This window comes from Apodemus sylvaticus, chromosome 17 (genome assembly GCF_947179515.1).
Source record: "Apodemus sylvaticus chromosome 17, mApoSyl1.1, whole genome shotgun sequence".
Classification (NCBI taxonomy): Eukaryota; Metazoa; Chordata; class Mammalia; order Rodentia; family Muridae; genus Apodemus; species Apodemus sylvaticus.
Window position 1 is genome coordinate 41,636,330 of NC_067488.1, and position 72,089 is coordinate 41,708,418.

Sequence of the window (72,089 nt, forward strand, 5' to 3'; positions counted from 1 at the left end):
GAATGAGTCATGTGACCACCCCTACCCGGGGAACCAGGAAGTGCTGCTACCTGCCCCTCCCTGGAAGATTTAGGGTTTGGTCAATGCAAAGTGGTCAAATATGTCAGAAGCTTTGAGCTGAGAAAGCTCAGTTTCTTCTGGACGGTGGACCCTGAGAAATCCTACAGAATAGTGAAAGGGAATTCTGGGGCATGGTGGTATGTAGGTGTGGCCTTTTGGTTCCATATGCATCTTTCACTGCAGTTGGGGCTGAGATAGACAGCTTAGAGAGACAGTCTGTGGAAAGCACTGTCAGAGATTCACATCTTCACTTGCAGAGCACCTACCCCACAACCTGGCATGAGGTCTGTGTCCAGGTGCTCACTCCCCTTGTCTCTCTCCCAGGACATGGCTGATAAGACAATGTGCTGTAACTCTGAGGCTCTCAGGAAGTTAAGTTCTCCCCCTCCCCTAATGGAAAGAAATTAAAGGATGTCTCCTTTCTCTGTAATGTTATATACAATGGCTATCACTTCTAGTTGTCCAGAAACTGAAGGGAACAGATGGGTCTAGCTCTTCCTTCAAGGCCCCATCACGGCTGCCTATGGCCATGAAGCTAACCACTTTGACATCTCCTCTGCAGCTTCCCCTCAGCTTCCTGTCTACCTTTCTGTCTACAAAGCATTGTATCATTTATTTGTCTCCTCAATATTTGCGCTTTTATTTGATGTAATTATCTTGGTGATTGTATTTAACTCACCATCTTGCTGTAACTGCCCCCCCTTTCTTATATTACTGATTATAGAATTCCCATTTGTACAGAGGGAGAACAGGAGCTAGGATGTCACTTGACTCTCTTGCAGTGGCATGTTGCTGTGAATCCCAGAGCCACCCTATCACCTTAGTCTCTGATATCCCACAGTATAGAAAACTGCTCTTCCCTCTTCAGAACCAGCCCCTCCCCTCCCCCCTACCCCCTACCCCCACTCCCAATGTGAGTGGTGGATATATCTGGGAATATCATCTGCTGGGTGTGCTTCTCTGACTTTCCTCAAACTATCACAACCCTGGTGAAAATGTAAACCTCAATAGCTTTGAGAAGATGCATCGCCTGCTACCCTAGAAACAATATGGTCGGGGATGGGATGTGAGGATTTCTGTTGCTTCCGTCACCATGGGAGGGGTCAGATTTGGAATGGGAAAGGCGAGTTAAGAGTCCTCAAGTTCATCCACAGGAGCCACTGGAGAGGGAATTGCCTTTGATGAATGGGGGCAAGAGGAGAATTCATTTGTGTGCAAACCGGGCTTAAAATGCTGATTGGAAACCTGGTGGAAACTTGGCAAAAACAGTTAGTTGATGGTGTCGAGTCCTTAGGAAGGTATGGGTGAAAGGAATGAAGGCAGAGGTGAGCTGCCTGGGTTCACAGCGCTCATAGCTCCAGTGTACAGGCAAAGCCCAGGAAATTGGGTGCTTAGCCACTCAGGTGGCTGCTATTACGTGTAGGAAGAGAAGACCGCTTGGTCTCCAAAAGATGAACACAGGAGTCTTTGCAGGCTCTGTGCAGCCAGAGAAATGAGAGCACACATGACTTGCCACTGAAAGGATAAAAAATCATACAGCCTAATTCCAGCCTTCTAAGGAGCCCCAAACACTTCATATTCCAGAGCCCACCCTTTAAGAGCTAGACAAAACGGCCTTGAATAGGTGATCCTGACCCCACAAGATAACTGGAAATGAGCTAAGCTTATCTTGCTTCTGCAAACTGCTTACGCCATTATCCCTATCCAGGAGTTCACGTAACTATAAACTCCAAAAGGAAACTAATTGGTCCACTGAGTGCGGGCTCTGATAATTTAAACTAGTTGGTCTAAAAATTATAGAGTGGTACAAATTAATTGGCCTGCACTACGTGGGCTCTCAGTGCTAAGGAACAATTGGTTGATGATTTGTGGGCTGTGTTGTGAACTTATAAAAGCTGTCCCAATTCTGCACTCGGGGTCCACAGTCCTCTAGCCCTGCATGGTCTATGGCTGTGGAACCCAGAATTCTGGAATAAAAGGAAATCCTCATGCTATTGCATCGAGACCATTTCTCATGAGTGATTTGGATGTCGCTTCCCGAGGAGTGGGGTGCTGGGGTGCCCTGGGTGTTTTTTGGGGTCTTACACCACCAATGTGCCTAGCCCTGGTCAGCTGCTTAAGGAAGAGAGGCCAGAACACAATGGGAACATGCCAGAGACTTTAATTAAAAAAAAAAATAGAAAAGTGCAATAGTTTACAACACTACAACAGCCAGTGATTTTCCTTTAAAGACATGTAAAATATATACAGCTTGTTTATAGCATTTGTTACAAAAAGAAAATTAAAAAAAAAAAAAAGATGTAGTCCCTGCATAAGGTACATACACGAGCTAGGTGGCTAAGAGGTGTAAACATTGGTGACACAGGAATGTTGGTTCATTTTTTCAGGTAAGCTACACAATAAATGCATCTGATATTCCCTTGATGGTTGTTGTGTTCTAAGGCCATTTGTGAAGGTGCTCTCTCCCGAAGACAGAGCAGGCAGCGAGGATGAATACAGGACACACACAGGAGTGCAGATGACTCTGTAGTTGGGCAGGGATCGCTGGTGTTGCCTCTTCTGGTGCAGGGTTCCTCCAAAGACCTGCTATCTGTCTTGGACCTGTCATGCAAATGCACCCACCAATCCTAGGACAAAAAGGGTAGATTCCTACCAGGGCTCAGGAGGCACTAGGGCCCCCTCCTGGACCATGACACTGGCCAGAGAGTGCTTCAATCCCATTTCCTGTGGAACTCTCCAGGTCTTCACCACCCTTTTCATGTGGGCATTCCAGCCAGCCTTTGGCAGCTTCATTTTTAGAACCAATCCCAGCTTCTACACTGTACCATACCACACAAAAACACCCAATAATGTGATTCCCCAAAACAACAAAAGAAACAATGCACATAGATGCAAAGATACCAAGCAACTATGTATATATATGTTCTCTCTCTCAATCTGTGTGTGTGTGTGTGTGTGTCTTTCTCTCTGTATATCTTTCTCTTTTTTTCTGCCTCTCCCTTTCTCTCTGTGTCCCTTTCTCCCTTACACACACACACACACACACACACACACACACACACAAATTACATGAAGTCCCACCTCCCCATGTCCCCACCTCTCCACCCCAACCCCTCAATGAGCCCTGTGAATACATGCCGGTTATTTTAACAGAGATGTATTTGACACTAACTCAAACTTCACGTCTATGCCAGGGGTCACATAAGACAGGTATTTTGATTTTTGCTTTTTTGCTGCTTTTGTTGTCATGAGGCACACAGATACACACTGGACTGAGGTTACAGCTCTGAGGGGGGAATGCTCTACCATTTCTTGACCTACTGGGATAGGCTAAAAAGCCACCTTCACCACTATCAACCGTGTGGTAAAAATATGGTTCTTCATCTTTGGCATCCCTTATTCCTTCTCTTCTGTGTGTAAACCTTTCTATCACTGCAGGAGAAAATAACAAAACACCCCAGATTTCACCCTATGGGCCTGATCTGACTTCTTATGCAAAAAGTCTGCCCAGCAGGATTCACAGTGTCTCCCCCTTCACACAGTGTTCTTTTGGTGGTTTCTGATAAGGCAGAAGATGGGCTAAGATGACCTCAGAAGGGCCTTCCCAACCCAAAACCAGCTGTCAAAATGCTATTTGTGGCCTGAAGAAACAAATGTATAATTAGCCCTTTGCTGGGATATGTTCTTCTCTGAGGAGCCATCAAATTATAGAGAAATCTTAATTGTGGGTTCTGCTGAACTGGCTTCCCGCTCACTGCATTTTTTCCTGTTTTGTTTGATTTTTATTTTTCCACCCAACTTCTAAAGTTCCAGCTTGAGGAAATGAAAACAATTGTCCAGGCATGCTCTAGTTCCCATCTCTGTTCCTTAAACCTACAGCAACTGCTCACACATCTTAGACTGAATTCGGTCCACTGAACTCACAGACTCATGGGACCAGAGAAGGCACTTCCTGTAGAGTACCTCTCAAGGTAGCTAGATACACTTGCTGCTACATCTGATGTGTGCGGGAAGGTGGAACCAGTAGGTGGACATCAGCCAACACTGCACAGAAATGTCTCCCGAGCTGCAGCTCACATCTGGAACTCTATCATGCTCTCTAAGTGAAGTAAGGTAAGGATCCTTCAGGAGAAGAGGGACTTTGGTTGACTGTGGTGACTGCCCCACCCATAACCATGCCATTGTTTGTGGGGGGAGGAGAGCCCACTGGATGGATGATAAATAGGTACAGTCAAGTTTTTCAATAAGAAATTCACAATACAGCTCAACCTAGGAATGGATAAGTCCCTAGGAAAGATTAATTGGCCTATTCTTAGGAACCTAGCTCATCTTGAAATGATGTGACCTTGTCTCTCCTCTGACCTCTACCACCAAAATGTCAGCAAAGAGTTTAGAGTCGGGTGACCTGGGGTTTCATCCCTTCTGTGCCAGTGTGTATCTAAGAGATACCTGCTTCTGGTCTAGCCATTCCATCTTCTATAGAGGAGATGAGAAATGAGTTGCCATGGCCCTGTGACCCAACTGTATATAAGGAAGAAAGGGAAAGAAGGGCTTGCTCTTCGGAAGATGCCCAGAGCTCCCTCTCCCCACTGCCTAGCAGGCTGCAAAAGGCAAACCAACACTGTTTTCACAGCCAAAGCTATCCCTGAAGTTTACAAGACCTTCCCTTATCCCACCCCACCCCACAAATCAAGCATGCTCTCATGATACCAACTCTCCCAGAACTAGATTGGAGTCTTCAAAGAGGTCAGGACTCAAGAGCAATGAGAAGCTATAAAGCCAACTGAACCAAGTTAGCTCAAGGTCCTTTCTCTTCTACCACATCCCTCCTGACTTTAAGCTACTCCCATCTGGCAGAACTCTTCAACATATTAGTTGTCTCCATGTTGAAGGTAGGGGGAGGGGAAGATCAAGCCCGCCCCTCCCACTATCCACCTTTGTGTCCCCACACAATTCCAGATAAAACCAAGGTATCCTTTGAAGTCAGATTCTCAGCCCCATGTTCTAGGAGGTCAGTTAGAGCAGCATCTGCAGCATAGAGCTCTACCCCAATCCCTCCAGAACCATCTGCTGGGATGACAGAATTGAGCATTTCTGTGCTCTAAGTCATTCTCAGGTCTACCTCTCAGGAAGGGTCACCTGTCAGGGTCACACAGTGCTATTGGAAGGGTCCAGCAGAAGCCCTTTGTCCTGTGCAGGTGGAAGCCACTTTTCTGCCATTTGCATGAGCCTGCTGGCCATGCCAGAGAACTCACTACTGTTGGTCCTGGGTGTGTCCTCTGAGATCCACAGGTACAAAGATGACACCTGAAGATAAATGTCTACAAATGTTAATAATGACAATTACAGGCTTAAATAGCACATGGTTTCCATCTTAGCATTGGTATTAATGTAGGGAAAGGAGCTGGCACAGCCACCAGGTACATTCCTGGAAGTTTCTCCCCTTCATCGGGAATCCATGCAAAGCCTCCTCCCCAATGTGAGCCCTGCCCACATGATTTCCTTCCCTCCGCCCAACCCCTCCCTCCTCGCCCTTGTATCAATTTCTGTGTTTCAGGCTCCCATCCCACCCCACCCACACGCTTCAGTACCGGCCCTCTGGGATCCGCAGACACCTGGTTTGGAGATCCAGTCTTGCAGCTTTTCTGAACCTTGTCAGCCACCTGCTGAACGGAAGTGCTCTGGCTGCCCTCCTGTCCCCCGCCCCCACCCCTGCCAGCAGCAGAGCTCACACGTACAACACAGCTTGCTTGAAGTTTCATCTGTACAGCGCTGCACCGGAATGGCTCAGGAGTTGCAGTTACAATGTAGTCCCCCACAAAGCAACATCCAGTTGAAGTGAAGGGAGCTCCCCTTCCCCCTCCACACCCCCCCCCCGCCCCCCCGCACTGGGCCAAGTTAGACATACTTTTCCCGGAGTAAAGCAAGTTCTCAGTAAACATTCGCATGTAGTTCTCACAAGCACCGTGTGCAGTGTGAAAACAGACGTGGAAATGGAGGGGTAAATCCACCACCCACCCGTCAAGGACAGAGCTTGGTCCCAGGTGTGTAAAATACTGGCCCCAAGCAGCTTTCTGCACACCCAGCTGCTCTGGGGATGGGAGACAGAGCAAGAAGGCAGTGTTCTTGTCTCTCCCAGGGCTCCAGAGGTGCAGGGTCTTGTGTCATTGCGCATGATTCCCCCCAGCCACCCTACCACCCTCAAGAAAATGACACTGCCCCACCCAATTCCCTTGTGATGTTCCCATCACGAGACCCCACCTACTACAGGGAGAAATATCCCAGCATGCTTCTATAGTCTGAAGATGTCCCCCGCCCTCCAATGCTGAAGTGCTTTGCTGTGTGGAGAGCTCCTGGATCTGTGGCTCACTCAACTCCCAAGACACGTGCAATTGAGTAGCAAGCAACGCAATGCAAACCAGGATTTGGGTTGTTTCCAGGGATTTGCATTGGAATACCCCATGTCTACTTCAGCCAGATAACTCATGCTTGGACCTGCTTTATCCTGGGGCCTCCCTCCCCTCTGTGGGTACTTCCTAACTCTCTGCACATAAGGCTGACCCATCGGGCCTTTGCTTCTCAGTATGGTCACCCATGAGAAGCAAACACAGAGAAAGATCCCACAGGGGATCAAAGAGGGGAGGAAAAACTTTGAAGGAAGGACTAAGGCGTTTCAACTCTACCTCCATGTTGCTGAGCAACAGGAATACTCTCTAGGAGGGCAAGCAAAGGTCGCATAGCCATAGCGGGTATGGGTCATGGGTTGGAAGGGAAAGGTGTGTGCTCTAGAATATGCCAGAGCAAGCATCTCAAAGGCAGAGATAACACATGATAGCCTCTTGGTGGGCAGGGCAGGCCAGTGACATGACAGTGAGGCGTGTCTTCTACTGTAGTAAATGAGGAGATTGTGTGGTGGTCATCGCCACTCATGAGGTTGCTGCTAGGTGCCAAGATGGCCCAACAGATCTGCAGGCAAGGGACCCTACAAGGAGCATGTCTCTGTGCCTTCTGTCTAGGTATAGCTGGACCATTCCCACAGGTGTTTAGGGGAAAGGATGCTGACACTCGCCCCTCGTGGAAGAGGTCCCCGGGAGAGGTCAGAAATCCGAAGCCTGCTTGGGCTTCACAGTGAGACCCAGCATCCATGGACGCCTCTCTTGAAGATGCAGTTAGGTCCCCTAACAGAGGAAAACAACATTTAATATGACTTATTTATTCACAACAAAGCAGTAACCACAGAGGTCCCCAGAGAGACAAACATCAAGTGCATAAATCGGGGCTAAACAACATCAACTACATCATTTTCTTGTCAACAGTTCCTCAAGCCGAGGGAACAAGCAGACAACAGCAGATCATAGGCATTCTACAAGACTACGGGCCTGGGGTCCTCAGAAATATCAATTATCAAGAGACACAAACACAGTGAGGGAGATGCCCTCAATTGGGGGGTTGGGGAACAACAAGACAAGCAGGTGTGGGGTGTGATCTTGGATGGCATCTTAGATACACAAACAAGTTCAGTAGGACATTTTAGGAACACTTGGGGAATTCTTTATACAGATTATATTATTATAGTAGATATTCTTATACTAAGTTTCTTAGGTGTGACAATACCATTACTATGTAAGAGAATGCACTTTTCATGGGAAATATACAATGTTATCTTTGGCTGAACCACCTAAAAGCTGTAGACACCATAATACCTTATCTTCCAACCATCTCAGTGTTGAGGGGGTACTGAGGCTGGGACTCTGGGTGAGAGGTCTAGGGAATCCCATGGTGCTAGTCTATCAACTTTTCTGTCACCCTCAGACTTTCTTTTTCAAAGTTGGTGTCAGGGGAATCATAATCATATACTTTCATTTTCCTGAAGCAGCAACCTCTACCAACATGTGGTCAAGATGGGACCACAGAAAGTCAACCTAAGCCTAGCACTTTAGGGAACTCATGATGCATTGCACCTTGGTCCAATGCTCTATTCCAGCAATTGTGTCTCTTCACCAGCTCTCTATCTCCTGCCACAATTTAACTAAGTTTTTTTTTCGGTGGATCAATCTTCAAATGTGGTCAGATCATCCAAGCCAAAGATCCTTGTGGGTCAAGCTCATCTTGTGCAAAGGGTCCCTAAATCCCCACCCTTACTGTACCATCAGATTAAAGAGAAATCTACAGAGGGTCAAGGAGTGAAATGACTTCCAAGAGCCCAGTGAAGCAAGGCAGAAGAACCAGTCCCTGCCCTGCCACTCTTTCTCATCTGGGATGCCTTCTGGTCCTGACAAGATCTTGACTCTGGAGGAAAGGTATCTACCATTTTCAGAACTAAGTCACAATTCACAGATGCTGACAAGCTAGGAGCTGGTAGAATGGATACATTCCAGCATGCATCTCAGATCTCACAGCTCCGTAGACACTCTCAATGAGTCTCTAACCTGGGCTCATTATTTTAGAAAGAATATATGGAGGTAAAGCTGGGAGTCTCCATAATGGGTAATGATTTTCTGAACTTTCTTTCTCTCAAAGCACACAGACAAGTAAGATCTCTGAGGAGCCCTTATCCCTCTAGATTCCAGCTGAGATAGATTGGCACTGGGATTCAAGATCTGTACAGCTTTCATATCTGGATGAAACTGATAAAAATTACCTGTCCTGGCTTATCTACTCTCCAGATGTCTCCTTAATCAGATACATAGAGAACATACAGGTGTGCCCATATCACTATGGCCTTACTGAAGCCAGTACCTCTGTCAGTCAATCACCCATCCGGGGCTAAGGACTTAGAAGCTACTGCCTTGGCCTCAAGACTAAGTAGGGTAACCAGGAAGAACAGAGCTGGTTCCAGTTCAGGGGCTAACAGAGAATCTCAAAACCCAGAGAGAGAAGTTCTCTTGATGTTCAAAGTCTAACAGGCAGATGGGTGAGACAGCACCTTCTTCCTGGGAAGGGTACCTTTAAGGATCTAAATGAGATGAACACTAGAAATCAGCAAGCCCAGAGCTCTGGGTTACTCCATATCATTGCCTACTTCTTACAGTCCTGGATGAAGTAAAGATGGAGATCACTTAGTGAAGAGTTCAAGTGAGTCAGATATCTTATTAAGTGTATATATATATACAAGGCAAATTAACTTCCAGGAACTGGACAGCAAGCCAGCCTCCAGTTCCTGAGACTGAATCCCTTCTGCAAACAACCTGGCATGAGGTCTGTTGAAGGGGTTTGGTTAACTGAAGGAGAGGGTACAACAATCACTTGGCTGACAGAAGCTGCCAAGTACACAAGAGAGGTCTTGACCAGAGACACAATAAAGTCCACTAATAGGGAATCTTTGGAATGCTGTGCAAAACATCGACAAAGCAGCTAGGACAACAGCAAAAGGAATCGTGAAGACCTTTACACATGACCTCAGATATGTTGACTCCCAGAAATCTCAGTTTCCTCCTCTGAAAATGAGGGAGCCAGTGGAGCTCCCCCTGCTTGGAGCCCCTTCGAGTCTACTGGTGGACTCTTCATAGAAATGCCCCCCCCCCCATCTTGTAAAATGGAGAATCCTTCAGAATTTGACTTCTCCCTGCTCTCACCCCAAGAGAACACATCACTAGATGTGCCAAGAGAACAATCTCACCAGGTCTTATGCTAAGGAACAAATCAGCCATTGGAGAAGATCCACTTACAGGGAGATAAGCCAAGACTTCTTCCCTCTCTCGGTGCTCTTATATTGAGCTTGGAAGAGACAATTTGGTGCACTTCCTTCCAAAGCTGAACTGGCAGTAAGTAGCTGAAGGCATGGGAGGATTACAAGGATGATAACCAAGAACAAGTTGCTTCATTACTTCCATCAGTAGCTATCACATGAAGAGGAAAGAGAATTCACTCTACAGCCCTTTACCTTGCAGACGGAAAGGGGGGGTCACCTCTGTGAGAATATAGAAGGTATTGTCTATATTTCTCTGGGAAGAAGGGATGTATCTGTCATTCAATCCTTCCCACACAATGGTCACTGTGTGACCACTTCACATAGATACATGAATGGGAAGCCTGCTCTAAAGATAGGCTGAGCCTATGTCCCTCTGACTTGACTCCTGGGCCTAATGCTTGGCCCTGTGAAGACACCGAGCAGGATCCCTCCTCCACCGTAGGACTGAGTCAGAACACCTTGGGGTCGGGAAGTCCACCTTCTGGACCCTTCTGGGTAGGGACTGAGAGTGGATCCTTGGTTCTCTCTCAGTGCCTCAACGCCATGTACAGATCAGAGGTGATCACACATACCTACCCACCATTTGAGGGCAAATCGTACAACAGTTTCAGGGGAACTCCTACACGTGTTCCAGGAAACCTCCTCCGAGGTATAAAGTACTCTGCATATAGGCATCAGGATTGTCACGTTTGTGACCCGAAAGAGCCAACAATCTCTGTGCAGAGCAAAAACATTCAAGAACAGTGATTGCTTCTATTCTCTGGACAGACTTGAGAGCCCTGTGCAGGGCATTCCACACAACAAAATCTCAAACAAGTGCACTGATAAAGACCTTGAAGTTGGAATATGTCAACTTTGGCCAAGAGAGTCTAAGGTTCAGACTCCTTTTGAAGGTCCCGTGTCCTAGACGAAGGGGATATTTCAACAGGGGGTGTAGCATTAAGTGCATGCATTGACTTTCCAGAGGAGTCCTGGATGCTCCTGGTTTCAGCCCAATGGCACACATGCTTGGGACTGGTGGCATTTGGATGCTGTGTCCTTTAAGAAATCTTGAAGACCAGTAAGTGCGCTTCTTGTGCGTGCGTAGTGTAGCCAAAGCCCATTTCCATCCAAAAGCCAGGAACTTCCAGTGTACGAAGAAGGAGTGGGAGTATGAGTGAATGGGGTGACTTTTAGAGATGGCAGGGATGGCGATGAGAGAAATTAGAGTCCCTCAGTCAATATGGAGGCCGAGCTGCCCTCGGACTCCTTCGATTGAAAAGGTCTACGTACGATGTGCCATATTCTCTAGCCTAAACTGTCCCATACAGGGTCATCCTTTATTGAGAGTGGGGAGGAATTTCTCAACTACCTAGACAAAGCATCCCCTGAGCTTGACAAGTTCCCAGTAGGCCAAGATACAGCCTCTAAAATTCTTCCTGAGACCAACTGTGAACATCTCCCTATTTATAGATCAAATGCATTTAGAGACTCTCTTTCCTGAAATATATACCTCTCTTATATATATATTTAAACAAGGAATGCCCTGTCGCTTTCTTATTAGGAAAAGAAACCACATCATCACTCTGATACCCACTCTCATCCAAGCATTCCAAAACTGGGACTCTACTCCATGCAGGTAGAGACTTCACAGAGCTCATCCCATCATAGTCATCCTTAGGAGGAGGGAAATAATAAAATAGATACTCTTGGGTCCCAACTCTTTTTCTGTTTATCCTGACAATGGCAGCTGCAGGGAATACTGCTGGAACTAGAAATGCTGAAATTTGAAATGTCTTCAGTAAGTTGACACTAGTGGCTTCGGACTACTCCTTTGTGATCTCTGCTTTCTTGTGCCAATGATGCATACCAGTTCCACAAAGTGAATGATTCTTAAATATTTAATTTTAAACTGGCAAGGTAACCTGATCCCTGTGGTCTTACCCACCTACACCCTGAAGAGAAGTGAATGAGATTTAGAAGCTATGGCCATCTGATACATCTTGGGTTAAAAGTGCTTTGTGGGATGTGCTCGGTTTAGCAAGGTGATAAATCAAACCTTGCTGGGTTTCGTTTGTTTGGAAGCAGCCTCAAGGAGACTGTTAATGAAATTGTATGCATGAGAAGGAAAGTGAATGCCTGATCCTTTCCACCTTGTCGCACAACACACCTGCACACAGAAGCACACACACTCACATTGCACACGCACACACACAGCCACCCAGTCTTTGGGGGAAGAAGAGAGGAGTTAGGTCGGAGACATCACTACGGGTAGGCAGTCAAAGGCTTCAGTTGGGCATCCTCTCAGCTCTGTCTTGGTGCTCCTGTTCTCACACCTGTCCTAAGAAAGCCACCCCCAGAGACAGGAGGCAGGGTGGGGAGAAATGTAAGGCATAACTCTGGTGGGGAGAAAGGAAAGAATCCATGCTTCATGCTCAGGTGCGAGCTTCAGAGAGGATGGGCCTCTATTTTCCCTTTGGACAGCTCTGCCTGGTTGGAAAAGCCGGAAAGAAATGAAACCAGGAAAGAAGGGAAGAGAGAAAGGGATGATGATGACCGTAAGCATAAAAAAAGAGAATAATAATAAATAAGGAGGGAAAGAGGAGTTGGGACAATGAAACTTACATCTGCATGACAAATGATTCTTCCGTGTAGTTCCCTCCCACACTTAGATGGACTTGCGACGGATGTGCAGCCTATGGTCCCCGCAGGTGTGCATTCCATGAGGGATGACGCAGAATGGGGACCGGAAGCAGGCGTTCCTCAGCATGTGTGGAGGGATCTCTTCAACCCTGCAGGAAACCGTGTGGACGGTCGCCCGGACTACCCTTTGGTTGGGACGAGCCGCCACAGCAGCCGGAGGAGGAGCAAGAACCCGAGCAGGAGCAGGAGCAGGAGCAGGAGCGGAAATAGGAGCAGTAACAACAACGCTTTCGACGACATCATCTTCATCCTCATCATCATCTTTACCCCAGTTGGCACCAGGGAAGCAGATATAGCACAGGGTTCTGCCGTATTTCCGGAGGAAGTACATGGGGTGGAGCCTTCTGCGTCTCCGAGGTGCACGGCCAGTCACACGTCTTGACTTTCCAGCAAGGATTTCCGCAACTTCTCCCTCCAGAAGCTCTTCATCGGTATTCATGGTTAGGAATCGCAGGACCACGAGATTGAGGAAGGCACCGATGACGGTCAGGCCCACCAGGATATACATGAAGCTGAAGGCCACATAGAATGGCTTCCTCTGCAGAGCACCCTTGGCCTGCAGGGCCACAAAATCGCCGAACCCTATCGTGGTCAATGTGATGAAGCAGTAGTAGTAGGCATGGAAGAAGCTCCAATCTTCGCACTGGGAAAAGGCAGCCGCCCCAAGACACAGGGTGCCCATGCAGGAAAAGAAGCCGACGGTCACCATGTTCTCCATAGAAACTTCAGTGTTGCGCATGCCACAGCACTTCTTGATCCGTTTCAGCAGGTAGCGCACGAAGGTGTTCATGCGTTCGCCCAGGCTCTGGAACATAACGAGCGTCAGGGGGATACCGAGCACAGCGTAGAACATACAGAAGGCCTTGCCAGCATCAGTTCCAGGTGCAGCATGTCCATATCCTATGGGAAGAAGAAGAAGAAGAAGAATAGGGACAGTAGTTAGGAAAGGTTCCGTGGGGTTCAGGAGTAGACGTAAAAACATCAGGCATTTCTAACAGGCAGGAGGTTAGACCATAGAAAGATAAAGAAGAACCATTAACCTAGAAAACTAGAATACCCAAAACATAATCGTCACATCAAATGAGGTCCAAGAAGAACGGAGGAGTGGCCCCGTGTTCTGGAAAGACTGTGTAGCAGTATAGGGCAAAACCAGAAGAGGGAAGTGGGAAGGGGTGGGTGGGAGAAGAGGGGGAGGGAAGAGGGCTTATGGGACTTTCGGGGAGTGGGGAGCCAGAAAAGGGGAAATCATTTGAAATGTAAATAAAAAATATATCGAATAAAAAAAAAATAAAATCAGGAAAAAAAAGAAAAAAAAAGTCACATGAGCACCGGAGTAGGAGGGATTCTGGGAAATGTCGCTACAAAGGGATTCGGTGTACAGAATATCTACCTCTAATCTCAAAATGTAAAATCAAAAGTGCTACAAAACCCAAAACTTTTTGCTTTTTGTTTTGTGTCAGGGTCTCATGTAGTTCAAGTTAACCTCAAACTCATGTCGAGGAGACTGGCTCAGGACTCCTGATCCCCTGACCTGGAATTGTAGACATATGCTCTCAAGACATTATTAGTATCAACATGATGCAGCAAAAAGAAATTTCCATACAGTGAAACTTTGTTTGATCTAAAAATCTCCTTAAGCTATTTATTAGATATGTGTGAAATGCAAATGGAGTTTGTCTTTACCCAGGAGTCGCTTCCCTAAAAGATCTCATTATACAGATATAAAAATCCCCAGATCTGAAAAGAGCCCAAACCTCAAGCACAGAAAATAGGCTGAAGCACTTTGGACAAGGGATGCTCATCAGCCTTAACTGCCACCTAAGAGGCAAAGAGGACTCATTTGAGAAGAATCCCTCATAATAGTTTGATATCTGTAGGCTGAGGCATGTCAATGTTCTTAGTGTAACACAACATATTTACTACTAAGTACAAAAACCCATGAGAGAAAATGGAATGACCCTACCACAGACCCACATAAAGAGGGAATACTAAAAGAACAGATACTGTGGGCTGGCAGGAGGCTGACTCCTCATGTGCCATCTCTGTCTAAAACTATATAATGACCCTAAGCAAATACAGCAACGACTCCAAGCCCACAATCAAGAAAGCCAGTAAGTGACTTAGCAGGTAAACTAATCTGACATCTTCAGAGCTGGAGCTGGGGCCTAGTATTTCTGTCTGCCAAGAAAGAGTCTAAAAGCAAGAGCTGAAATTGAGAGAAGTCGTGGCAGAGCCAGAGGAACTTTTTTGGTTGTTCACTTTGTTCAGGGATGTATCCCCCACACCTAGACAGTGTCTCTCAGGTAGAAACTTAGTCTGGTAATAGAATTTAGCCTTGTATCAAGAGTAACCCTGATAGAGAACACAACCCTCAAAGACCTCGGTACCAGTTCATTCTAGTCCAAGTTCTGAAATGAATATTGCCCAGAAAAAAAAAAGAAAAGAAAACTACATCACGGGGAGTGTTTGTACTAGAAATTTGGAGGTAGAACTCATCTTCAAACCCTGGCCCATCAAGGAAGGTGACATGGATGCTTCCCCAGGTAACATGCTCATGGTCACATACCATCTTTATTATATAACATCCCAGAGAGTCTGGGTCAACTGACATGTGGGATGGTGATGTCTCTAGGTGGATTGTTCAGCAGACCTAATAGAACCTAGCCAACTCAAGTCTCCCTCCCACTCCTATCTCTAGTTTACCCACATTCCTCTGCTGTAGTTTGTGGTCTCTCCAGAAGATGTGACCTCATTTTCTCTAGCCTCCAATCCCTCTACCCCATCCATCACTGAACTCTGTTGCCTCAGATACCCATCATCCATTACAAAGGAAGATACAAGGCATGATGCAACGTTGGAACCAGGCCAGAGTAGGGAGGCAGAAAAGCAGAGAAGGACCTCAATGAAGATGTTGATACAAATCACCCAGTATGAAGAATGAAGAGAGGAAAGGATAGAAAATAAGCAATGCACAAAGCTCCAGGGACACAAAGATATTAAGAGATATTCTAGAAGGGAAGATAAAATGAAAATCGGAGAAATAGTAGCTTCAAAGCAACCACACTTGGTAAAAGACAAATTGACAGATTCAGTAATCTCCGCAAACTTATGTAAGATAAATTTAAAGAAAACCACAAGCCAGTGAAGTTAAAAGAAAGCTAGAGAGAGACGTGCAGAAAGGCAGACAAGAAAAAAAAAATGGCACAACTGATTTTGCAGAGCCAAACCTCTTAGACTACTGACATCTAATCATAAGTAATGAAAGCCAAGAAGCAATTGGAGCCCTGTCAGTAAAGAGTCAGGGGAACAACCATGAACCCTGGATCCCATACCCAAAGGAAACAGCCTTCATATTCAGCTTTTCAAAGCTGGAGAGTACAACACCGTCAGATTGGCACAGCATACCTACTGGAGGAGGAGGCTCTTCCCTCAAAGAAGGCACCAGATGAAAATTTAGGACGTCAGGGGAAAAAATGAATCATGTGTTGAGAAATATAAAACACACAGCTCTTATTTCCTCTCCCTCTGCACGAAGCTCACCTGCAGAGCAGCCACCAGAGCCAGATGGGGTGGACTTAGTAAGCACTTACTTAACAGTTCTATCTGGGATATATCTAATGCAGGAAATAAACATATCATCATATGACTCAAAAGCTGAGTGCTGGGTCCCCTTATCTGTCACCCATGTCCTTCAAGCATAATTCAAAGACTGTTCCCCAAATCCTCCAACAGAAACCTTTTCTTCTTCTTCTTCTTCTTCTTCTTCTTCTTCTTCTTCTTCTTCTTCTTCTTCTTCTTCTTCTTCTTCTTCTTTTTCTTCTTCTTCTTCTTCTTCTTCTTCTTCTTCTTCTTCTTCTTCTTCTTTTTCTTCTTCTTTTTCTTCTTCTTTTTCTTCTTCTTCTGTGCTTTAATTTAGGCAAGCCCTCACTCTCTAGTACAGTGTGGCCTGGAACTCACTACATAGCCTCCCATTGAATTTACAGAAATCTTCCTGTCTCAGCCTCCCAAGTGCTTAGGTAACAAGCATTGCTACCTCTCTGGGCTTTCAGAAGCCATCTCAGAGTTCACACTACAATGCAGTCTAGCCCAGTAGTCAAAATTGGTGCCTGAAGCAGGCTGATTCAGCTTGATGCTGGCTGGGCCTTTAGGGAGATAAGTCAGCATCCTCCTCCATTCCCCAGCCTCATCTTTATCCTTGCCATATTTACTGTGACTGCCCAAGGCCTGGTGCCAACTGAGGGTGCAGTGCATAGAGAAGGTGGTGTTGGAGAATTTGCTGCTGGAGAGGAATAAAATATTTATAGATGACAGAAGGGTTTTTTTTTTGACAATCGGGTTTAAAGCAAGCACAAATCCCAATAAAGAATGACTCAGGCTGGCTTCAAGAAGAGATATGCTGAGGAAGGGAGCTAACCTTGGCCCCCTGTGCTTCCAAGATTGTTCCTACTTCAGCCCATGATGAAGCTACCCTCCCATCTATCCTCCCATAGCTTCCTAAATCCTCTAAACCTTCCATCCTTCTTCTGTAAAAAGGACATGAAGTAAAGCAATCTCTTTAAGTCATCTAGCCTTTTACAGTGTGTTTCCTGCATTTAGCCTTTCCTGTGGAAAGGTATCAGTGTTTGTGGTGCTCCATGCTAAGCCATTTCCTTACTCGCAGGGCCCTCTGTGTTCTGCAGAGGGAAACCTGGCAGCTTGTTTTACATAATGAAAAAGCACACATCCCTTCCTGTGCTCCATGGATTCTTTTAACTTTGTATGTTAAGGGAGCAAAGGAACCCCAAATACATTTTTTAACATGGAAATGTGCAAAGCATGAATTTCTCATGGAAAGTGGGCACAAGGGGAGGGCTGAGATGTCTTCCCTCTGTAAAGGAGCCATAAAACCCTATCTCACGGGGCAATGTCGTGCCACTGAGGCGCTTGCCAATGCCCAGACTGTGATGTGTGTGAGCCCATGCTGGACACAAAGTTGCCTGGGATGGGACACATTTCAGCCTCCAAGTATCTCAGGCTTGGATCCACAGCATCTCCATGCTTTTAAGAAAAGCTGGAGCTCCCTATCCTACTCCGCACAGGCTTGGGTTCACAGCCTCTCACTCTGCTTTTAAGGAAGCCTGGTTATCCCCACCCCCAGCCCCCTCCACACAAGCTTGCTTTTAGAAGCAGCGGAGGAAATGCTGTCCACAAAGAGCCCACTGGGTGGCAGGATGGTGGAAGCCTTGGCCTGTGGTCTTTGTCAGCCTGCCACCAGAGGTGCAAGGGTGCCCTCTGGCGGGTGATCTGTCACTGCGGAACATGAAGGCAAGCATAGGTCCCATACATGCTCAGGTTGCCTCCTGGAATGGGTCCAAGAATCACAAGGAAAAGTCACTAAAGTGTGTCACTGGCAAAACGTATTACCTGGTGGATTTTTCTCTCAAAAAAGTACCACCAATCAATGGAATTTTGGCATAGATAAAAAATAAAACTAGTAACGACCAGTGTTTACTGATAGCAAGTGGTACCAAGAACTAAGCTAAAGCCTTTTTACACTCAATAACTCATGTCCTGGGGAAAAGAAGGGACTCTTTCCAGGTAACCAGTTTTCTCCTCCGCATGGGTGTGGCAGTGCCCATAATCTTGGGCTTAGCATGATGGCTTTCTAAGTTCCCATGTCAGGCTGATCTGGGTCTTGATCCTAATTTAGCCCCTGTTCTCAGCCACACCCACAGTGCAAATGAGATGTCCACATTGTCCCGTTGGTCAGGAAATGGAAATCCAGGTTCTCCTATGGGTCCTCTTGTTACACCCGCCAAAGCCTTCCCTTTCTGCCATGCTTTCCTGTATTCTCCACTGTCCAAAAATCTCTATAAGAAAATGTGGAGTGACAAATCAAAGACTGACTCATAAGAAAAAAAATAAGGATAGAAATCTGACTGATGTTTGAGAAGTCTGTGATAGAATAAGAAAATCAGTAAGCTACCTGGCCTTGGGTTGGCATGGTTCAGCGGGATGAGGTAATAGTGTTAGGCTCAAATGACTTCAGGTCAGTTATACTGTAGCAAGGGTTGTGGGTGATCAGAGGTAAGCAAAGCTCTGATCCTGACACAGGGAAAGCCTACTATATTTGAAGGAAAACCTCCATACTTTACAATATCATCTCTGGTGATCTCTCTACAACAGTCCATTCTAGAAGCTAGCCTGTATTATTTGCACTGACCTCTGTTTTGCTGGTGTGTCCCTCTCCAAAGAGGCCATGAGAGTATTGGATTTCCAATCTCCAAATGAAGACTTAAGTTTACATCTTTACTATATGCTGGGTTTATGATGTAATGTCTCTTCATGGGCTGTGGTAAGGCAAGGAGTTGGATGGATTCCCAGGGGGGTTGCAAAAAGGTCCCCAGAGGTAAGTATCTACCTATTTGAACTTCTTGGTTGAAGCTTCACAGAAAGAAAACCATGCTCAAGTAGAACATTGTCCTTGATATCCTTCCCAAAAAAGCAAGGATGACAGTTGCTGGGGTGGACACTTGAGCATCTGTCACAGCTAATTCCCATCAACCAGCATTGTGAGACACCATGAGCAAAGGCTACAGGCAGGCATTGCCAGGGGATACATGATAGCAGTTAGAGAGGGACAATCCTAGTCCTAATGGACTTCCTCCATGTCTCAGCTATATAACCTAGGCAAGTCATCTAACCATGTAGGGATGGAGACATCAAAAACCCAAGCAAGAAAAGAGGTAAAACTATCCCCACTCACCCAATCCTGATTATCTCCTAAACTTCCAATTATTTTTAGTGTCCTTTCTGCTTTTTAGACTTTCCCACTTTGAAAGTTACTGGCTATAAGAATAATAATTCACATAATAGAAAGAAACATGAGAAAACAGAAGAGAGATCAAAACTGAGGAATGAGGAATGTTTACTCACCATCTTTCCACTCAGACCCGGGAACATTTCCTTATGTTACCCAAATCCTATTCCTAAATACTTTTTCCATGGCTGAGAGAAAACTGCACGTAAGCAATTATTTTAAAAAATGCTAACACTAGTCTATTGCCAATAGCATTCTTCATAAGCATCATTTTTAATTCATCAGCTCCAAGTAGAGGCACCACAATTTCTTCACCTAAATAGACTAAATGTATAATGTGTTGGATTCTAATTTGCTTCTGTTGCTAACAGCCATTTGTGTTTTAGCCAAAAGCACACAGTTCCTGGCCTCAAAGGTTTTATTCCAAAAGAAAAGGAGAGAAACAAAGTAAGTGCCAGCAAATGGGATATGTCCTCCAATGGCATGCCCAAAGTTGTTAGGTGATCACTTCTATTTCCTAGAGGAAGAAGTACCTGGAAAAATCAATTATTTGCCCTGCTCCAATAAATTATAATCAGTGAAAACTAAGATGGCCACCATGGGTTCTCTTCTCAGGGTGTTAGATACATGGGTGGATGGATGTAAACAAAACTATTCAAATCCATAGATGCACAAAATATTCCCTGGGGAAAGAAATGGAAATAAATAGAAAAAATACCTTGAAGACATGCAATGTTCCACACTCATGGGAGATTTGGAGGAAGAGTGAAAATGGCAGAAAGAATGACTAAAGATATAATGAACAAAACCTTTCAAACTTTAATGAAAATGTTGATCTGAACATCCAAGGAGTTTAACATAATGCCAAGAAGGATGAGTGCCTAGATGCATCACATTTAAACTACTGTACATGCAAGAAAACAATGGTGTAATGTTAAAACAAACAGAAGAAAAGCAATTCATTGTTAGGGCTCCTCAATAAGATCCATGAATGTCTCTTATTCCAAACCAGAGTCCAGAAAACAAAGGGATGACATGGTCAACATGCTGAAAGAAACTGTTGACCAAGGATTTTACATCCATTTAAACTATTCTGCAAATTCAGATAAATTAAGATGTTCTCAGACAGTGAAATAACATGGTCAAGGAGCAGAATAAAAGTGGAAGTCAATCAAAAATTTTATATCCAACTAAACTATCCTCATAAAAAATAGCCAGACACTAATACATTCATACATAAAAAAAATAAAACCAAAAGTATTCTCTGCTAGCAGACTTTCACTGCAATGAATATTTTTAAAAGTCCATCTGATTGAAATGAAAGAACTGTAGTCAGTAGTACAAATTCATAAAAAGAATGAAAGAGTGACAGTAAAGGCAACTACATTAGCAGATATACAAGAGCATCAAATGGCTTTATTTGTACCCTTTCTTCTTCTGTATAAAAGGCAACCTCTTAACTTTCAAGGCAATGTTGAAAGCAGTGACTTAATTATAAAGCAATGATAGATAGGTACATAAATATTTCACTTGTACAACAATAATGAGAGAGGAAATGGATCTGTTAGGGAAAAAAATTCTGTAAACCACTGAAGTTGTAAGATACTATCATCTCCAACTAGCTGGTTTTAAAGAGGCCCATTGTTATTTCCAGAGCAGTTACTAAGGAGCTAATTCAAAACACAAAAGAAGCAATAGGAGAATGGAAATGACACACTTTCCGGTCTACTTATCACAAAAGAAACCAGTTATGGAGAAATGAAGGAACAAAGGAACCCAGAACACAAGCAGCATAATGGCAGATTTAACACCTTCCAGATCAGTAAGTACATTAAGTGTAAATTAACTACACACTCCAATCAGCAGTTGGAGGTTGGCAGATAGACAAAAACAAAAAAAAAGCTACAACCCAAATGCCATATTCTAATGCTACTGTCTATAAAAGATGCACCTAAGATTCAAAGACATGAGCAAATTTAAATAAAAGGATAGATGCAAGGAATGTCATACAAACTGGCCAAAACAAAACAAAACAACAACAACAAAAAACAACAGCATGTCTGTATTAGCACCAGACAAGAAATTGGGTCCAAAATGAATGCTATCACTAGAGACTAAATAAATAAATGAATCTTTGAAGTGATAAAAGAGTTGGTGTTTCAAAAGGTGCCAGAATCATAAATGTGCATATTTCCCAAACAGAATGTCCTGATACAATGGCTACCTAAACCTTGTCCCAGTCTCAGCTGGCAACCAGACCATTGAGATTGCCCTTCCCATTGTCCTTTGAGGAGACCTGAAAGTCTATAATTTATTCCCTTTCCAAGGTCCTGCATAGAACATTAATCTAGTAGGTGCTTTCCATGCTAGACAGAAGCCACAGAGAGCTCAACCCTGGACATCTGGCCACTGTATCCATGACTGGCACAATGTCTAGTGACCAACAAACTTGATTTCTCTCCCCTTATTCTCCAGGGCCCAGAATGGGTATGTGTGCTATATCCAGTAGAGGGTAGGATAAGGCCATCACAGATCAGCTGCTCTGGAATGCAACCTGAATCCTCTTCCTTCTCTGGGGAGGCCATGCAATTCCTTTGGTCTAACAGTTGCTAGAAAGCCTGGTTCCATTTATTTCTCTTTTGGGACCATGGTTTTGCCAAGCCAGTACATTAATTCTTCTACAGTCTCATTCCACTATCTTTATATCTTCTCTGCATTCTAGGTTCAAGGTTCCCATTGCTGTCCAGGGCTAGAAATCTTCAACCTCCTCAAAACCAGAAACATACAAACAAAATGTTGCATATTTCAGTAGAATAGCATCTTATGTAAAATAGAGGGAGGAGCTAATGCTCACTACATGTGTGAGCCCCCAAAATGTGAAGAGGCTGAACTCCATAGGCCAAGTATCACAGGATACCATTTATAAGACTGAGCCCTACAGAGACAGAAGATGAATTCATGGTTGTAGGGGTAGAGGAAGAGGCAATGGAATGTGGTGGCTGACAACACATTGCCTTAAGTGTTGAAATGCATAGAACTAGACAGAAGTGATTGTTGCTCAATGTTGAAAGCTAAATACCACTTAGCTACATGCTGTCCAGTAGTTCTATATTATGTATTTTTGCCTCAATTCAAAAAGGGACAGGATAATCAAACATTGAATAAGATAATAACACAGATGGAAACAATGAATAGTGTCCCAGAACTCCCATATTGTGCCAAGCCAAGTGTCCCACACAGCTCAGGACTTGGCACATGAACTCGTTTGACCTGATATCTTAAATCCATTGTTCCTGTCTCCAAACCCATGCTCTCTCCTCAGCCTCTTATCATACCACCAAGATGCCATTCTCTGTTGAATACAGATGCCCAACAAATGATGGGGGTGGCCTCCAAATAAACCTAGTGTGAGTCAAAGATACTGTAAGTCAAAAGTGCAATGAATATGCCTGCTGAGCACTAACTCAGTAGCACATCACAGTAGAGTGGCTTGTGTATCTTCCTTCCACACCTTAAATTATAGACAATACCTCCCACAGAGCACTAGTCTAGAGAGCAGAATTTCCCCTTATGCTTGCATGACAAGTGGGAGCTGCAGCATCTTCCACTGTCTAGACTGTAGACAGAATACCACCCCACAGAGCACTAACCCAGAGATCAGGATTCCTCCTTATGGTCACATGGCAAGTGGGAGCTGCAGGATCTTCCACTCACTCCTTAGATTATAGAGAATACCACTCCATGAAGCACTCATCTAGAGATCAGAATTCCTCCTTACCCGTACACAGCAAGTGGGAGCTGCAGCATCTTCTACTGTCTAGACTGTAGACAGAATACCACCCACAGAGCAGAGATCAGAATTCCTCCTTACCCTTACACAGCAAATGGGAGCTGCAGGATCTTCCACTGTCTAGACTATAGAGGAAATTCTGCCCTCCCCCCAGAGCACTAGTCTAGAGATCAGGATTCCTCCTTATACTCACATGACAAGAGGGAGATACAGGATCTTCTTCTCCTTAGATTATAAACAGAATACCACTCACAGAGCACTAACCCAGAGATCAGAATTCCTCCTTATGCTTACACAGCAAATGGGAGCTGCAGCATCTTCCACTGTCTAGATTGTAGACAGAATACCACTCACAGAGCACTAACCTGGAGATCAGAATTCCTCCTTATGCTCACATGACAAGTGGGAGCTACAGGATCTTCCACTGTCTAGACTATAGACAGAATACCACTCACAGAGCACTAGTCTAGAGATCAGGATTCCTCCTTATGCTTACACAGCAAATGGGAGCTGCAGGATCTTCCACTCTTTAGATTATAGAGAATACCACTCCATGAAGCACTCATCTAGAGATCAGAATTCCTCCTTATGTTTAAACAGCAAGTGGGAGCTGCAGCCTCTTCCACTGTCTAGACTATAGACGAAATTCTACCCCCTAGAGCACTAGTCTAGAGATCAGGATTCCTCCTTATGTTTAAACAGCAAGTGGGAGCTGCAGCCTCTTCCACTGTCTAGACTATAGACGAAATTCTACCACCTAGAGCACTAGTCTAGAGATCAGGATTCCTCCTTATGCTCACATGACAAGAGGGAGATACAGGACCTTCTCCTCCTTAGATTATAAACAGAATACCACCCCACAGAGCACTAACCCAGTGATCAGAATTTCCCCTTATGCTTACACAGCAAGTGGGAGCTGCAGCATCTTCCACTGCTTAGATTAAAGACAGAATACCACCCACATAGTACTAGCCTGAGGGGAGATAAAATGTAAAATGTAAATTGTTTTTTGCCAAACATATTTTACTTTTTATATATGATGAAGTTGAACCATTATAAGTTGGGACTGTCTGTATGGCTAAGGAAGAATACATATGTGTAAAAAGGATCTCCCCTGCTCTGCCCTTGGTAATTTCTCATGCCTAACATTGAAACCCCACCCCTGTATCATAGAAGGAGACTCTACTAATGCTACCTGCCTAATGTTTTTCCAGGGAACCTCATGCTGAGATTTGGGGGTGGAGGTAGGGGTAACTAAATGCCAATTTGTCTATCTTCCAAATAGAGGAATATGGAACTTACTGGTCTTTGGTAGTTCCTAAGAATAAAAGCTTTGGTACTACCAATGTTACTGTCTACTAGTGCCCAGACAACCCTGCCTATATGTGGTAAGTTCTGAGGCCTATCCAGACCTAGCTGTTGAAACATCAGCAGTCACCTGGTGCTAAGTTTGATGCTACCAAAATTGTAGAGCCTGGTTTGGGCTCTTACTCTAGATTCATGTTAGTACCTGAACTTGATATGTCAAGATCTGAGGGTGAACTCAGCTGCCCACACATATGTATGCACTGTGAAGATGGCTTACTGCTGTATCTAACAAAGTTTGTGGAATCCCAATCTGTTACCTTTATAAAAGCACTCTTCAGCTATTCATGGATATCCATGTAATGCTATGTAGAAGCAGTGGCCATGTGTCTGTTGCCAAGTCCAACACATACAAACTAATGTAAAGTCACAACTATCAGCCCTGTAGTTTCCAAAGGGGCAGAGGTCATTGTCTTAAAATGTAATGTATCTCAAGTTTACAATTTGGAATGGTAAGTATCATGAACATATGTTATGTCCATCTTTTACCATAAAAAAAGAAGAAAAAAGGAAATATTTTATATCCTTGTGCTGTATCTGCTTTAAGTCTAAGGAAGATTGAGGTTGTTTCCTTCATCCAAGGCCCTGGACTAATCTTGATTTACCCACTATATGCAAACTTTTCACTTAGTCAACATTCAACAATCAAATCAGACTTATGAGAACATACTTTCAAAACCTATAAAACCACTCTGCAAATACAAAACAGCATTATTAGCTCAAGCAAAATCCATCTTCTTCAGCACACAGAGGCCTATGCTGAGTACACACCACCCACCCCACCCCACCCCCGTGCCAACTATCCTCACTTTCAAGTAATAGACTCCTGAAATTTTCTGCTCTGTGTTGTGTGAGGATTCACCTGATGCCCAAGCTCTAGAACCTCAGAGTACAAAAAGACAAACTGAAATCCCAAGTGCCCTCCTATTGCCCATGGGTAGTGGAAGCTCAGAGTTGGTACAATGGTGTAGAGGCCACATGACAAGCTAAATAAAGACCTAAGATGTGCCTAACCCAGTGTTCCCAACCTGTGGGGGGTTAGGATGCTGTCACTGAAAAAAATGAAACCACCTAGTTGGAGCTAGTTGAGATCAATTCAAATTTCCTGTATAAACAGCAGGGAGCTGGGAGTGTTTCTATTATTTACATGAAAGGGATGAGCCATCAAACCTTTGGTACCCAAGGTCCATAGCACTGAGCTCCCATCTCTGCAGTTGTCAAAGAGCAGAGCTTCTAGAAAGAAGCCAGCTTCATAGCGCATGCAGATCCTGCCAGAAGTCTGAATCAACCAGAACAAGCAAAGGTAGACAGATCAGGAGATGGATATATGGAATGTGGATAGGATGGATGGTTGGGCAGATGGGTGGATAGAGAGATAGACAGACATGTCTAGTGGGAAGACAGACAGACATTCTCCTATCCCTTGACATGACATTGTCAAGCTCACCATATCTCTTTGCCCTTTTCATCAATTGTCTTGTCCCACATGCCTCAGTAAAGCTCAGATCCATGACTTTCTGGATGGTTCCTATAAGACCACAGAGCCCTTCCCCACTCGGGCCATGCCCCCAAAGCTCTTCCCTTAGCTACAGTGACAGCAGAGAGCAGAAAGACTTCTAAGTGGTCCTCAATCTGAAAATTGATCTTCCCTGAGTCTTTTGCTCAGGTGTCTATTTGATCCCTGCCATCTCTTGTCATAGAACCCTATTCAAATCTTTCCAAGCCTCTAGGGATATTATGAGATTGACACAGTTGACTGTAGATGCTGAACTCATTGTCAATGATGGTCTCTAGTAGGGAAAGCAAATTATCAATGTATCTTATGTATCACCTACTTTGGGATTCAGTACAACAGGAAGCACAGATTACAACATTGAGTGTAAATGAATAGATTGATGAGAGATGAAAGAATGGCTGCTTGGAAATTGATGGGTGGGCCAGTAGATGGGGAAATGAGTCAATAGGTGATACATAGAAGGTGAATTGATAATGTATGGATGATGTTTGAAATATGGAATATGGATGGAGGTACAATAGATAAGGGGATCAATGGATAGATGAAAGTTTGATGGAAGATGAAAAGTGGTGGATGGATGGATGGATGGATACATGGATGGATGGACAATAGATGAATGGGTAGATGTATAGAATAGAAAGGTGATAGACTGATGGATAATTATGGGATGTATGGAAGAAAGATGGATGAAATAGTGGACAGACAGATGAGATGAATAATTGGTAGATGAATGGATGGGTGGACAATGGATGAGAAGATGAGTGAGTGGGTAAACAAATAATGGAAAGATGGGTAGATGCGTGTTATATGGATAGAGGATGAATGCATAGATGCATGGGATCAAACTAAAAAATGGATAGATGAATAAGGGGTGGACAAATGGGTAGATGGGTAGTGGATAATGAAGAGATGAGTAGATTTGTACATGGAATGTGGGTGGAAGATGGATTAGTAGATACATAATAGACAAGCAAAGGTAGACAGATCAGTAGATGGGTATATGGAATGTGGATGGAGGATAGATGGGCAGATGGGTGGATAGAGGGATGGTTAGCTAAATAGTTTAAATGGGCAAATGAATGGAAGGGAGAAAATGGGTAAGGAAACAGATGGGCAAAAGTTTGCTGGGAATGGCCAGGGAAGTAAATGGAATGAGGTGGAAGAATGAGCCCACCATGTCAGAATAAGAGTCTCCACCCTGCTTCTATTCTGCTCTCTGATACTGCTGGTGAACAAACTGACAGTGACAAGAGGTGGGGGTTAGACTCCTGTGGCCTCTGGCTGTCATGCAGTATACCAGTCCATTTCCTTCCCCGCTCAGTCCCTGGCTTGGTGTTCACTAGCTGTCCAAGACAGGAGTGTGGGGCTCTACCACCTCTGGTAGTCACGAGGAGCAAACAAAACAGAGCACTCTTTCCCTGACTTGCTCCCAAAATAGCCTCTCACCGCCCAGACACAAGGCTGGCTGGCTCTTCCCCCACTCAAACCTGACTCTGCAGATTTCCCAAGCCCTGAGCTGGGTTGGGGGACAAATGAGGCAGAAGGTTTGGTGACTCCCAGCAGATTCAGATGAGAGAATACCAAGGATGTCATGGCCTTGGGAGGGACAGAAGGACTCAAGAGATACCCAATCCTGTGTTGGGGACTTTATGATCATCTATATTTGAAAAAAAAAATCCTATGACAATTTCCCACATTCTCATGTAAGTAAATTCAAAGAGAATTTTCTAAATAAAAGGTTACATAGGTTAGAATGTAAGCAAATGCAGCTAACCCCAATAGTTCACTTGTAGTTAGAGGCTCTGCTAGTGAGAGTAGCTACTCTGAGTCACCAAGGAGCATCTTCCCCAAGAAGAGGACAGAATTCTGCCTACAGCAAGGGAAAGATAAATCAATGACATGGATCCTAGGAAAGTCCCTGGAGCCCTTTGAGCCTCAGTTTGTTCATCTACAGGATGGAAACAGAAGGGGGAAAGGCAGGCGAATAAAATTGGAATCAGAGCTCTGCTTTGCCCTCAGTCCCCAGGCTTCTCTCTGTGTCATACTTTTCATGAGAATGGCAAAGGAGGTTGGAGATGGTCCCTGGGTGTGTAGGTGAATTAGCCTTACCTAGTGCCTAGGAGTGAGCTGAGAAAATAATAAATGTAAATAGGAGATGGGGCGGGTCTACATTTAGAGCCTAGCAACCTCCAGCTGTGAGCCCATGCCTCCTGGCTTCCTATGAACTAGCCCCTACTCTCACCAGTACCTTCATTTCTCACCTTTGCCATACTATTCTCTCTGCTAAAGGGCCCTTCCCCCTCTCTTCTGGGGCATCTATTGTTCCCTTGCCATCTGTAGACAGGACCAGCTAGCAGCAGTCAGCTGAGTGAGCAGATAGGAGTGCTAAATCTTGGCCAAAGACATCTCCTAAAGGAAGGTGTTCCCCACCTCACTGTCCCCTGATCATAGGGACACGTGTGGACTACTAGCAGGTGCATACTGATCAGGCAGGATGCTAATCACCTGTCTGTCACATCAATGAGTAGTGTCTCTGTGGCGAAACCATTCCAAACTCTCTAGCTAGTCATTGGACAAGAAGTGAAACCAACAGGCAGCCCAGACAGAACTAAAAATCACACTCTAACATGATCTCAAAATAGACTCCAGTTCACAATCCCCATGGCAACGCCCTGGGTCTGAGGACTGTCTCTAAGGAAGGAGGACAGAAGGGTGTGGGACAGGGGTGGCCCAGACTTTGAATACTTCATGTAAGAGTCCCATTGCCCACAGCTGGCACACAGACAGAGAGGGGCCTATGGGGTCTCAAGCTCCACTGAATATCCAGGGAAAGGGACAAGAGTGGAGAAAAAGCTTGGTGAGTCCAGTGACTAGAGAGGCCCCTGCATTGTAAGGGACATGACCCTGGGAAGGGATTTGGACTGTAGCATCTGGATCTTCCCTGATGCATCTGGATCCTCCTCATCTTTAGGGTATCTACAATGCTGTGTTTAACCAATCCCAGTCTAGCCCACTCACCACTGCTAAGTCTGTTCAGACTAGGATGAAACCAGCAAGTCTTCCTAGGCACTTTGATTTGAAGACATAATTGTCCACCCAGCACAGGTTCAAAACAGCACCTGGCAGACAGAAGGCACCCTTGGCCTTGCTTATAGTGCCTTTGGGAGGTGAGGTGTCAACTCTGCCTTCGTCTCTAACTTGTCTGCTCTTGGCTTCAGCCTTCTATCCTCCAGAATTGCAGTAAATAAACAGCTGTTATTTATAATGCTTGTCACTATAGCTTGAACTAAGCTCCCCACACTGAGACTTCACCTTCCAAAGTTAATACACACCTCCCCTGCTTGAAAGCATATGTCTTTCTTATGCTCATTCCCTGGCCTTTCTAATAACTAACCAGCCTATAATGTCACAGCTGTATGGAAGAAGTGTCATCATTCATTCGCTAACACCAGACCCTCCCAGACACAGACCGTACCCTATCAACCTCTTCCTTTGAGCCACCTGGTCCCATCCCATGACTACAGGGACCTGGGAGTTGTGCCTGAGACGGGCAGGAATTGGCACCCTCTCTTCCTGCTGGCAGTGCCACTGCCTAGACCAGCCAAGAACTCAGGCGCAGTATTGGACAGCAGTGGTGGGAAGCAGGGACCTAAAGTTGTAATGCCTGTGCCCTTAGTGTGGCAACAGGTCGGGCAGCCTAGCTGTGGTCAAGAGCTCTATAGCCAGATCATAGAGCACCCTGTCTGGTCTCCTGCTCAACTTCCCATTGCCCTGATCTAGCAGGTAGCAGCTCTGAAGGCTTGTGAGTCCAACACTATAACTTGGAGGGGACACAAGAGACAGTCCTGTGCTAGAAGAGAGGCAGCAGGACAAAGCTTCCATTTCCCCAAGCATAGTTCTGATATTTGTGGCTGTTTTGCTACTTTTGGAGCTGCAGCATGTACTACTGCAGACAATGACATGAATACTAAAGAAACATGTACTGTCTGTCTACCTGGCTCTGACCCAGAGCCCAGCCAAGTACCTCATCCACTATCTCATCAGATCTCATAGAGCCTCTGGGAAGCACCCACTTCTACCCACTTTACAGGTGGAAACATGAGTCTGGACAGGAGTAAAGGAGAAAAGGAGAAGGTGTGACAGGTAGTCTGTACCTGCCATAAGTTAGTACCTGCCTCTGCAGATTTCCTTATGGTCCTGAAGGTTTATTTGGGGCCAAAGTCAAGGCTACTGGTGGAAGAAGTGTGCCCCCAAGCAGAGGGCACATGATACAGAGCCACTGACTGCCTTCTGCCTTCTGCCTTCAGATACAGAGGTTAGGGTCAGCCTCTCTAGGAACCTCACAGAGTCAACATCCCGTGGTGGTGAGTTTCTCAGCAACCTATAGTGTGCTTTCCTACCCATCTAGATTCCTCCTACTTGGCAAAGATGCTAGCACACTGACCTCAGTATTGAACTGACAGATGGACAGCCAAGAGCGGGAGAGTTAGACAGTACTATGCCAGAAGCTCAGAAATAGGAGCCATGGTGAGGGTGGGGAAAGGACCCTTTCCTAGGGCTTCTCCTTCTGAAAGTTCCAAAAGGACCTGGGAAGCCAGCAGGCATCTTGGACCATACAGAGTCAGAGGGGCACAGGACGAACTCAAGCCTCATGGGAAACAGCCAGCCTCCTGTTAGACCACCCACCACTTCTTGCAAACGCCTGCTCGCTGTTCAGATTCGTGGGCTGCTGTTTTTCAAGATTTGCTTTTTTTTTGAAAGACCCAGAGAATATTCTTGAACAGTTAAATATAGCTCTGGTGAAAGCTGTCCCATTTACATGCCTGTGTTCATTCAACAAACATTCTCTGAGGGCCTGCTTAGTGCTAGACACTGGGGGGGGGGGGGAGGGTGGACAACTCAGACACTGGCAGGTAACATCAGCCCTGGCCAGAGGTGCTGGGGGCAGCACACAGAGTCTGGCTTGGGAAAAGCTGATATGACACAGGTTGACAGGTGTTTAGCTGGCCAGAGCCCTGAGGCTACAGAGACAGGAGAGGCATCTAACAGCCAGAGAAGGATGCACTGAGAAGGGGTGTTGAATGTTGAGGAAGTCCACCATAGCCCATGACTTGGTCTGCATGGGGCGTGAAATGAGAGCCAAGACTACATCTCAGTAAGAGTTTGGACTTCAAAGGCCATGGTAATCATTTATGTAGCTCACACAGAGGCACTGATGGCTCTCAGGCAGGGTACTGACTTAATGTATATTAATAGCAGCCTTGAGCCACCACAAATGCATGCAACTGGGAGGAGGCCAGGTGTAGAACATCGGCAGAGTACAATGTTGCATAATGCCTGTGTCCCTCCTCCCCCGCCAGCCCTTTAAAACAAATGCTTAGATCATCCCCCAAAGGAAGCCAAAAACCAGACAGGGGACGTACACATGCCCAGAATGGATCTAGGCTGAGCTGGAGAGGAGCAGGGAAAAAGAGGAAGGAGAGAGAGAGAGAAAGTGAAAGAGAGGGAGGGGAGGGGAAGGGAAGAGAAGGAGGGAGAAAGGGAAGGGGGAGGGAGGGGAGAGGAAGGGAGGGGGAGAGGAGAAGGACGGAGGAAGGGGAGGGAGGGGAAAGAGGGAAATGAAGGGGAGGGAGAGGAGAGGAAGAGAGGGGAAGGGAAAGGAGGGGGAAAGGAAGGGAAGGGGGAGGAAGAAGGAAAGGGAAGGGGAGAGGAAGAGAAGGAGGGAAAGAGAGAGAGGGGGAGAGGAAAGAGGGAGGGAAGGAAGAGAAGGGAGGGATGGAGGAGGAGGGAGGGAAAGGGAGAGGGAAAGGGAAAGGGACAGGGCAGAGAGAGAGAGAGAAAGAGAGAGAGAGAGAGAGAGAGAGAGAGAGAGAGAGAGAGAGAGAGAGAGAGAGCGCAGTTCGAATGACTGGGTCTCCTGAGTGTAAGAGAAGGGAAGACTTCAGCCAGGAACATCAGGAGAGGGGGGGAGGGAAAGAGAGAGGTAGGAGGGAGGGAGAGAGAGGGGGAAAGAAAGAGGGAAGGAGGGAGGTAAGGAAGGAGGAAGGAAGGGAGAGAAAGGGAAGGAGGGAGGGAAGGAGGGAGGAAGGGAGGGAGGAAGAGAGAGGGAAAGAGAGAGGGAAGAAGCAGGGAGGAAGGGAGGGAGGGAGAGAGAGAGAGAGAGAGAGAGAGAGAGAGAGAGAGAGAGAGAGAGAGAGAGAGCAGTTCCAATGACTGGGTCTCCTGAGTGTAGGAGAAGGGAAGACTTCAGACAGGAACATCAGAAACCAAAGGGAGCCACCTGTAGGAAGGAGAAAGCATTTGGAGGGAAATAGGTGCTTAGCACCCTGCTTTATAAAGAAATAGTGCTGGGCTCAGGGCAGATGCTTAAGAGGATGGAAAAAAAATATATCCTGTTAGCTTTTGAGTCCTCTCCTGAGGGAAGGGGTACAGAACAGATGTCTAGAGAACAGGAGGAAAAGAAATCAGCCAGAAAAAGGCTCACCCACCCCTCACCTCCCCCCTTCTACTCTCAAGGACTCTGCCACCAGCTTCCTCCTGATCACCCTCCTCCCCTCTCCTCCAAGAAGTCCTCCTCTGATGCCAGCTTCCTCTTGCTCACACCTCCACCCCTCCACTCTGAGGGGTGCTCCCCTGCCAGCCCCTATTTTGGCTCCATCATGTATTCTCACTTTTCTGGGGCCCCTGAGGATATCCGGAGATAGCAAATCAGTAGCTGGTGGCTTTTGCCTTCAGGTGCAAGCCCTAGAGCTCCATCATGAGCCATCACATTTAATAGCCAAGCCGGTGTCCAGAAGTCTAACCTCAAAGCGAGAAGGTATATGTGGGTCACATAGGACAGAGAAAAAAAATTGGGCAGGACTTCTAGAGAAGTGTTAATATAATCTTGGCTAAAATAACCCCTCCAGCATTTCCCATCCTTTCTGCCTTGAACAACAATGTGCTTGGCACAGGATCACAGAAGGGAAGATAAAGTAGAAAAATCACAGGAGCTTAAGTCTTAAATGATCCTGAGCAGTGGGCCCTGAAGGCTGCTGTGAGTGTCACTCACCTGGGTACTCCAAGGCCTCTCCTGTTTCTGCATAGCCTTGGCTCGGTGTGGTCTTCATCCATGTTCCGCATACGAATGCAATGGCATTCAGTGAAGCCACAAGACTACATACCTGTGCAGCTTGACGCCATTTGTTCCTAGTGATGGCACCTAGAGCATTTGTTTCCTTTTGGCCCCTTCTATCTAAGAAAATGTGAACTCCTATCACATCCTACAGGGGTGGGTGTACATGGATCCCCAGATTTTCACAGTGACTTTTCACCTATATACCTATATTTGTATCTTTGGTTACAAGCCATGTCAAAATCTTCCTAGAAGAAAAAGTGTAAAAATAAGCTAAAAACATTAACATTTACATAACAAGTGCTAATGAAAGAAAGCACACTCCAGAATCATTAGGACAGAACGGAAGGTTCAGACCAAAAGCATCATACGCATTAAAGAATCTTCTTGTCTCTACCAAGAAAAAAAAAAATCACAAACATGAACCTGTATGCATCTAACCTCATAGCTTCAAAGCACAAAAAAAAGCAAATTCTGCCTGACTCAAAGAGACAGGGATAAATAGCAAAACATCTAATGAGATTCTAATGAAGCATCCTCAGGAGCCAAGCAGACTTAAGAATAGCAAGAAACAGACTATAAGGCAAGGATCACAAATTGAAGAATCCAAGGAGTCAAGTGACTGGGATGTGTGAGTGATAGGGCCTAAAGTGTAGTGGTCCTGGGACAGTGGTTAGCCTGCAGAGCACATGAACCAGTTAGACATACAAGTTAACATAATGATAACCTGAGACACTGTGTGCTAAACTCGGTATGGGTAAGCCAATAATATTTCCAACTCTTGAGAAAGAAAACATGCCTGAATTCAAATTAATAGAAATGCATAGAACTTTACATACAACAGAGAAATAAATGTTTTCAAATAGTTGCAAGACTCAGCAAAAGATAAATTTTTAGCAATAAAGAAAACCCAAAAATTTTAAAATACAGAAACTGTAAATTTGAAATGTGCTCATAGACTATGTCACACAGTACATGTTAGCTGTTTGAAATGTTTAGAATGCAATAAAAATAAATCCAACTCTTCCAAACACCTTGTTAGTCATTTTGTAATTATTATTCTCCACATTTTATAAATGGCAAAGGCCAAAACACAGAGAGGTCAAATCTCATGCCCCAGGTTTCTGAACAAGCAACAGCCTATGGCAATCAGCTTCAAAGCTCATGATTCTAATCTTCTGCAAACAAGCTTTCATGCACATGCATATTGTATGACTTTAAAACTCACACACTTAATCATTGCATTTCAAAGACAAACTCATAAAGAATTTATAAATAATTGATTATAAGAATAAAAAGTTCATTTGAAAACCATCTGCATATCATTGGTTGTAAGAAAAATATTCATTTTCAAATTCTTTACAAATAGTTGAAGATAGGATGCAGCCAAAGTGGCAAACATAGGACAACACATAGCCTTTTGTATTTTAAGGAGAAGAAAAGGGCTTATACTTGAAGCTATGGAGGGGAAATAAAACTTAATAAAGTGAAATAAGTTTTTATAAATAGGAAAGCAAATATCAAGGAAACCAACTCTAATAAAATCAATAGATGTTGCTAGCTAATGCTTCATATTTTTTAACAATGTAAGAGCCAAATGAAACACATACATCTATCAGAGCTTCTGAGCTACACAGCTGAGCTGGAAGATATGAACTCAATCTCTGCAGGTATTTGCTTACCCAAGTTTCCCAATTTACAAAGACAACTATTATTTTCTCAATTCATTTTCTTGGGTTCTATGCTATATGCAAAAGTATACAATTGCTAGATGATTCTAGAAGGACAATACAAAGGAAGTGAATGTGGAGAGATGGGGGTATTTTTTTATTCTGTAAGACTTCTCTACCATCACTTACTACTTCTTCCCAGTGATGAGATGTTCATTTTGTAACTCAATACACACTAGCTTTCACTTCTTTTGTGTTTAGGGTCCCCATGAACTGAACATTGTCCCCCCAACAAACACCCTGACAACCTTCTCAGCAGCCAGAATTCCTCATCATCCAGGTGTTGTCAGAAAAGAGCTTGTCTCTAGGACCTCCCACCACGGATGTCTTCTTAAACCAGCATCCTGAGCCCTACTGCATTCATACACTAGGACTTCATGCTCATCTTTCTCTACCCTGTCCTGCATCAGCTGCCATCATATATTACCCAGAATCAGCTATCAGGAAGTGAGCCAAACAACACCCCAGTTTGTGAGAGAGAATGCCTGGGTACATCAGGGACTTACTAAATGAGGAAGTGAATGAAAGGATCAAAGTGGACAGAGTGATTGAATGGTGATGGAGGAATGAATCCATGCAGGGCTAAATGATAGAGAAGCCTTGTCAGATGAGTGACAGGTGCCCAAAAGCATATCATGGCAAATGGGGGAGGAAATAACATGAAAGATCTTAGTAATTTAATGGCAGATAAGGGAGCAGATGGTGAGTATAGAGTAGACCTTGAGTACAAGGGAGACTTGGAGAAGACATGGCAGGTATTTGAATGACAGAATGAGGTAAGAGCAGATAAATGAAAGATGCAATTGTGGAGTGAGTAACATAATAATAGTAGAGGGTGGATGAAGATGAGGTGACACAAAGATGCATAGGAAAACAAATGGCAGTGTTGAGGGGGAATAAAAAAAAATACTAGACCAGAAAATTTGTGATACATGTATGAAGGAGAAAGAGACTAGCAGATAGGAGGATGAATACATTTACAAACATAATGGCAGATGTGAAAATGAAGGCGATGAGGACAGTAACAGATATAGTGTCAGATGCTCGAGATAATGACAAGTGAGTAGAGGAATGAATGCTGGTGCAATGGTGGAGTGAAGAAGGGATGACAAGAGCACTGGCAACCCAGTGATATATTGGCAGATGGGAAAATTAATAGCAAGGGCAGAGAAAACTGGGTGATGTCATGTAGAGGATGAATAGATGGTGGGTACACGAAGACTTAGTGGTGCCCTGATGAGTGGGGATAGGGCAGATGTTGAGAATGTGAAGGACTGTGATATGCAATGTCAGAGAATAGAATGAGCCACAGACTTAAGGACTGAGTGAAACAAGGTCCAAGGGAAAATGAATGATGGGTAAATAAAGAATTGAATGACACTGGGCCCATTGGGGAAATGAATAAGATACGCATGGAGAAATGAATGAGGCAAAGTCAGAGAAGAGAATAAAAGACTAGTGTGTGCATGGTGGGGTGTTACTGTGAATGGAATGATGAATGGGTAGTGCACAGAAGACTAATATAGCAGAAGAAGGACTGACTTACAGGTGCACAGAGGACTAGGTGAGGCTATAGCAGATGGAGGAGGGAGGATATGGTGGAAGGTTGGAGAAGGGATTCTGTGCTCAGACAGTTATGACACAAGCAAATGAGAAATGACTGGCTCGTATAGGGATGCAGACTAAGGCTTATATAGAGATGCAGGCTACATTTGCAGAAATGGAAATGAATGATAAAATACAATGATGGGTGGAAGAATGAATAACAAATGCATGTATAATTGAGCAACAGTCAGGCATTGGTAGTTCATGCCTTTAATTCCAGCATTTGGGAGACAGGGGCAGGTGGATCTCCATGAGTTTGAGCTCAGGCTGGTGTGCAGAATGTGACAGCCAAGGCTACACAGAGAAACCCTGTCTCAAAAAAAGAATTAAGCAAGTTTCTGGAAAGTGACAAATGAGGGCAGGTGTACTGAGCATAGTGTGATACAAGGACTAATGGAGAAACTGTGACAATTGCATGGAAGAGTCAGGGACACCTTAACAAATGGAGAAAAGGTAGTAAGCAAGTGAATGGCTGAAAGATCCAATGGCTGATGGGTAGTGAATTATGGTTACATGGGCAAATATATAGCAAAACAGTCTATAAGAGAATAAATGGCAGGTGCACAGAGAAGTGAATGATGTAATGGAGTACAGAGGAATGATTGACAGGAGCATAGAGGATAGAGTGAAATCATTGGTTCTTAGAATGAGTGGCAGGTTCATGGAGAACTGGGTGACATAATGATGTATAATGGAATGAACAACAGGCACACAGAGAAAGGAATGGCAAGCACACAGAGAACTAATGAGATGCTGGACAATAAATGACAGGAGCAGGAATGAGTGAAAAGTGTGATGTATATGGGAAATGAAGAGACAGTGCGTGGAGGACTGACTGATTTCATGATGTATAGGATAACTGATGATAGATGTGTGGAAGACTGAATGAGGTTGTAATGTTTGGAGTGAGTGATGTCACAGCATATAGTGGGATAGAAGATGGGTACAATGAGGACTGAGTGATGCAATAGTTATAGTGACAGAACATGGGCCACTGGGAGATGACATGGTCTATTGGGAAATGGGTGGTGGATGTGTGGAGGACTAAATGATACAATGATTCTCGGGGGAGAGGATGAGGGACAGTTCTTAGGAGAACCAAATAAATAAGGACTGTGTGATGTAATGATGCATAGGAGGATGGATAACAGGTGCAAGATAGACTGAAGGATTGGTGGTATATAGTGGAGTGGATAATCTGTTCCTTAAAGAATGAGTGATGTGGTGTGTCTGGGAACAGATGAGAGATACACAGAGGATTTAATGATGTAACTGCATAGCGGGTACACCTAGGAGTGGATGATACACTAGCAGACAGCAGAAGGACAGGATGATGAGTGTGCATGACTAAAGGAAGTTAGGAAGGGTAGAGGAGTGAACAGTAGGTAGCTAGACAACTGAGTTGCACAATGGGGGATAATGGAAAGAGGGACAGGTTTGGGTGATAAAATGGCAGGAAGGGAATGGATAATGGGGACATGAAAGCTCAATGGCACCATGGTAAACAGGAAACAAGTGATGAGTATAGGAAGAACTGGATGGGACAATTGTGAATGGAGAAAAAAGGACAGGTGGGAGGTCTGGACCCTGGCAGGTGAAGAATGAATGGTAAGCCCTTGAAGAAATGAACCAGAGAGTGACAGGAGTGAGAATGACTGTCAGGTGGGCAAGAACTGGACAATTCGTGTGAGATGGGGACCCAATGGTGGGCTTAGAGAAATGGTGATACAGGGAGAGTCCATGGAGGTTGGAGGGGTTTAGGGTCATTTTCTATTGGACAGCAAATGAATGGAAGAATGTGTGGTGCAGAGGTGAATGGGGAAGTTGGAGTTTGAGAGTTACAGTGGTAGGTGGAGGCTTAGTGACGGGTAGCTGGAATTTCAAGTGACACAATAAAAGATGAGGAGATGGATAACCAGTCAATAGGTGACTGAGAGGATGGCAATGGAAGGCAAGGAAATGGATGACATGTGAAGAACTAAGTTCCAATGGAAGGTGGGAGTATGGACACTTCCCAGACACCTGAGTGGTGATATCTCAGAGGGAAACTATATGAGATTTTGGGAAGCTAAGACAATGGCAGATATGGGTATGTGGAGAACTTAGTCATACCAAGACAGGATGGGGGATGAGTGACAAGTTGGTAGAGAACTGAATGATGAGATGGCAGCTGGATGTTTGAGTGACAATTGGGAAGACTGTGCAAGATAAGTATGCAAGTAGGAGATAGTTGAAGAGATAATGGTAGGGAGGAAGGGGACTGGAAAGTTGATAGAGATAAAGAAGTGGATGGCAGATACAGGGGGCAGTAAGTGACGTGTAGTGGAGGGGAGCACTAACTGAATGGGGACGTACACGGCATGTGGGTGGAGGGACCAAATGTTTCAACAATGAGACAGAAATGAGTTGCAGTTTTATGAAAGACCACATGACACGATCGTAATGTAGAAGAATGGATGAGAGGTGCCCAATAATTGAGCGATGGTCACAGCGTCAGGTGCAGGAATGAATGGCAGAGGAATGGAGACTCAAGGGACACAGTGACAGATGTGTGAAGGAATTGTATGTGTGTAGAAAACTGGATGGTGCAACGGCTGAGGAAGAAGGTATGACAGACATACAGCAGACTGAGCAATGCACAGGTGGCAACTGATGACAGGTTCTATAGGACAAAGCAACACCTCGTGTCAGAAAGAGGAGTTTCATGAAAGAATGGTGATATAAGAGTGGGTGGGACAGTAAGAGGGGCCTTTGGGGCAGTGAGTCTTCACTGGTGGCTAATGGGAAATGAAAGTTGGGCGCATGTAGGACTGAGCAATACTGTGGCTGGTGGGGACATGAATGACAGGTTCACAGAAGAGGAGTGACACAGTGTCCAATGCTGAATGATATGTGTAAGGACCACAGTGTGCATCCATTGAAGAAGTTGGATAGCAGGTGAGTGGTGCGATGTCGGCTGATGTCCAAGTGCACGGAGGACTAGAGGATGACTGGCTAATAGGAAATGAATGATGTATGGGGTAGGGATACAGTATTTGGTGGGTGAGGCAATGAATGACAAGGTCCACAGAAGATTAAAAGATACAATGGTGGGTGGCAGAAAGATTGGGTGGCTGTGAGGTCCCAAAATGAATGAGTGCATGTGTGCAAAGGCATGGGTGGATAGAGGCGTCCATAGTAAGTGCATGGACAACCTTTATTAGGACACCTACCATAGGACATACACCTCCTGCTCCTGTTCTTCCCTCTCTGATCTTCCTAGGTTAGGTGAGCCAGAACAGAGCATGTGAATGTGGGGGTCCTTGCCTCTCATTTCATTCTTGTTTCAGAGCACCAGGGTATCTCTGCATATCTAGGGAGAAATATCTGTGATGCTACTCCAAATCAACAGCCCTATTCCCTCCTTCCTCCATGGCACCTGTAAGCAGGATGATTGCTAAAGAGCCTTGAACTGAGTGAGTGATGGCTGGGGCTAGGACTAGAAAAGATCCAGGGAAGCAGAGCTGTCTATGGGCATCTCCTGCATCCTCAGCATGATAGCTGCTGGCCACCGAGATGTGGAGAACTCAGAACTCTCTTGCTCCCAGTGCTACCTATCACCTGGGTTTGGCTAATCAGGCTCCCTTAATAGTGAGGTGGGGCACATAGACCCACCATGACCCTTGGGATGACTTCCCAGCCAGAGCTTGCAATGAAGAGACCCTATTTGCACTATGGTCTCCTATGCCCTCCCCTTTATTGCTCATTGCCTTATCGGCCCCAGTTTCCTCATCTGTCAAGCAGAGCAGTATCCTCACTAGCTCGTGGGTCAGTAGATGGATGAAGAGACAGAGACAGAGACAAACAGAGAGACAGAGAGACACAGAGAAAGATTAGGCTTCATGATTCCTCAGGCATCAGCCTGTCCCATTGATCCACCTTCAGCTTTGCAGACCTTTGTGGGATGCCTACTCTATGCTAAGTTCAATGTGAGACACTGTAGGTTTAGGGAACAAAGGCAGTTTAGACCTGAGGGAGAATAAGAATCTACAAGGCTGAGATTGACTGGAGAATAGGAGGGTAACGGTGGTGCTTGAAGAACTGGCATGGGTAAGGATACTGTGTGTGTGTGTGTGTGTGTGTGTGTGTGTGTGTGTGTGTGCGCGCGCGCACGTGTGCACGCACGCATATGAGTAAGGAATCTGTACATGTGTGCATCAATGTACATGTGTATATGTGTGCACAAGTACATGCACACATGTGTGCACAACTACATGCACACATGTGTGCACAACTGCATGCACACATGTATGTAAAATGTTTTACTTGTGTGTGAGTGTGTATATCTGTGTGAAAGGATACTATGCATGCATGTGCATGTGTGTAAGCATGCTATGTGTTAATGTATATGTGTGTGCATGTATGTGTAAGGATTCCATGTATAAGTAAGTATGCATGTGTATGTGTGCACAAGTACATACACACATGTGTATAAGGATTCTGTGAATGCATCCATGAGTGTTCATGTATGTATGAGTGCACAAGAGCATGCACACATGAGTTTAAAATGTTATGCTTGTGTGTGTGAGTGTGCATGTGTATGTGAAAGGATGCTATGCATGTGTATGCATGTGTGTGTAAGGATGCTGTGTGAGTATGCATTGTGTGCATGTGTGTGTATGAGTGTGCATGTATGTATGTGTACACAAACACATACACATGTGTGAAGATGCTTTGGTGTGTGTATGTGTGTGTAAGGATGCTGTATGTAAGTGAGCGTGCATGTGTGTGTAAGGATTATGTGAATGCATCCATGAGTATTCATGTGTGTGAGTGCACAAGAGCATGCTCACATGTGTGTAAGATGTGTTTGTGTGTGAGTTTGTATGTGTGTGGGTGAAAGGATGCTATGCATGCATATGAATGTGTTGTAAGGATGCTGTGTTTGTGAGTGTACATGTGTGTGTAATGATTCTGTACAGTGTGCACAAGTACATGCACACATGTGTAAAAGGATGCTGTGCATCTGTGTGCATACATGTGTGTAAGAATGCTGTGTAAGTTAGTATGCATGTGTGTAAGGATTCCGTGAATGTATCCATGAGTGTGTATGTGTTTATAAGTGTATAAGTGCATAAAAACATGTGTGAGAATGCCCTATTTGAGTGAGTGTGCATGTGTGTATGTATGCACAAGTGCATGCACATATGTTTATAATGACACTGTGCTTGTATGTATATGTGTGTGTAAGAATGCTATGTGTGAATGTGCATGTGTGTACATGTGTGCCTAAGGATGCTGTGTGAGTGAGTGTGCATGTGTATGTAAGGATTCAGTGCATGCATGCATGCATGAGTGTGCATGTGTATGTATGGTTGCACAAGTTCATGCACACATGGGTGTAAGGATGGTGTACTTGTGTGTGAGTGTGTTTGTTTGCATAAAGGATGCTGTGCATGGGTGTGTGTAAAGGTGCTGTGAATGAGTGTTTATGTGTGTGTAAGGATTTTGGGTATGTGTACATGAGTGTCCATGTATATGTGTGTATTAGTGCACAAAAGCATGCACACATGTGTGTAAGGATGTTATTCTTGTGTGTGTATGTGTATGTGTATGTGAAAGGGTGCTGTACATGTGTGTGTATATGTGTTTAAGGATGCTGTGTGCATGTGTGTACATGTATGTGCATATGTGTATATGTGCGTATATATGTGTATGTGAAAGGGTGCTATGCATGTGTGTGCATGTGTGTAAGGATGTTGTGTGCATGTGTGTGCATGTATGTGCATGTGTGTGCATGTGTGCATGTGTGTGTGCATGTGTGCATGTGTGTGTGCATGTGTGTGTGCATGTGCGCGCGCGCGTGTGTGTGTGTGTGTGCGTGTGCGTGTGCGTGTGCGTGTGCGTGTGCGTGTGCGTGTGCGTGTGCGTGTGTGTGTGTGTGTGTGTGTGGTTAGCCTGGTGAATGGCGCAGGGCAGGTAAAGGCTCTCACTGAGCTTAGCTGTGTCAGATTCACACTGGACTACCGCCAACTATCTGGGCTTCCAGAACCTTCTGTGAAGACTGGACTTTATCTTGTCATCTATACTGTCCCTGGGGTCTCAAAGCAGGCACCATAAGCAAGTCATGGCAGGTGCTTGACGAGAATGTGTCTCATGACCACCTCAAAACCTGTGGCGAATGCTGTCTATGTTATGAAAAGTCTCTTCAGTGGTCTGCTTCTGACTTGGGAAAGAAGGAGTTTGATGTCTGTCTAGAACAGGGCAAGGCCCTTAAGGACCCACCCAGCAGGCCCCTCCTATGTCTCCAGACCCCAGTCCTAAAGCAGTCACCTTCACTCCTTCTTTGACAGCAACCTCAGTTTCAGACAGACACAGAGAGTCAGGAAAGGATGTTTTTCCCTGTTCCTCAAAACTGTAGCTAGAGAGAAAATCCCACAAACCCACCCTCCATCCCCCATGGTAAACCAGCCTTTAACTTGTCCTCCAAGGATTTTCAGACGGCATCTGGTGTCTTCTTTTTAAATGGTCCTAAAGGTAACCAACCTAGATCACAGATGTTAGACAGTAAAAAACAGTGTGATGAAAATCCCATCTCTGGTACATTCTGCAAAGAGGCTGACTGTGAGACAGTTTTAGCTTGAACCTCCCACTGTGGGAGGTGATAAGTTTATACCAGTCATATATTATGCAAGCTCCAAGACCTCATCCCCAAGCAGAAAAAAGTCCAGTAAATCCCCTGTACCCATGCAGACTCTACTCAGCACCGTCTGCTTCCCCCACTTGCCTGGGTCCCCACTGCACGGCCAGTCAGGTCAATGGGCTACAAAACAGGGGCTCTCACCCAAGTTCAAAACCAACCAGTAAAACTCCATTCAGGAGAGCTACAAGTGACAGCAACATGAGAATAACACGAAAGGGCAGTTGTCATGCATAGGACCCTCAGGGAGCTAGGGCTGGAGTCAAGATAATGGCCTCTCATGAAAGAGAAAGTCTTTCATGAAAGCATAGTTACAGATTCAGAATAAAGTGATAAGTATACATGTTTTGAAACTCCATTCCAAAGAGTGAGCTAAGAACTACATCTGAGAAGCCATGTTCTTTAGCCAGCTCCGGGGGCTCCTGCCACAACCAGAGTCTTGGGCTGCTTTTTATCCTAGGCCTAAAAGCACTTCACTTGTACCTACATATTTAAAAAAAAGAAAGAAAAGAAAAAATAATTGCAAAGGTGTTTTATTTCCTATAGATCTAAGTTCTTCTGCTGAACAGTTCTCTAATCAGACCCTATGAGATTCAGTCAGCCAAAAACAGGAGTATAGATTTGGCAGGGCTGTGGGGTGATCCTACATGCCCACGGCTGATGAGAAAAGGCAGTCTGTCAAGTGGTTATCATTTAATAGCCCTTCCACAGGTGGGGAAACTGAGGCTGGAAATCAGAAAATGGCATCACTGTAGTCTTCCTGCATGGAGGACTCCAGTTCCAGTCTTCCCACTCAAGCTCAGCTGCCTTCACATGTGTGTGTGTGTGCATGTGTGTATGTGCATAGGTGTGTGTGCATGCATGCATGCATGTATGTATGCATTAAAGTATATGTGTGCATCTGTGTGCCTATGCATGTATATATGTATGTGTGAGTATATATGAGTATATATGTATTTATGAGTATGTATGTATGACTGTGTGTGCCTGCATGTGTGTAAATGTGAATGCAAGTGTGTATGTGCATGTACATATGTGTACATGTGTATATATGCATGCGTATATGACTATGCATGTGTATGTGCATACATGTGAATGTATAGATGAATGTATATGTATGCTTGTGTATCTGCCTACATGTGTGTGGATGTGAATGCAAGTGGGTATGTGTACGTATATATGTATGTATGCTTGTTTGTATACCTATGCATGTGTATCTGCATGCATATGACTATATATATGAGTGTATATGCATGACTGTGTATCTGCCTACATGTGTACTTGCATGTATGTAAATGTGCATGCAAATGAGTATATTTATGTATATATGTATGTATATATGTGTGTATGTATGTGTCCATGTGTATGTATGCATATGTGTGCATGTGAGTTTATATATGTGAATGCATACATATGTGCATGTACCTGGACTATGTATGTATGTCTGCCTGTGAATGTGTTTAAGTGTATGTATGCATGCATATGAATATGCATGAGAATGTGGATGTATGTATAGGCATGTGAGAGCACATGTGAGCATGTGTATGTGTGCGTTTTTTCAACCTTTAAAAAAATCAGTAGAAAACTCAATAAAATAAATTAGAAAAATGATCATTTTCCTCTTTCTCAAGTGGCCCTGGTCCTGTACTGATGACAGCACCCTTCTCCAGGGGCTAAGACAGCAGTCGCATTTGCTCCTCTTCTGTCGACACCCTTTTCTATGGAGTTTCAAATATTAGAAGCTTATGTCCAGAACTGCCAATCATATCAATGAAGGAAGTGCACCTTAGTGCAAGCTACCTCGAGCTCAGTTACTGGGTTTTTTGTTTGTTAGTTTGTTTGTTTTGTTTTGTTTTTTCGAGAAATGCTGCAACATGACTCTGCTTGTTTTTAACCCCAGCCCTCTCACAGTGTCACCCACCTCTTGGGAGCAGTCAACAGTTTTCTGTGCTGATTTTGCTACAGGGAACTAGCCTGAAAACCAAAGCCCCTGCTCCAGACCTAGATCACAAAAGGCACTTTTAGGGGACCATGAGATCTCTGCCCTCTCTGTGTGTCACAGGCAATATTCTTGCCTTCCAAAAATTATACCTGTCCCCGAACACATCCATATATCACCACCACAGTTCAAAGACAGAAATGACGCAGTGACCAGTGGCCTCTCTTTCAGCCTGGAAATGCCACAGAGTGGAGGGTGGGGGCTTTGGGGCCAGCAGGGACAACGTGTCCTTTATGTTATATGAATAACATAAAGGTGAAGCCTTTTCCCCCAGACATGAAAACTTACACTGATTTAGTGCATATTTAAATAAAGCAACTCTCAAAAAGTCTTTTCAAATGAGAAGGGAAGTCAGGCTGTCCTGGGCTGGTGCTTCCTGTTGCATACGGCAGACACTGTCAAATCCTGTGTACCCCCACCCCACCCCAACAGCACAGAGTTTTTCAAGCCAATATATATTAATTTAATTTATTTAATTTAAAATAAAATTTTATTTAAAATAAAAAATAAAAAATTAAATAAAAAATTAAAATTTAAATAAAAATTAAAATGCATGGGGAAATTAGAGGGGAGGTCCAAAAAAAGGAAATAAGTGGAGAGGGTTTCTTATCAGGGCACAGGGGCAACAGAGACCACCTTTGAGTCCACATTCTGATCCTCACACGTCCAAAGAGATGGGCCAAGGCATTGTGCCATGACAGGGCAAGTGGCCAGCCAGAGACGCCATTCTGCCTCCTGCCAGAACGGCATCTACCACATCCCCTGGGATGAAGTCTGGCCTTCCCATTCCCACAGGTTTCCATGTGCAAGTCTAGGGGCATCCCCCAACCCCAGCTTCAGTGGGAATGCAGTCATAGGGATCCACCAGAGATTGATCTGTGGACAGTAACCTGTGTGAGGGAATCCACATACGAGGCTACCTCATCTTGTTCTAGATGGACTCTTCCCGAGAATGAGTTAAACTCCCCCAGTTTTCAAACAACATCCAGATTCCCCTGACCCACAGTCGCAGTCCACAAGGGCAAACAAGCACTGCCCCCATCCAACCCACCAGGACCGCATTGCAGGTCACCTGCTGCCATCCCCATCCCGACCATGGAAGAGAAAACTCTTCTCTCAGGAAGTAACACCCAAAAGAAGGATATTGGGTACTGAAACCTTGATTCTTAAAAGGTCCCTAGGTGAGGAAGGATCAGAACCACCCCCTCCTATAGCACCATAAGCAACCTCCTATCACCTTGATGTCCCGCCAGCTTTGTCCCAAATTCCCAAGAGATAGTAAGTTTAAGGCTTGGAACCCACTCAGGGAAGCGTAGCCAGCACAGGGGCGTTAGGTGGGTGGGTGTTCGGCTGGGGGATTATTCTTGGCGCTCCACTCTTTGCAAAAGTGGCGCCTCCACCCTCAAGACAGCAGCACTGGCCCAAACACCAGAGCAGTCTGGGGGCACCAGATCCTCTGGAAGAGTGAGGTCATGCCCCTGAGGGATGAGACACTGAAAAGGGGGTCTGTCTTGAACCTGGGAAGCCCCACCCCCACCGCAACCTTGCGCTCCTTGTGCGCTACCTCTCCTGGACCCCTCCCGCGTCTCCCACGAACCCGGTGGCGGCACACCCACCCCTTACCGATAGTTGTGATGACAGTGATGGCGAAGTAGAAGGAACCGGCGAATTTCCACTGGACACCAGAGCGGTGGGGCTCAGACTGCAGGATTACCAGCTCCAGCTGCTGGTAGTCGTCGGAGCTGATGTTGTACTTGCCTCTAAGACGGACTTCTTCGGCTTTAAGTTTCTCCTCCTCGCGCATCTCATGGTCGGACTCGAGGGCGTCGAACACCGCGGCACCCACCAGCAGGTAGGTGAAGGTACAGGCGATCAAGGACAGGGTACGCACGTTCTGCCGCTTCATGGCCGCGAAGAAGGAGATGCTAAAGGGGAGTTGAACCAGACCACGAGAATCCCAGTGCAGCGCCGCGCTAACCAAGCCTCCTCTACGATGGAGTCGAAGTTGCAAGCGGTGGTAGCAGCAGATGCCACAGCTGATGTTGGAAATTTCGGTCTCATCTTGGGAGTCTTCACTCACACGAACTTCACCACTTGCAGGCTGAGGGGTCTCCGCGGGTGCTCCAGGCTCTGGGGACTCAACAATCTCACCGGACTCCCCGGGCTCTGCAGATTCTGCGGGACCGGCGGACGCCCCGGGCTCGGCAGGCTCGGCTGACTCTGCGGGCGCAGCGGATTCAGCGGGCGCAGCGGGTTCCGCGGGCTCAGCGGGTTCCGCGGGTTCCGCGGGTTCCATGGGCTCAGCGGGTTCCGCGGGCTCAGCGGGTTCCGCGGGCGCAGCGGGTTCCGCGGGCTCAGCGGGTTCCGCGGGCTCAGCGGGTTCCGCGGGCTCTGCGGGTTCCGCGGGCACAGCGGGTTCCGCGGGCTCTGCGGGTTCCGCGGGTTCAGCGGGTTCCGCGGGCGCAGCGGGTTCTGCGGGCGCAGCGGGTTCCGCGGGCGCAGTGGGTTTTGCGGGCTCAGTGGGTACCGCGGGCACAGTGGGTTCTTCGGGAGCACCCAGTGCAACGGATTCCGCGTACACAGGGGGGTCCGCGGGCGTGGTGATCACCACCGGGATGCGCGAGATGGTGGACATGTTGATGACATTGCTTTGGCGCGGAGGCCAGCGATCCTGGACCCGGGACACCCTATGCCAGGCCTGGGTCAAGCGGTTTGCCCCAGTGCGGATGGTCGAGCGGATGGATGGCCGAAGCTCATTCCGGGAGGGCTGTCTGGTCCTCGGCACCTGGCCCCTCGAGCCTGAGGGCTCGGCTGGGGCAGGATCGGTAGCCGGGACAGAGGGAGACCCAGGGAGGGGTTCCCCATCCCTGATGCGTTCCCCGGTTAGCGGGGCCCAGCTAATCGCCTCCAGCGTGGCGGTTGCCCCGTGGGGACCTACTTCTCCCGCTAGCTTTCTTCACCCCCTTGGGTTGGGGGAAATAGAAAGTTTGTTAAGTGAAGGAGTCTCTAGAATCCCTGCAAGCAGGGAGAAAGTCTATCTAGCAGGGGCAACGGGCGAGGAAACCCGATGCCCCAAGATCCGAACGCCCCGTGCCCACCTGGGCGCGCGGGGCACGCGGGGTGCCCGCCGCGCGAGAGCCGATCTGCGAAGTTTGTTCCGCTCACCCTCTGAAGCTCAGGAACACGACGAAGCCCAAGACAGGAGCCGCGACGGAGCTACCTCGGGGACGAAGAGGGAACTGCGCGGCGGTGGCCGGCCAGCCAGCTTCTCGCCGGGAGGCAGGCGAGGTGGCGGCGGCGGCGGGAGGGATCCCGCAGCCCTGGAGGAACTGAAGGGTAGGGAAGGGGACAGGCAAAGGCGCATCAGCTGCCCAAGGATCCTGAGACTCTGGCGTCCAGGAGTCCGGAGAGGCAGCCGCCGCTCTGGTCTGCCTGAGGCGCTGTGCGTGCGCGCCGGAGGGAGCCCGAGTGTATGTATTCGCGGGTGTGCGTGCGCGCGTGTTTGCGTTTGACGGCCCCGCTCCGGCGGGAGGGACGAGGGGGGGCAAGCTACTCCGAGGACCGGCTTCCCTCCCTCCTCTCTTTTCTCCCTCCCTCCCTCCCTCCTGCAGCCTCTGGGTCGCGCCACCTCCCTCCTGGTCCCCAGCCAGCTGGTGAGGCGGCAGTGGCAGCTCCTGCAGCAGACCTAGTGCTGCGCAGGGTGCACACGAAGGAGCCCAGGAGTGATGGCCAGAGAGAGAGAGGGGTAGAGGGGTAGAGGGGTAGAACTAGATGCCGCTAGGGCTCAGGGATGGGAGCTCAGTCGCTAGAGCGTTTGGGATGGGGATGGAGTGGCTTCCTTCTGAAAAAAGTACTGCTCCCCTAAGAGCGCACACAGCCCTGGCAAAGTGGAGAGTTTGAGGGTCCTGCAGCTGGGGATGAGAAACGAATTTGGCCAGTGGAGGCGGATTAACCTCTTATCAGAAAAACAAAACAACAAAAAAACAAAATGGGAGAGTTGGGAATAGAAAGGGAAGGGGCTATGAGCACTCGAGAGTGCAACAGCAGTGGCCACACGCTCCCCCTTCACACACACACACACACACACACACACACACTCACACTCACACTCACACTTCCAGCTACTGCAGCCACCTGGCTCAGCAGCATCCTACTTGCTGGGACACTGCCTTCTAGAGTGTTGGGGGTTTGACAGCCTCCTTAGTTGGGATAGTGGCTGGCGCCCTGGGTGGTCTTCCACCTGCTAGCCCCAGCTACTTTCCCCTAGAGCTCTGGCGAATAGCGCAGACCACCACTCTTAAGAGTTCCACCTCAAGAAAGGAATTCTCATTTCCCCTCTCCGGCAGTACCCCCTCCCGCCCCCGCTCGCCCCCGTCTCCCCCCTCTCTCTTCCCCCCCCACCCCCGCCGCCGCGCTTCCTCTCCGTTCAATTCTTGCTGTCCTCTGCTAAGGAACTGAGCGCGGGGACAACGCCCCCACCCCCACCACCCCTGGCGAACCACCAGCGAGGCACCCTCCAGGTTCAGGCTTGGAGTTGGTACGGGAGGATCTGGCCAGGGAGTAACTAGTCTTTGCGTTTAAGGAAGAAGCCAGGATTCCGGTTTAAGGCTTCTGGGTTCCCCACCCACCCATCTCTCTTTAGGTTACCCAGAGGTTTTCTCGACCACAAAGCTTCCCTAGAGCAGTGCTGCTGTGGACTGCAACGCATAGAACCAAGCTTTTGAGACCCCGGGGTTTGGTTTCCAGGGTCAGGCTATCTTCTCTGTCCCTAGCCAAGGATACTGATGAAGAGATCTGGTGACCCCCCCGCCCCCGCCAAGCAACAGCTAAGAGGCGGGAGCTAGAAGCTGTCCACGGAGAGAGCAGCAGCCTGTAATTCAACCCCAGCTGTTGAAGTGTTGGAGATTTAGAAACCCTGTGTTCGTCAACCTCTTAGACCATGCCCCAGCCTCTGTCTACCCAGACTCATAGCCCGGAGGACTAGGGGCTTCATGTAGGTTCCCAGGTAAAAAAAAGTTTTTCACCCCAATTCAATGGATCGTGGGTGCACCACAGGGCAAGGGCGTCGGGGTTGTGAGCTGTGCCTGAACAGTCAGGTCTCCGTGGGGTCTTCGGGGTACCCGGATGGGGAGTTCCACCAGAGCAGGTGCACTCCCCAGGATTCATTTTGGAAGCCAAGGCCCTCTTGCTTTGCAAGGGAGCCTGGCTGCGGGGTGAGTCACCACAAGCGAGCGACAAAGATTCCCAGCAGCTGGTAATTAATTGAGTCGTGGCTCAGCCCACGATGGAACCCCAGTCAGGCCTCCCGCTGCTCTGGCACCCTGAGTCACGGCCTGACCGTCGGGCCAGCAAGAAGTCCGGTAGGGCTGTGTGTCTCGGCGCCACCAGGGGGCGCTGGACTCCGACCCACAGATCTGCCCACGTTTCAGCCAACTAGACTGCGGCGAAGTCCAAGCTGTCCCCAAAGGCGGGTGCAGGAGGGGGGGGAGGGGATGGGCTAAGCTCCGATGACTCGATTCCAGGCTTTGCGCAGAGAAGCTCCAGTTCCAAACAGCTTTTTGAAAAAATTGAAAGGACCTTCAGCTTGTTTTATAGGTGAAGGAAAGGCCTCCTGTCCAAGACCACAGAATTACTCCCATCTAGAACCATTGTCCCCAGACTTCTTTCCAGAGTTTCCTCCAAGATCCCAGTTATTTTGCAGTCCCAAGTTTCCTTGGACTGCAAAAAGATCCCACAACCCAGTTTTTTTTTTTTTTTAATGTCTTTTGACTTAGGGTGAAACCGAAACTCCTTGGAGAAGAGCCTGGGTCCTGACTGTTCTGCCTGCATCCCTAGTACCCATTCTCTTGGGAAAATGCTCAGCTTCCATTCCAGGTTGATGCTCAGGATGTGGCAACGTGCGCGTGCGCACACACACACACACACACACACACACACACACACCAGGGGTGATTCTAGGAGTCTCACCTCCCAGGGTTGAGCGCTGAACCCACAGATTTTTTTTTTTAATGTTCAAAAAGTAACGGTACAGTGTCCTTGTCTGTTGGGTAATTGCCAATTAAGCTCAGAAATTGCTTTTGCCATTGTCTGCTGTCTGGCATAGGCTCCCCTGTCCACCTTTGAGTCAGTGACAGCTCTCCTCCCCCAGTGGGATGCAGGTTTGTAGGTGTAACCCTGGGGCATCTTGACTAGACTTGGGCATGAGTAAGAGGTTCAGGAAGAGAAAGGCTCTGAGGACATCAATACAGGGCCCAGCTGTGGCCAGTGAGTGGGCTCCCAGCCTCTCTGCGCCCCTCTAGGGGTCAGTCCCTAGACCTCCTTCCACTTTGGCCCGCTCTTTAATAAAAGCAGATGCATCTTATTCGCTAATAAAACACATCCTGGTTTTATAACTCTGCCGCCTACTTGTTTGTTCTGTTCTGTACACACATGTCTGCTGTCCTTCCTCCAGCCCTTTCACCAGAGAGGGCATATCCTAGCCTCACAACGGATGAGGGCAGGCTCCCAAGCCTGTACTTCTTCACACCCCCGCTGTGCGTCTGACCACAGGGGTGGGGGGGGGGGAGGCTGCTGCTGAAGGGAGGGAGGGAGGAAGGGAGAAAGGGGGGGAGAGAGGGAAGGAGGGAGGGAGGAAGTATAGCACACATATCTTAGGCTGATGCCACTGCTGGCACCAGGCAATTTCTTTTGGCTGAGAAGAAGCCAGCACTGGAAGCCAAGAGGCTCCCTGGACATCATGAATCGTTGGGAGTGCTAAATGCATTGTCACAATCATACCTCCATCTTTGAATGCAGGCAGAGGGTACAGAGCTATCCCCATGATTTGCAGGTGAAGGTGAGTTCTCTCATAGCCCCAGCTGGAAGTAGGAGCAGAGGGGAGTCTTCCCACCAGGGAGCCCTGGGATGGTTAATACTGATTGTCAACTTGATGGAATCTAGAACAGGCTAGCCTTTGGGCACAGCTGGGAGGGATCGCTTACCATAGGTTGATTGAGGTAGGAAGACCCACCTTCACTGTAAACAGCAGTTTTCTTTAGGCTGGCGTCCTGGACTGACTAAAAGGGAGAGAGTGAGCTGAGCACTGGCCTTTCTCTGCTTCCCAACTGTGAATGTGATAGGACCAGCTACCTCAAGCTCCTGCCCTTCTGCTGTCCTCATAATGATGAGCTGTCTACCCTGGAATGGGGAGCCCAAAGAAGCCTTTCCTTCCTCAAGTTGCTTTGTCTCACAGTATTTTATATACCAAGAGGAAAAGCAGCCGATATAAGCTCCCTCCATCCTTAGACATGCTCCAAAGCCAAGCAATTGGTGCAGTTAGTAGTCTGCCTTCATCTCAACCTTCCAGTCTCATCAGATTCCAAGAAAGCTTACCCAGTATTTCCCAAACTATTCTTCATATGTGAGTAAGTGTGCTCTGTGGGTATCCCATTTCACCAACACTGAATTAAGCAGAGGAAAACATGGGTCTTCTGAAAAGCTTTGGTCTGCTAACAAGGGTTGTCACTCCCCACACAGTAGTACTATTATGGGAGATTCCCAAACTCACTCAAGGATGGAACTACCTAAGGGTGAAGCAACATCGGGTCCCAGAAAGCCATTTCAGAACCCTCTGTCCCAGGCTAAAGAACTGCATGCTAGGAAATTGGTAGTCTTGGTTCTGGAGACTCATATAGAATTAGCATGTCTTTTAATCTGAACCAGAGCTGTAGCACAGTCTGGGGCATCTATTGAGTACCAGGGTCTGGCAGATTCCCTCTTCTGGGTTCCCACCTGCAGCTGATAATGTTACCCCTCTCTGTCAGGAAGTCAGAGCTCTCTGTTGAACACACAGACCTTGCATGTTCACGCTGAAAGTCCACTAGCAAGGCTGACCCCTCTGTATCATTCCTAGCCCTAATCTAGCTCCTCTTGTCTGAGCTGCTTTTCTTTGCCTCCCAAGAATCCAATGCCACATTTGATGCCTCTACGAATTTCCTTGTTCCCCACTGGAATGTCATGTCTGAGGGGGACTTGCTCTAGTTGGAGAAGTCCCAATGAAGGCCATGGAAGGCCACTATTAATGTCCCTGGTTAGTGAGGAGCCAAGATAATAGAAATTAACACAATGGTTCAGGCTATGGCTGGCTGGGAACTGTGTCTTCTTCCTCTTCTTCTTTCTTCTTCTTCTTCTTTCTTCTTCTTCTTCTTCTTCTTCTTCTTCTTCTTCTTCGTCTTCTTTCTTCTTCTTCTTCCTCTTCCTCATCCTCATCCTCTCCTTCTTCCTCCTCTTCCTCCTCCTCCTCTCCTTCTTCCTCCTCTTCCTCCTCCTCCTCTTTCTCCTCCTCTTCCTCCTCCTCCTTCTTCATTACCAGGCAGTCACAGGTTACAAGGGCGAGGCCATGTGATGATGAAAAGGCATAAAGATTGAGAAGGAAGATGGAAGCCTACAGATCCTAGTACCCAGCAGATTTCCCAAGTATTTTTTGTGGCTACTGCATTAAATTTAAAAGACACTAAGATGAGTCTGTCAAGTTTGGTGCTAATGATGCAAAGACACCAATATCTTCAGCTGTTTAATATGCAAAGAATATGAACCTGTAGAGTATTCAACCCTCACTGAGACATCTAGACCATGCCTCTCCCCACAAGGCTCATGGTCTTTTCAGACGAGGGAGTGGAAAGACTGTAAAAGCCAAATGTGGTGGATGACTTCAAGGTAATAGTGTTTACCAGAGACAACAGGGCATATGCACACATAAACTCATAGGATCTCTGTGATAGCATGCACAAGGCCTGTGCAAGTGCAAGCCAGAAGAAATCCCAGCATGGACTAGGGATGTGGGCACAAGTACCTGAGAAGCTATTAGCATTGAATAGCTGCTCAAAGAGGAAAGGTCAGCTTTCTTTAATGGTGTAAACCCCTGGGGCTAGAGAGATGGCTCAGCAGTTAAGTGCACTGACTGCTCTTCCAAAGGTCCCAAGTTCAAATCTCAGCAATCACATGGTGGCTCACAACCATCTTTAATGTGATCTGACACCCTCTTCTGGTGTGTCGAAAGACAGCTATACTGTGCTTCCATATAATAATAAATAAATTTAAAAAACAAAAACAAATAAATGGTGTAAACCCTGGTACTGCAAGCACACTCCAGGCTAGGTCTCAGTACAAAGAATAGTTGGCCAACAAAAATTGGACTTATGGGATTAAAAACTAGTAATTTTGCCTGCACCAGGAGCTGATCCTGTGCCACAGCGCTCCATACCTAAATATCACTGGGAGAAAGTTGGTCTCCCAGGAGTGCTGAGAAGCCTGTGAGCACAGGTAAGACCACCACTTCTGCCTTGAGGGACCCACTTGGAGACCTCAGGAGACAGGAATTGAGCAGCCTGGGACAGGATAGTTCTGGTTTCTACCTGTGCCTAGAGCTGATCCTGTGCCACAGCGCTCCATACCCAAATACTGATGGGAGAGAGCTGGTCTCCCAGGAGTTCTGACACACCTGTGAGCACAGGTAAGACCACCACTCCTGCTCAAATTCCTGGCCCAAGAGGGAATCTCCAAGAGCCATCAGGAGACAGGAACCAAGGACCAGCCTAGGACAGGATCCTTCCAGTTTCTGTCTGCACCCTGGAGCTGACCTTATGCTATAGCCCTCCATACCCAAATTCCTCCCAGAGAGAACTGGTCTCCCAGGAATACTGACACACAGGCTTTCAGGAGGGACAAGCCACAGTCAGAGACAGCAAGACCAGCTAACACCAGAGATAATTAGATGGTGAGAGCCAAGGGCAAGAACATAAGCAAAAGGCTACTTGGCATAATCAGAAAACAGTTCTCACACCACTGCAAGGACTGGATACCCCAACACACCAGAAAAGCAAGACTCTGATTTAAAATCACATCTTCTGATGATGATAGGGAATTTAAGAAGGATGTAAATAACTCCCTTAAAGAATTACAAGAGAACGTGGATAAACAACTAGAAGTCCTTAAAGAAGAAACACAAAAATCCCTTAAAGAATTACAGGAAAACACAACCAAACAGGTGAAGGAATTGAACAAACCCTTCCATGATCTAAAAATGGAAATCGAAACAATAGAGAAATCACAAAGGGAGACAACCCTGGAGATAGAAAACCTAGGAAAAAGATCAAGAGCCAAAGATGCAGGCATCACCAAGAGAATACAAGAGATAATAGAGAAAATATCAGGTGCAGAAAATACTATAGAAAACATTGACACAGCTGTCAAAGGAAATGCAAAATGCAAAAAGCTTCTAACCCAAAACAACGAGGAAATCCAGGACACAATCAGAAGACCCAACCTAAAAATAATAGGTATAGAAGAGAGTGAAGATTCCCACCTTGAAAGGCCAGAAAATAGCTTCAACAAAATTATAGAAGAAAACTTCCCTAACAAAAAGAAAGAGATGTCCATAAACATATAAGAGGCTACAGAACTCCAAATAGATTGGACCAGAAAAGAAATTCCTCCCATCACATAATACAGTCCCATAACCTCTAAAGAAATAGAAGCAGTCATTAAAAATCTCCCAACCAACGAAGAAGGAGAAGAAGAAGAAGAAGAAGAAGAAGAAGAAGAAGAAGAAGAAGAAGAAGAAGAAGAAGAAGAAGAAGAAGAAGAAGAAGAAGAAGAAAGGGAGGGAGGGAGGAAGGAAGGAAGGAAGGAAGGAAGGAAGGAAGGAAGGAAGGAAGGAAGGAAGGAAGGAAGAAAGAAAGAAAGAAAGAAAGAAACAAAGAAACAAAGAAAGAAACAAAGAAAGAAACAAAGAAAGAAACAAAGAAAGAAAGAAGAACACAAAAGAAAAAGGAAAGAAAATCTCCTTGGCACATAATAACCAAAACACTAAACATACAGAACAAAGAATATTATAAGCAGCAAGGAGAAAAGACCAAGTAACATATAAAGACAGACCTATTAAAATTACACACTACTTCTTTTTTTGATTGAATCGTTTTTTATTCGATATATTTTTTATTTACATTTCAAATGATTTCCCCTTTTCTGGTCCCCCACTCCCCAAAAGTCACATAAGCCCCCTTGCCTCCCCCTATTCTCCCACCCACCCCTTCCACTTCCCTGTTCTGGTTTTGCCTTATACTGCTACACTGAGTCTTTCCAGAACAAGGAGCCACTCCTCTGTTCTTCTTGTACCTCATTTGATGTGTGGATTATGTTTTGGGTATTCCAGTTTTCCAGGCTAATATCCACTTATTAGTGAGTGCATACTATGATTGATCTTTTGAGACTGGGTTACCTCACTTAGTATGATGTTCTCCAGTTCCATCCATTTGCCTAAGAATTTCATGAATTCATTGTTTCTAATGACTGAATAGTACTCCATTGTGTAGATATACATTTTTTGCATCCATTCTTCTGTTGAGGGATACCAGCTTCTGGCTATTATAAATAGGGCTGCTATAAACATAGTGGAGCATATATCCTTATTACATGCTGGGGAATCCTCTGGGTATATGCTCAGGAGTACACACTACTTCTTAATGAAGACTCTAAAAGACAGAAGGGCCTGGAAAGATGTGCTGCAGACCCTAAAAGTCCACCAATGGCAGCCCAGACTACTACACCCAACAAAATTTCAGTTACTATAAATGGAAAAAATAAGCCATTCCATGAAAAAAATAAATTTAAACAATATCTATCTACAAATCCAGTCATACAGAAGGTGCTAGATGGAAATCTCCAGCCAAAAAAGGTTACCTATACCCAAGAAAACATAAAGAACAAATAATCCCAGACCAGCAAATCAAAAGGGAAACACACACACACACACAAACACACACACTCACCCATACACACAAACCACCACCACCTCCACCACCACCACCAACAACAACATAACAATTTGACAGGAATTTAACAAATACTCTCATTTATATTTCTCAACATCAATGTTCTCAATTCCCCAAATAAAAGACACAGACTAAAGGAACAGATGTGGAAATAAGATCCAAAAAGTACACTTTAACATCAAGATTAAACATCACCTTGGGTTAAAAAGATGAAAAATGATAATACAAGCAAATGGATTAAATAAGAAAGCAGGTGTAACCATTTTAAATATTATTATTATTACTATTATATTTATTCACTTTATATCCCACTCACTGCTCCCTCCCAGTCACCCATTCCTACAATCCTTTCCCCCCACCCCTTCCTCTTCTCCTCTGAGCAGGTGGGAACTACCCTTGTTATCCCCCCAACCCTGGCATATTAAGTCTCTGTGGGGCTAGGTGCATCCTCTCTCACTGAGTCCAGACAAGGTTGCCCAGGTAGAACATACCTCAAAGATAGGTAGGTAACAGCTTTTGGAATAACCCTCTCTCCAGTTGTTTGGGGCCCACATGAAGACCAAGCTGCCTATCTCTGCTTCAAATGTGCAGGGAAGCCTAGGCCCTGATAAGCGCTCAGTCTCTGAGAGTCCGGGATGGATAAGGATCCAAGTTAGTTGTCTCTGTTGGTCTTCCTGTAGAGTTCCTATACCCTTCAGGTCCACAATCCTTCCCCCTATTTTTCCACAGGCATCCCCAAACTGCTTCCACTATTTGGCTGTGGGTGTCTGCATCTGTCTTAGCTGCTGGATGGAACCTCTCAGAAGACAGCCATTCTAGACTCCTTTCTGCAAGCATAACAGAGTATCGTTAATAGTGTCAGGGATTGGTGTTTGCCCATGGAATTGTTCTCATCTTGGGCTGGTTATTTAGATAGGATAAATTCAGGGTAGAAAGTTTTGTGAGTGGGTTGGTGTCCCTATTGGTCTACTGGAGTTTCTGCCTGGCTACAGGAAGTGCGCTCTTCAGATTCCATAGCCACAATGCTGTGAGTCACAGATAAGGTTACCTCCTTTGATTCTTGAATTTCTCCCTTATGCCAGGTCTCTGTCACATCCTGGAGATGCCCCCACCTCTCCACCCCCAGTAGTTACAGATTTTCATTTATTATCATGGCAATCTGGCTATTTCTCCTGTCCTCCTCCCCACATCTGATCTTGACCCTCCCATTCCCCTCTCGGTCTCCTCTCCAACCCAGGTACCTTCTTCCATCTTCCTCTTATGACAGCCTTCTATTCTGTCTTTTCAGTGAGATTCAAGTTTCCTCACTTGTGCCTTCCTTCTTGTTTAGCGTCTTTGGGTCTGTGGAATATGTATCCTGTATTTTATGGCTAATATCCACTTATAAGTGAGTACATACCATTCATGTCCTTTTGGGACTGGGTTAAGTGTAACCATTTTAATATTTGACAAAATAGTCTTCAAAACTAACTTTTGAGACAATCTATGAGACTACATATGTGAAGAAAAATCCATCAAGATATTGTAATCTTTAACATCTATGCACCAAACACAAGGGTATCCAAGATCATAAATAAAAAGCCACTACTACAGCTTAAATCACATATTGACCTTCACACAGAGATAGTAGGAGACTTAAATACTCTACTATTACCAATGGACAGGTCATTGAGACAAAAGCTAAACAGAGCAATTCTAAAACTAACTGGTGTTACCACCCAATGAACCCAACAGATATTTACAGAACATTTTACCCCCAAACAAAAGAATTTACCTTCTCTGCACCTCATGAAACTTTCTCCCAAATTTACCATTTCAATGGACACAAAACAAGTGGAATATTTCTGACTTATTTTTCAAAAATCATGTGTCCATAGTTGCATGGATGTCTAGGTTTTCAATTAGATTCCATTGATCAATGTGTCCATTTTTGTGCCAATACCATGTTGTTTTCATTATAATAGCTTTGTAGTACAACTTTAAATTGGGAATGATGACACCTCCATCAGTTCTTTTCCAGGATTGTTTTAGTTGTCCTGTTAGTACAGGCACTAAGATCAACAATAAATAACCAGGACTTCATGAGACATGAATGAGGACTTCATGAGACTGTTATACATGACAAAGGACATCTTCACCAGACAAAGCAACAGCCTTCAGAATGGTAAAATATTTTTACTAACTAATACATCTGATAGAGAACTAATATCCAAAATATATAAAGAACTCAAAAAACTAGATATAAAGAAAACAAATAGCCCAATTAAAAATAGGGTACAAATCTAAATAGAATCCTCAAAAGAGGGAACTGGAGAGGATAAGCAACACTTACTTAAAGAAATGTTCAACATCCTTAGTCATCAGACAAATGCAAATAAAAACTTCTTTGATATTTCATACCATACCTGTCAGAATGGTTAAGATAAAAAGAACACAAGTGACAGCTCATGCTGGTGAACATTTAGGATAAAGGGGAAATCTATCACTTGCTGGTTGGAGTGAAAGTTTGTACAGTCACTACAAAAATCCATGTGGCAGTTCCTGAGAGAGCTAGAAACCTACCTCAAGATACAGTTAGACCATTCTTGGGCATATACCCAAAGGATTCTTCATCATATAACAAGAATACTTACTCAACTATGTTGCTGCCTATTTGTAATAGACAGAAATTGGAAATATCACAGATGTCTCTTAACAGAAGAACGGGTAAAGAAAAGTGGTTCATTTACACTGTGAATATTATCCCACCATTATAAGCAAAGATGAGATAGTAAAATTTGAAAGCAAATGTGTGGCACTAAAAAATCATCCTGAGTGATTGCTTTTATGTGGATAGTAACTATTAAGTCAATTATAATCAAGCCACAAGCCATCGAATGACTGAGGGTAGAAATAGAGTAAAGGAATGTGGTGAGGGAGGGGCAGATAAATCTCCCTAGGCAAGGGAAAAGAGTAATTATGGGTTGATGAGAGGAAGGAGACTGGAACTGGACAATCACGTGGAAAAGGAAAGGGAAGAGGGAGATGAAGAAGAGAATGTGGAAAAAGACAACTAAAATTAAGAAACATTTGAGAGGTATATGGAAACTAAATACAGAAGCTTCCAAAAATATATATACAGACAAAGGCAATCTAAATTAAAGTACCAAGTAATGGGGGAAACTGGGCAATTCTTGTCACCAAATGAAGCTCCCTGTACCAGAACTGGGTTACATCTAATTGAGTTGCAAACCAAAAGGGTTACATGGGAGCTTCCCAAATAATCCAGGCTGTTGCCAAGACTATAGGTTTCTCTTCAAAAATTGACAGCAAAGTCCCATTGCTGAAGACAACAAATGTATTACTTAGTGATGTTGCAGGATATTTGATCACACTGTGAACCTGGAGATTGTGTTATTTACTAGGGGAAAACTGTTTCTAGTTGTGGTGTGACTCTGCCTTAGCACATACCTTTAATCCATCTGGCTGGAATACAGGCATGCTCTTAGTACACACCTTTAATCCCAAACAGTGAAGGTAAATTTAGTTTATAGAAGGAAGCACCTATCCACAAGAACTGAGCTCTGGATGGCTGGTTCTGCTCAGCCGTTCTGGCTCAAATTCCTCTCCAAGCTGACTGATTCCACCTGGATTCTCTCAATTTCTGACTGAATTGCTCTGTCTGACCTCATACTAACTTTGCCAATATGCTCTAATGGCTCCTTCTCATTTTCTGGCTTGTTGTGTCTTAACCTGTATCTAGCTTGTTCTCTCTCTCTCACTCTCTCTCTCTCTCTCTCTCTCTCTCTCTCTCTCTCTCTCTCTCCCTCTAACTGTCCCACTGTCCCAGTAAAACTGTTGTTTCATTTCTGCCTCTCTCTCTCTCTCTCTCTCTCTCTCTCTCTCTCTCTCTCTCTCTCTCGCTCTCTTTCTCTGTACTGCTTTCTTAAGTAGCTTCCCTTTCCTCTCTCATCTCATGAGAGTTGGGCATATCCTATTCTGTCAAATCCTTCTCTGATTCATCACTTTGCTACTCAATTAGACATCACTCTCACCATCCAGAGCTCAGAAATAGCAAAAAAGGGTAAACTTATTCAACAACAAGATTCAGAGGCTGATTCTAGGTCTAGATACGATTTTACAGAAGCTAGACACTTCAAGGCCTAAGCCTTGATTAGCAGACTGAGGCAGTAAACCTTGGAAATGACAGTTACATCAGGAGAATAAAAGCTACTCTTACATCGTGAACATGGAGTAAACTAGTGCCTACTTAGAGCCTTCACCCTATTTGCTAGCATCGTTGTTATAGTAAGTTTCTCTAAATGCTAGGAAAGTAGAAACATCAACACTAACCCAGCCACAAAACCTTTGGTCAACAATTGTGTCCTGCCTTCGAGATATGGTAGTGCCACAGTGTCACAAAGCTTGTGGGAGTAACCAACCAGTTTCTGATTGTACTCAAGGCTTACTCCACAAGATGGAACACATACCTGACACTGCTTAGGTGAGTAAGACACTCCAGGAACCTAGGGTAAACCCAACTACTGTTCTAAGAGTAGGAGACAAGACGAGACAAGATGAGTCAAGAAAAACAAACACAACATATTAATAAAATGACTCTTAATGATATTGTACTATACTCAGGTCAATAGCTTACTCAACCATCACCAGAGAAGCTTCCTCCTCAGTAGTTGGGAACAAATACAGAGAGACCACAGCCTGACATTGTGTGGAGAGTGAGAGACCTTGGAACACTCAACCCTAATGGGAATGGCTCAAATTCCCTCTCCTCAGGGGGCAGAGAATCCCTCAGAAGAGGAGGCAGAAAGAGTATAAGAGTCAAATGGATTCACATATGAACTCACAGGAAAATCTAAAAGTAAAAAAAAAAAATTCTCTGCAGCACGCACAGTCTGTATCTCTCTGCAGCAGATGTCTTAGGGCTGAAAGAAATGGAAATATAAACCCCACCCCAAACCCGGAATCAATTTCCAAAATCAATCTCCAATTGACAACCACATGCAATTGAAATTTTAGTTTCCTTCAAGGGAGTCTCACTGGGGAAACAAACGACTCATAAGGGTTGGCTGCATGTCTATCAGGAGATGGCAAACAGAAAACAGAGTTCAATCATCTTGGAATGTGTCTTACCTTATAGTATCATGTCGAGGTTTCCCTTTTTTCAATCCTATTAGCTTTTACTTCTTTGTTTTCCTTCTTTCTTTTTACCCTACAGGTTCTTCATATATATATAGTACAACACATCCAGTTTGGTGTTTTTATGGCATTCCTCAGTATGTGAATAAATAAGTCTGTTTCCTGTGCCTTCTCAGACTATTTCCCTTCTGCTTATGTTGTCCAATCCCAATGTGTTAGTTTTTGTGTTATTTTATTATCTTCTACGTTATTATCATCCCGCAGAGGCCTTCTTGTTTTCTAATGACAGACAGAAAAGGGCTGGATCTGGATGGAGGGGAAGGTGGGGAGGAACTGGTAGAAGTAGAAGAAGGGCAAGAGAAATCAGGATGTATTGTGTGAAAAGGAAAATCTAAAAGTAAAAAAAAAAAAAAAGAAATTCTCAAAGAATTAATTAAAATGTATTTCAGGCCAAAAAAGAAAAAAAAAACTTAAAAATAATTGATTGAGAAGTAACAACCAAGTTACAGCCCAGGAAAATGACCCAATCAAATTTCCTGGGTTTTGGCTTAGAGGTGAAATAGGGTCCCCTTAATAAGTGCTAAGGCCACTTAATACCATTTACGAAGGGCTAGCAATAGTTAGTGACAAACACAGAAATTTCCCCCCTGGCCAGAGAATCCTAGCCTAGCCCTCAAAGCATCTTCCAAGATGACTAACTTCCCATCGTTAGAACCACTATGTCCCACAGATGGAGCCCCAAGGCCCACTCAGACTGAGGAGCCACTGTGGCTACTACATCAAGCCTCAGCCATGGTCCCCAGGCTGACACCTACTCCTCATCTGACTTGCTAAGGAAAGACTCTCTTTTCTCGTTTTCTCTATAGCAAAACAACAGAGATGAGCTGGTGGAATGAACACGGAGGAGGTTTGAAACCTTCCTGGCAGAGACTCTAGTCCCGGGAGCACTCGGCCAAGGTAGAAATCCCAACCTGGGTTTTGCTTGTTTTTATTTTGCTAACTTGAGGCAGAGTCATCAGAGAAGGGGGAACTCAGCTGAGAACATTGGCTTCTAGGCAAGGCTGTAAAGCATCTTCTTGAGTGATTACTAGGTGGGAGGGCCCAACTCATTGTGGGTGGTGTCATCCCTAGGCAGATGGTGCTGAGGTGAATAAGAAGACAAACTGAGAAAGACAGTAAACAACATTTCTCCATGGGCTCTGTATTGATTCCTGCCTAAAAATTCCTGCCTTGAATTTCTGTCTTGGCTTCCTGTAAACTATAAGCCAAATGAACCCTTCTCTCCACAAGTTGCTTTTTGGTTATTGGTGGAGTTGTTGGGGAGGGTGTGGAGAAAGAGGAACACTCCTCCACTGTTGGTGGGGTTGCAAATTGGTACAACCACTCTGGAAATCAGTCTGGCGGTTCCTCCGAAAACTGGGCACCTCACTTCCAGAAGATCCTGCTATACCACTCCTGGGCATATACCCAGAGGATTCCCCACCATGTAATAAGGATACATGCTCTACTATGTTCATAACAGCCCTATTTATAATTGCCAGATGCTGGAAAGAACCCAGGTATCCCTCAACAGAAGAGTGGATGCAAAAAATGTGGTATATCTACACAGTGGAGTACTATGCAGCCATTAGAAACAATGAATTCATGAAATTCTTAGGCAAATGGATGGAGCTAGAGAACATCATACTAAGTGAGGTAACCCAGACTCAAAAGGTGAATCATGGTATGCACTCACTAATAAGTGGATATTAACCTAGAAAACTGGAATACCCAAAACATAATCCACACATCAAATGAGGTACAAGAAGAAAGGAGGAGTGGCCCCTGGTTCTGGAAAGACTCAGTGAAGCAGTATTTGGCAAAACCAGAACGGGAAAGTGGGAAGGGGTGGGTGGGAGGACAGGGGAAGAGAAGGGGGCTTATGGGACCTTCGGGGAGTGGGGGGGGGCTAGAAAAGGGGAAATCGTTTGAAATGTAAATAAATTATATCGAATAAATAAAAAAAGAAAAAAAAGAAGGAGGAGATTCATAAAGACTGAAATTAATGGAAGAAAAGAAATCAAGCTGGACAGGCTGTTAATCCCAACACCCAGGAGGCAGAAGTGGGCTATTCTTTGTAGATTCAAGGCTGCCCTGGTCTGCATAGAGAGTTTCAGGACAGCCAGGGATCCATAGTGAGACCTTGTCCCATAACAAAATAAAAGTGAAAAGCTGGAAAGAAGTAAGTGCAAGAGCTAGTTCTTCAAAGTAGCTAATAAAATAAGAGTAAGAAAACCCCATGAGTCCAACTACAGAGAATATAAAGAAAGAGTAAAAATAGACAGGATTGGAGTGAGAAAACAGACATGGTCAGCTTAAATGCAGAGACAGGGGAAATAAAAGTAATTATGAAAGAAGAATAAGCAAGTGTATGATAAGACATTGGAGATCTCAAGGAAAGGGACAGATTCCCAGTGGAAGTATGTTGCCAAAGTCAATATAAGAATAAAAGGAAAAATTTAATATACCAACTACCATAGACAATATCAGTCATCAGCTCAGCAAAAGGGACTGATCCCAGGCAAGTTCACACTTCAGTCTTGTCTAACTTCTAAAACCTAGTCACTCCCATGGCACTTAAACCATTTCAACTCCTGAATTCCCTTATTCATTCCATATATCTAGAACAATTTTCATACAAATAAGGCAAAATTATGAATTACAGACAAGAGTACTTATGAACATAGGTAAAGAATCCAACATAAAACACTAACATAAGGTGCCTAAAAAGAATCCATCACCCTGTGTAAATTCTAGGAATTCTGTGTGCAGTTAATGATTCTTGACCTTTGAGACTCTCTGGACTTTTTATTTTTGAAACAGTCTCACTGTGAAGTTCTGTGGCCTGGAATTCATTATGTAGCCCAGGATGGCTTCAAAGCACAGAGATTTATCTGCCTCTGCCTCCTGAGTGCTGAGATTAAAGAGTTGTGCTATGGCACCCAGTGGTTCCCTTTGAGATATTTTGGAAACACAGTATCACATTTCTTTTTCTGGCTTCTCTTGGCACAGCAAACATAGGGCCTGTTAGACAATGGTCGCTGAATCATTGAATATCTGAAATAAGTAGAACTGGAACTGGTCAAAGCTAAAAAATCTTCTGATGCATTGCAGTCACAAGAGGCTGAGGTTTTGTGTGGTAATTTTCTTTGGTTTATTTCCAAAGAAGAGAATATAAGATAATATTGTTTTAGCCTATCCCAGGTTTAAACATTCCATAAAATGGTATATCTCTGATTTGAAATTCACCAACGGTTGGGGGGAGTCTTTGTAAATCTCCTTTTTTAGTTTCACACATTGCTGGCTTCTGCTTTGGATGGCTGTATTCTCTCAGGATCAGAAAGATGGAACAGTGCACAATGGAGTATTTTATGGGCTCACTAGGCTAGCGAGGGCAAAGTCAAGACTTGAGCCTGGCAAGGCCAGCTGCAAAGTTTACCTCTCATAGGTTCACATGAAAGTCACATATGCCTCCTGGGAACCTCTCCTTTGACAGTCCTTGTACATTTAAACAAAGCCAGGAAGATGGGCTGAACTCGAGATCAGGGATCAGGAGGCCTGACTCTATTTTGCAGTTGTGTATCAGCTTAGTGGAGAATCTGTCTATGTCTTGACTTATGCCCATTTACCACCTCTAGCAGTGATTCTTAGCCTGTGGGTTGAGATCCCTTTGAGTGTTCCAAAGAACTTTTCACATCCCTTAAGATCATAGGAAAATACAAATATTTATATTACAATCCATAACAGTCGCAAATTACAATTATGAAGTAGCAAAAAAATTAATTTTATGGTTGGGAATCACCACAACGTGAGAAATTGTATTAAAGGATCTCAGTATTCTGAAGGTTGAGAACCATTGTAGGGACTTTCTACAAGGAAGTAAGCGCGACCTCTGTCCTCGGTACTGAAAGGGGAAAAAAAAAACCCCGCGAGGTGCTGTCCATGGTTCTTAGAGGGGAGTCCCTAGAGTGCTGTCCGAGGTTCTGAAATCCCTATGATTTCACTCGTTTTAGGGAGGCGCTGTCCTGGGTGGCTGCCAGAAGCTAGGTGAGATTAATCATCACGTTTGAAATGGAAAACTAAATTGCAAAGGTGAAATAAGAAAGGAAGCAGTCTTTACGGTTTTCTCAGTCAGTCCTCCAAAGCCATGTCTGAACCAATGTTTGTCACATGATTTGAGTATTGAATTTTTTTTTTTTGGAAAAAGACAGAGAATTGCTTCCATGATGCAAGTGAAGAAATAGAACATCACTTACCTCCCAAAGCTATGGTTTTCTCCTCACAAGCCCTATTCTTTTTTCCCTCTGTGTGCTAAATTTTTTGTTCATTATTCATTTAACTTTTCTTTCTCATTTTTTTAAATTTTTTTTCTACTTGTGTATATATCTCTTATAAATGTATCAATTTGCTTTTTGAATTCCAAGTACCTGAAATGAAACCTATTGAACCTTTCTATCCTTGTCTTGGTTAGGGTTTCGTTAATGTAAAGAGACACCATGACCATAGATACTCATGTAAAGGAAAACATTTAATTGGGCTGGCTTACAGTTTCAAAGGTTGAGTCCATAATCATCATGGAAGAAAGCATGGCAGTCTGCAGGCAGACATGATGCCAGAAGAGCCAATAAATAGTTCTACATCTTCATTTGTAGGCATCAGTAGGAGACTGGATTCCACACTGAACAGAGTTTCAGCATAGGGGACCTCAAAGCCTACTCCCACAGTGACACACTTCCTCCAACAAGGTTACAGTTTCTCCAACAGTGCCACACCTCCTAATAGTGCCACTCCCTATGGGCCAAGCATTCAGACATATCAGCCTATGGGGTCCATACCTATTTAAATTACCACAATCCTCTTTCCTGAGCCTTCAGCATCAGATCATGGAGCTAGTTGTTGCATACCAATCACGTTATAATATTCTATCACATGGGCATGCCACAATAGAACCACCTCACTCTCCGTTTGATATATGATTTTATTTTTTTCTTAAGAAACATTCTGTTATAAACATTCTGTATCATATCTCATATTTCCTGAAAAGCTTGCATCTCTGTTTCTGCTCCTGTTCAATGAAAAAATAAGAATCTTGACAAAAAAAAAACTTGAAAGATATAACGTTTATTCTGGATCACAGTTCAAGGGTTGGGAAGACATAGTGGGAAGGCTTGGGAGTAGGAACATGATTGGGGCTATTTAATTCATGATCATGAAGCAGAGAGCAGTGAGAAAATGTAGGCTAGTGCTCAGTTCATTTTCTCTGTTTTATACATTCAGCATCCCCTGGACAGATAATGGTCCTACCTACAATTAAGGTGAGTTTTCCTATAGCGACTAATGTAATGAAGATAATCCTCACTGGTATGCTCAGAGGCCACTCTCGCAGGTTATTCTAGATTCTGTCAAGTTAACACTAACACAAACGGCCTTCATTGAAGTAGAGTCTCTGTTAATGCCCTTGTCAGCTTTACTGGCAGTGGTAGGCTTCTCTGACACATCCATTTCTTTCTCCCTTCCTTCAGAAGTCACCCTCCGTGATCCAACTAGGCCACATCGTAGCTGTTTTCATGCACTGTAAACATAGTGACTGGAATCATTGCTAGGTTGAATAATCTTACAACAATGCACTGTGCTTTCCATTTATTTCAAGAGTTTCCCCCCCAAAGACCATGTGCTGGAATTATGTTCCCAGTATGTCAGTGCTGAGGGTGTGGAGCCTTTAAGGTGTAGAGACTTCTGAAGCTAGTCAAGTCGTAGCAGCATTTCTCTCAGAAGGAACTAATACTGACATTGCAAAACTGGCTAATTCTCATCAGAGGGCTATCATGAAAACCATGATCTTGACTTTTCCCTAGTCTCTAGCTTATGGTCTCATTGTACCCTCTCCCCCTCATATATGATGGCATCTGTCAGGTTGTGATGCCTTCATTACCACTGATAAGATATTGGTACAATGCTTCTTGACTTCCTGAATTGTAAGCTAAATAAACTTGTCTTTTTGACATACCTAGCCTTGCTTATTTTGTTACAGCAACAGAAAACAATCTGTGTCAGATCCTCCTCATACCACCCCAAAATTATGACATATAATATAGAAAATAGTGAGTATTGGCAAGAGGTAGCAGAGAGTTGTAAAACATCATCCCAGCCGGGCAGTGGTGGCACACGCCTGTAATCCCAGCACTCTGGGAGGCAGAGTCAGGCAGATTTCTGAGTTCGAGGCCAGCCTGGTTTACAGAGTGAGCTCCAGGACAGCCAGGGCTATACAGAGAAACCCTGTCTCCAAGAAACCAAATCCAACAAACCAAAACAAACAAAAAACAAAAAACAAAAACACCAAAACCAAACCAAACCAAAAAAAAAAAAAAAAACCAAAAACCATCATCCCACCGGGCACTTGTGGCATCCAGTAGAGATGCATGGACTGGCCCAATTGTGAGAGCAAAAGAAAAGTAAAACCATCAAACACAGGGCTTACAAATATCCAGAGGACACCAACTGGGTAGGGCCTGTTAAGGCAGCAGCGAAAGTTCCCTACCCAGAGAGTCGCAGGCAGAGCAGGTGAGGCTTCCAAGTAAAAGAAAAAATTAATAACAGGTAGAGATGACATCAAATCAGGCACTCATAACACCCAGCAGAAACTGACTGGGGAAGTTGAGGCAGTCAGCTGAATTTCTGATTGAGTTTTCTCTCCATGAAACAACTTTCATGGCTGAACTCTGGTCTCTCTTTCCTCTGTAGGCATTTTTATATTGTGAGACAAACATTAGTAATATCTGTTGAACATGATTGACCCTCCAGCTGTGACCACAGGCACAATGTTCTGAATTTTGGGATGTTTTGCTACTCTTTTTCTTCCCTGTCTTGGAGTTATGGGTCAGTCCATCTACAGACAAGGGTCCTTGGAATACAGTATAAAATAAACACTGTATGTTTGGGTTTTAAATGGGGACAAGGGAGAGTCTGATTCCAGATCTAGATTTTCAGTGAGCTTAAACAACATTACAATCTACCAATATAATAGTCATTATAATTATGAAAGAGAGGAACCATCTTTTCCCCTACTGGTACAAGCAGTCAGTATTCTCATGAACCAAGTACACATATGTGCACAGGTACACTTCTGAACTTGTAATACTGCACTAATTGATTTAGTATTGTGATACAGTATGTGTAGTGGGGTACAACTATGTTTTCACATGTGTGCATGTATGTGAAAACCATAGGTCCATGTCCATTGTCTTCCTCAATCACTGTCTATATTTTGAGACAGCATCTCTCACTGAATCTGGAGCTCAGTGACTTGTCTAGACTGGCCAGCTAGAAAAGACCCTCATCTTACCATTTCCCCCGCAATCAGATTGCAAGTGTCTATTTCCATGGCTGGATTTTTAAAGTGGGTTCCGAGGATCGGACCTGGGCCCTTAATGCTTGACAACAAACACGTTATGAATGGGACCATCTTCTGAACCCTATTCCAATGTATTTTTAAGAACTTTATCTTCTTGGTATGTTGTTTACCAGTGGGCCTCTCTGAATTTCTGTAGAAATTATAGAATCTGCTTTTCAAGTTCTACCTTAAAATTATTAAGGTTCCTATTGGCACAGAACTCAGTCTATAGATCAGCTTAGTAAGAATTTGCATCTTTATGAGAAAGAGTCTCTCAGCCCATTTACTTAGCCGTGCTTTAATGTACTTCAATAAATTTTTATAGCTTTCCCCTTAAAGCCTTACATATAAAAGAAAAGATTTATTCTGTGGTTCTGAATCAGTTTCCTGTTGGTACTGCAACCAGCAACCACAAACTTGGCTAAATACAACACAAATTCATTATCTTACTGTTCTGGAATCTAAAGACCACTAAGCAAGCATGGAGGTGATGGCGGGAGTGTATTCACAGCAGAGAACTCTATGAGCAGGGAAGGATCTATTTTCTGGGCTAGCTCAACTTCTAGGGTTTGAGGATCTTCTTGGCACATGGCCAATTCCTCCATCTTCAAGGCCAAGGCTATGGGTTCAATTGTCTTCATGCCCCCCTCTCTGGTTCTCTTTGGCCCCCTGTTCCCCTTTAAGGACCCTTCCAATTCCCTTGATCCTATCTGGATAATTTATCTCAAGGTCCAGTGATTGTCAACTATAATTTTATGTATACTTATAAATTCTCCTTTCCTGTGTAATCTAATATATTCATGGGTTCTGGGAAATGGAGCTTAGCTGTCTTTGGGAAGGCATTATTCTGTCAACCATGGACTCATTTTTTCTTTAGTGTAGATCTATAATGGGTCAATTTTATCATTTTATTTTTGAGAAGTTTGTGTTGAGATATAAAAATGGTGTAGGTTTTTGTAAATTGACCTTGTATTCTAACAAGTATAAACGTACCTCTGGTGTTTTATGTTGCTAATTATATTAATACACAAATTTAGCCACAGTTTCATTGCCTTGTTTGGACTGCAGACCTTTTGTTATTTTCCTTCCCTTCATAGGAAAGACTGTATAGCAAGAAACAGAAGCAGAAAAGCTTCACTCCTGATCTTGACAACAGTGCATAGTGGGTGCTGGAGAAAAGGCTCAATGGTTAAGGCCACAAACTGCTCATGCAGACATCCCGAGTTTGCTTCCTATCACCCATGTCAAGCAGCTCACAATTGCCTATAACTCCAGCTTCAAGGGATCTGATTCTCTCTTCTAGACTCTGGGCATCTGTGCCACACACACATACACACACACACACACACTAAAAACAAATGTACGTTTTAAAGGAGAGAGAATAATTCTGGTGGCATTTCAGCTGAGACAATCCCATTTGCACTGTGCATTCTTGTTTGTGTCTGTGGTGCAAGAGATTCAACATGAGGCAGACCTCATGCGTGCCAGGCAAGCACTTTAGCACTGAGCTATTCCTCAGCCTTCTTTTTAACTTTTCATTTTGAGACACGGTCTCACTAAGTTTTTCAAGCTGGACTTGAACACTACTCTAACCTGGGCAGACCTTGAGCTTGCAACCCTCCCACGACAGCCTCCCAAGCAGATGGGCTCACAGGTCTGTACCTCCAGACCTGGCTCTTTGCATATACTATTTATAGCTACTCTTGGGCAAGTTAGGAGGCTGTATTTCAGCCCAAGCTTAGAGGAGCTCGTTTGAGCCTTGGGTCTTCTGCAGCTGTGAGAGGATGTGAACTTGAACCAAAGACTTTCGCCACATCCATTACATGGCGTTATATGACATGACTTCTCTACTTTGTTAACATGGTAAATTCATTAGATTCTTTTTTTTTAAACCATTCAACAAACTTTATATACTCTTAATAAAGACACTGAATAAAGGTCATGGTAACTCTAGTTTTCATCAGCAAACCTGTCTGCTAACATCAAGTTCTGAAGTTTTGATCGAGAGTTATCCCAAACCATCCTTTCACACACTATCTTTGTTGGGTTTGGGTATTAGCATATCTCCTTCATCTACATCGAGAGATACTTTGTGTGCTCATTATCATGCTTGGCTCCTTGAATGCTTGTTAGAATTCACTGTTAAAAGGGACTGAGCAGAGTGAGGAGGGTAGAGGGCTGGGGAGATGAGTACAGTGCTTGCTGTGCAAGTGAGAGGACCTGGTCTGTTTCCCAAGAGCACACGTAAAACAACGCATGACAGGGTGCTCCTGTGACCCCGGCATTCCTAAGGCAAGATGGGAAGTGATAATAGACAAATCCCAGGAAGCTCAGAGACCCAAGGAGCCTAACATATGCAGTGGCAAACAGCAAGGGGTCCTGTTTCAAATAAGGTAGGAGGTGAGAACTGGCACCTGAGGTTGTTCTCTGACCTCCACAAATGCCAACACACACACAGCATACACACACATATACACACCACACACATAGACACACACACGTGCACACACACACACCATGCACATCACGTACACACCCACACATACACCATATCTCCCACAGTATACCCACATACACACACACCATGCACATAGAAACTCACCCCCACACACCACGTACACATGCCATACACAAACCCATACACATGCCATTCTCACATATACACACACCATATGCACAAATCA

General features: G+C 45.0%; 1 protein-coding gene across 1 annotated transcript; it reads right to left on the reverse strand.

The window, feature by feature from the left end:
- Window positions 1-12,398: 12,398 nt before the first annotated feature.
- Kcnk9 (potassium two pore domain channel subfamily K member 9) lies at window positions 12,399-46,936 on the reverse strand. The gene is made up of 2 exons (XM_052161569.1): window positions 46,654-46,936; window positions 12,399-13,333 (listed from the first exon to the last, which is right to left on the reverse strand). Exons 1-2 carry the CDS (start codon window positions 46,934-46,936, stop codon window positions 12,399-12,401), a joined length of 1,218 nt encoding a protein of 405 aa, XP_052017529.1.
- Window positions 46,937-72,089: the final 25,153 nt, after the last annotated feature.

What these genes read in the sequence shown, in the direction of transcription:
- Kcnk9 (XM_052161569.1), bottom strand. Translation starts at nt 46,936, where the DNA reads ATGAAGCGGCAGAACGTGCGTACCCTGTCCTTGATCGCCTGTACCTTC. An exon ending in CACTGTCATCACAACTATCG is followed by an intron (nt 13,334 to 46,653) that starts GTAAGGGGTGGG and finishes TTCTTCCCATAG; the next exon opens with GATATGGACATGCTGCACCT.